This window comes from Haliotis rubra, unplaced genomic scaffold (genome assembly GCF_003918875.1).
Source record: "Haliotis rubra isolate DU_JTF1 unplaced genomic scaffold, ASM391887v1 Scf756, whole genome shotgun sequence".
NCBI lineage: Eukaryota > Metazoa > Mollusca > Gastropoda > Lepetellida > Haliotidae > Haliotis > Haliotis rubra.
This window is the reverse complement of record NW_025767475.1, coordinates 5,005-77,093: the sequence shown is the minus strand read 5'-3', so window position 1 is coordinate 77,093 and position 72,089 is coordinate 5,005. Positions and strand designations below refer to the sequence as shown.

The following is a 72,089-nucleotide window of genomic DNA, read 5'->3' as shown; positions in this document are numbered from 1 at the left end:
CATGTATGATGTACGGAAATTACCGATGTTTTGTGAATGCAAATCGATGGAAGGGAGATAACTCTAAATTGGTTTTTCTTGTCTGGTACTCCATACTATGATCTGATACCCGTGCTTCAAACAGTTCAAAATTACCATTGAGGTGTTCGGTAAGATAAATACGTTGTTCACTGGTCCCTCGGGGCCCATGGGTTGATGTACCCTCGATATCTTTTTACACCCACCCGCCCTCTTGCTGACAGTTGGAGATGAGAGGATGACAAACTGATTTAAAAAATACGGATGGTCTAACAGGACTGCGCCAGTACGAAGTGTGACATGAACACACGGTGAGCATCATCAGAGGTCATGAGGTAGGGCTGCCCGTAATGTATATGTGTTTCCCATCACCCGCCAGCCCAGAATTTCCATTCAAATGTGAAATCTAAAAACAATCATTTCACAAGTTACCCATCCCTTGGACATTCATAAACAAAACCAGATATGTTTGATCTTTCTTCGTCTATATTATTGAAAAAGGGTTTCAGAAGAGAACCGACACGATCGTCAAAATTCTTCTAAATTCTATAATGTCATTAAATAAATTACACAATTAGCGAAAAACATGTTGGATATGTTTTACAACCGTTTGCACTTTTGCAGGAGGTAGGAGATGAGAAACTGTGAAGATCAGTTTCTTAAGGAGTAAATGAATGCACATGTGTCTACTTAAACCATTGCTCCCGTGGTGTTGCAACTTACATTAGGTACTCGCAGTCTTCGCTCATGGAGACTCTGAAGTCAATGTCAATCATGCCTCGTAGAACAGATGCTATCTGTGTGGAACACTCGCTTCTTTGGCGAAGACTGTTTTCAAGGCAAACAGGCTCATGACTGACAAAATGAACATTTATCGGTCTGAATTGAGTGTGTGTTTGTTTTCTTGCTTAACGCCGCACTCAGCGATATTCCAGATTTACGACGGTGGTCCATAAATGATCGAGCCTAAAATAGACAACCCTGTGACTGAATTTGGAATAAAATAACCTGCATCAACCACGTCAGCGAGCCTGACCACCCTATCCTGTCTGTCGCCTCTTACAATATGCATGGGTTGCTGAAGATCACTTCTGACCCGATCTTCAAGGGTTTCGGCTTGAATTAAATTTGTTATACAGCAACGTCAATGATACTAATAAATTTGAAAATAACGAAAACACGATTATGTACAGACGCTGCCATGCTGATGGTGTCTTACTCACTCCAGTGTTGGTTCTCAGTTTACTCAAAACGACTGTATGTGAGATTCCACCTCACTGGGGTTTCTTTTCAGTTTAAAAGGAAATATTTGTTCTGTCAAAATTATATATATGCTTTTTGCTTTTTTGTAAAATGCTCTTTGACACCTGAAGTTCACACACCTGATATTGATATTCTCTCTAGCCGCCATTGATGGAGAGAGTATATTCGTAATAATCATAACATTTCACCCTATGGACAGATCATTTTATGAGCTAATTTGTCAATACAACAACGGACATCGTTTATTGCTTCTTTGATTTAATCTGATATGTGTTCTTTCGATGATTGATGTTATTCTCAGTAGTTGAATAGAACAAGGTCCCACTACGTCTTACCGGCATTTGGCTTCATAATCTGTGGTGTCACGGTAACAATTATGCCTCGCCTCTACTGGGGCACCGCTGCTCAGACAGGCCTCCGACTGGACAAAGGCTTAAAACACAATGTAGGAAAAGCATCGTCATGTAGATTACATACCATGACGATTATGTGCGGACATTGAAGGTAACTATAAACCAGTACACGTGTAGTAGGAATGGGGATGCTTGTCATATGTGGGGAAAACATATTCACAAATAGGGAACGGAGCACCAAACCTCGGACCCGTTCTCCCCGATATTTACACAAGTGAACATAAATTTAAAGACAAGAAATAGAAAGGTAAGAGAACAACGGGAACAATGTAGGTTACATAAATCTATCTTTTTTGCATATAAAAATCTGTACATATTTGAAAAAATATATATCTGCCTGATTTTAACAATTTACATTGAAAATAATAATGTGCATTTTCATGTTTTCGTGACCTGAACACAAGTCTGATGGGTCCTTTCGGCGATTTCGATTCACAAACGTTTTGAAATGATCTGTTAAATTAAAAGTTTTCTTACACCTAACTGTACAGTATTCCACAGCTTACATCACATAAGAAAAATGTAAAGGTTTTAATCTCTTATGGGGAATTGTGATATGTTCCGGATTTCTCAGGGTAAACCGAATTTGGTAAAATTATTTTAAGTGAGATGTGGTGTATTTTCAATGAGATGTGATTCTGTTGTTTATCTGACAAAGAAACAAAATTTCGTTTTCTTTTTCGTTCTAGCAGAGGTTCCTAACCTGTTTCGAAGTATATAATTAAGCTTTGAAATTCGATTTTGGTTCACGTCAGTACATTTTTGTAGCCTAATAATGATTCAAGCTGCTTCCAACAGCAATCTCTATAGTCTATCATTCTGATATGTTGCACATAATTCCCAAAGTTCACTTTGTATTCAAAATAGGGACAAATGAAAATCTATTGAGAGTGTGTCGGTTTAAAACAAGTATATCGTTTTAGTAGACTTTTGTTCAATCCAAATTAACACCTAAATTTTTGTGGCTGTAAACAATTTAATTTCCTTCCCATCAATGTATCAATCTACCTTCCGCGAGAATATACCTGCTTCCGTTTTAACAGGATAATATAAAATCAACCAACGTTTGACTCATTAAAGCTACTACTATATTTTTACGAGTATTTATACATTTCTCCCAAACCGAACTTATAAGAAATATTGGTCTACAGTATAGTCTTCAGCAATGGTATTACAATTGCCCTCTTTCGTTCATCAAGAAACATCTTTTTCTCCAATGTTAACTTGAACAACTTACGTTGTGGTATACATGTTTGCATTAAATCAATGAAGCATTTTATAAGTAACGTGATTCAGTATGATTATAAAGCTTTATTGACAGGTAAGTATTGTATGATATATGTATGTGAAGACACGTAGACAATCGAGAATAATTGCAAAATACTCGTAAAAACCAGGCACCATCTGCAACGTAGCAGTGTGAGTGAATTGGATCAAAACCAGTTATCTGTTATACCACGCCCAGTCAACTTAACGCGGAAGGTAAGCCTGAAGTGATGTTGGTCTTAGTCGTGTGCCGCTTCATTAAAGGTAAACAATCTCTGCTTTCGATGCGAAATCAGTCGCTCAGAAATCGTCTTAAGGGCCATGTGTAGCCAAAGTAATGTAAGTCCCCATGGTCCTTAGTATTGTGATCTACCTTCAGTTGTTGGCGATCTATAGCCCGTTTTTAATTGTATTCTCCTACTTAGAAATCCAGTTTTAGAGATAGATACTAGTTTTATTTTTTGTGTTTGTGATAGTCTGGTTGTTTTAATGTCCTGTGACGACATATTTTATAATATATACATGATTGTTGTTTATAAATGTCCATTTTATTCTCGTCACGATATGGCTGAAAAATTGCCGATGTGACGTTAAATCTTAACTCACTCACTCACTAAGGGCCATGTAGTACATTGCGGATTGAAGGGATTATCAGTGATTCTTTCACCTAATATTCCTCATTTTGCCATATAAAATTAGTAGCATTATAACCTGCTCTACCCGAAAGTCAAGATTGTGTATTATATGGCGTTCATGGTTTCAACTTGCAAACATCCGTGATGGCGTTTGGTTTTCATTGCAACATGATACATGGGTGAGCGCTGAATACCTTTGTGTCTATGATCCTTACCTTGTAGGTTGTTGCAGATGTGGGTGTAGATCCTGGTGCAGGCGATCAGGTCCAGGCTACTCATGAGACATGGGTCAACTCTGATTGACTTTGTGTGTATGACCCTTACCTTGTTGGCTGTTGCAGATGTGGGTGTAGATCCTGGTGCAGGCGATCAGGTCCAGGCTACTCATGAGACATGGGTCAACTCTGACTGACTTTGTGTCTATGATCCTTACCTTGTAGGTTGTTGCAGATGTGGGTGTAGATCCTGGTGGAGGCGATCATGTCCAGGCTACTCATGAGACATGGGTCAACTCTGATTGACTTTGTGTGTATAATCCTTACCTTGTTGGTTGTTGCAGATGTGGGTGTAGATCCTGGTGTAGGCGATCAGTTCCAGGTTACTCATGCACATTCTCTATGCATCTCGTCGCAATACCCTGTTTTGTTCCAGTTTTGCTGGTCTGCAAATAGTAATGATGAAAACAACGATGACTTGTTATTATGTCTACGTATTAACATACCTCTATGCAGAGGGTTCTGGTGGTTCTGCTACAGTCAGGCAGATAGGGTTCGTCATCATTTCGTCAGCTTTACATGCAGATCAGGCTGCAAATGGAAGCGCTGCCATTTGAACCCACCCAAAACTTGTCAGAGCATATGTAGAATCTCTAACACTGATGTCTTCACCATTAAATATGGGGCTGTTTTCGGGACGATTCGAAAGATGATGCAGGTGGCTTTTTTTCCATTATGCCGTGCACATATTCTGTGCATTGGTTGTAGTTTCACTTCATTCCATCCGGTGATCATGTTTGGGGGGATTTGGTTCCTTGTGTGACAACGTACTTGCAGTCTGCTTGTGTGTTCGGGTTGGATGTAGGGGAGTACGCAGAGCGGCCTTACACGTACTCTGACAAAGACAGGGCTAAACAAATTTCCAAAAACAACAATTGCAATCCTTGGATCATGTGATATCGAGATGTCGGATAATTTCTAATTCTTTAGAGCTATATGTTGTGAAATATTCATCAGCCAAATTCGTTATAAACATTCGAACACCTATCGGCATGGCAACACCTCTACAATAATCTGGAAGAAACATGCAACAGAGCAAACAGTCAAAACAGGTTATATTGCTTGACCCGTCGTTGATTTAAGTGAACAGTCCGTGGCAATAGTCTTACGGTTTGGTACTATACTACCAATCATTTGTGAAGACTGGTGAAATATTTTATAAAACCACAGCAATAGGATTGCTGGTATGGGGAACGATGTACCATAAATAATGGGTAGAGCTGCTTGCACATACATGTATACACATCTAAACATTTACACTTGGAAATTGGATTTGGATGAAACATTAAAGTCGTGATCAAGATCTTAATAGTTTCAACTCATCATAAAATATAGGCACATACTTTATTTTGTCCGACGTCTAACTGTGTCTATAAAATTGGATATGGTTTATAATTATTGTCAAAGCTGCCCATTTTATTTGAAGACTTTTCACAAGGATATGTATGAAAGGCAAGGCTCTAGCAAGCTGTACAAGCCTGCATTTTGATGAGTAATGAAAGTTCAGTGAACCTACCTGTGATGGAAAGCAGGATGAGTGCAGTGGAAGAGTCATGGCTGGTATAGAAGCACTATAGGGTATGTCGGTATATCCCAAATCCTTACCCAAAGAAAGAATCTGTTGCAAATCCATGATGAACTGAAATGGCACCAGCAATACTTAACACTTACCTAACATTCGTTAATCAGGCAATACTCATGCTTTAAAACAGAAATTCAACAAAGTCAAAGAACAGTAAAACGCACTTCTCCAAACAGGCCACAGTGTGCAGCAGAGGAAAGAGAATGATCAGTTAATACTTGAACTAACCCAAAACAAATGAAGGATACAAGTTCTTGCTCTCGTTGTGACTGGATTATTTAGGTACCTGGATTCTCCACCAAAACTGTCACAAACCAGAGCCCTTATTCTCGAAACGTTCGTAGCCCTAAGAATTCTTAACTTTGATCGTAGCCAATGTGTTACGAATGGGCTTAAGAAGTTCGTAGGGCTACGAACGTTTCGAGAATAGCTAGTCAGAACAACAAAACAAGGATCACAAGAACCAAATTTTATTTACATCCCACTATGTAAATGAATTCTCAATCACACATCACACACACACACACACACACACACACATATATCTACTTAATAACTAATTGATACCTGGGTTTTCGAAATACTCTAAATACCTATTACATATACTATAATTAATTAAAGTTCATTCACAGTTTAGAAGATGTGCTCAATCAGTTAATACTGACCACCATGGTCATATTAGTCCATCTGGTTGTTCCACCTCGGTATCAGTACATTTCACTGACCACCGTCAGTCCATACGACTGTTCACCCTCTATGGTCAGTTCATCCGACTGTTATCCCTCCTCTACGGTCAGTTCATCCGACTGTTATCCCTCCTCTATGGTCAGTTCATCCGACAGTTATCCCTCCTCTACGGTCAGTTCATCCGACAGTTATCCCACCTCTACGGTCAGTTCATCCGACAGTTATCCCTCCTCTACGGTCAGTTCATCCGACTGTTATCCCTCCTCTACGGTCAGTTCATCCGACAGTTATCCCTCCTCTACCGTCAGTTCATCCGACAGTTATCCCTCCTCTACGGTCAGTTCATCCGACTGTTATCCCTCCTCTACGGTCAGTTCATCCGACTGTTATCCTTCCTGTATGGTCAGTTCATCCGACTGTTATCCCTCCTCTACGGTCAGTTCATCCGACAGTTATTCTTCCTCTACGGTCAGTTCATCCGAGAGTTATTCTTCCTCTACGGTCAGTTCATCCGACAGTTATCCCTCCTGTACCGTCAGTTCATCCGACAGTTATTCTTCCTCTACGGTCAGTTCATCCAAAAGTTATCCCTCCTCTACGGTCAGTTCATCCGCCAGTTATCCCTCCTCTAGGGTTAGTTCATCCGACTGTTATCCCTCCTCTACCGTCAGTTCATCCGCCAGTTATCCCTCCTCTACGGTCAGTTCATCCGACAGTTATCCCTCCTCTACGGTCAGTTCATCCGACTGTTATCCCTCCTCTACCGTCAGTTCATCCGCCAGTTATTCTTCCTCTACGGTCAGTTCATCCGACAGTTATCCCTCCTCTACGGTCAGTTCATCCGACAGTTATCCCTCCTCTACGGTCAGTTCATCCGACAGTTATCCCTCCTCTACGGTTAGTTCATCCGACTGTTATCCCTCCTCTATGGTCAGTTCATCCGACAGTTATCCCTCCTCTACGGTCAGTTCATCCGACAGTTATCCCTCCTCTACGGTCAGTTCATCCGGCTGTTATTCCTCTTCTACGGTCAGTTCATCCGACTGTTATCCCTCCTCTATGGTCAGTTCATCCGACAGTTATCCCTCCTCTACGGTCAGTTCATCCGACTGTTATCCCTCCTGTATGGTCAGTTCATCAGACTGTTATCCCTCCTCTACGGTCAGTTCATCCGACTGTTATCCGTCCTCTACGGTCAGTTCATCCGACTGTTATCCCTCCTGTACCGTCAGTCCATCCGACTGTTATCCCTCCTCTACGGTCAGTTCATCCGACAGTTATCCCTCCTCTACGGTCAGTTCATCCGACTGTTATCCCTCCTCTACGGTCAGTTCATCCGACTGTTATCCCTCCTCTACGGTCAGTCCATCCGACTGTTATCCCTCCTCTACCGTCAGTTCATCCGACAGTTATCCCTCCTCTACGGTCAGTTCATCCGACTGTTATCCCTCCTGTATGGTCAGTTCATCCGACAGTTATCCCTCCTCTACGGTCAGTTCATCCGACTGTTATCCCTCCTCTACGGTCAGTTCATCCGACTGTTATCCCTCCTCTACCGTCAGTCCATCCGACTGTTATCCCTCCTCTACGGTCAGTTCATCCGACTGTTATCCCTCCTGTACCGTCAGTCCATCCGACTGTTCACCTCTTGTACCGTCAGTCCATCCGACTGTTCACCTCCTGTACCGTCAGTCCATCCGACTGTTCACCTCTTGTACCGTCAGTCCATCCGACTGTTCACCTCTTGTACCGTCAGTCCATCCGACTGTTCACCTCCTGTACCGTCAGTCCATCCGACTGTTCACCTCCTGTACCGTCAGTCCATCCGACTGTAACCCTCTTGTACCGTCAGTCCATCCGACTGTTCACCTCCTGTACCGTCAGTCCATCCGACTGTTCACCTCCTGTACCGTCAGTCCATCCGACTGTTCACCTCTTGTACCGTCAGTCCATCCGACTATTCACCTCCTGTACCGTCAGTCCATCCGACTGTTCACCTCCTGTACCGTCAGTCCATCCGACTGTTCACCTCTTGTACCGTCAGTCCATCCGACTATTCACCCCTTGTACCGTCAGTCCATCCGACTGTTCACCTCTTGTACCGTCAGTCCATCCGACTGTTCATCTCCTGTACCGTCAGTCCATCCGACTGTAACCCCCTTGTACCGTCAGTCCATCCGACTGTTCACCTCTTGTACCGTCAGTCCATCCGACTGTTCACCTCTTGTACCGTCAGTCCATCCGACTGTTCACCTCTTGTACCGTCAGTCCATCCGACTGTTCACCTCCTGTACCGTCAGTCCATCCGACGGTAACCCTCTTGGTACCGTCAGTACATGTTGTTCCTGCAACCACCTAGCAGGAGCGGAGTAACAAGTTTATTCATATACTATACTTGCATTATTACAAGGAGGCTTTGGTTAACATGGTTATACCATTCGCACAGTAAATGTGATATCCACATTTCACAAGTGTATCTGAATACAGGTAGCAAGTGTATCTGGAAGTTAACGTATATATACACCCACACCATGAACTGTATCACAGTAACAAAACTACAATTTCATTTCGCAAGCTGCGTTCGCAAGACTACCAAATACATTTCACAGATTGCGTTCGCAAAAATTACATGTATGTGCGGAATATACAACATCAAAACTGTAAACATGATTAATCCTATCCATGACAACTTAAGCTATACAACCCATTAAACATTGCTTTGTGTGACCATATATATATATATATATATATATATATATATATTTAAGCATTACTTTAAACATGAGTAATTTTACCTATGAAAATATTAAAGCATAACTCACGCGTTCCAGCTCACTCCATCCACCCGTCATGTCTACTCGACACCACGTATACTGTCTCATGCTTGCGCAGTTGGAGGACCTCGAAGACCTTTGTAACGACTGATGAATACATATTTATGATGGCTAATGCAAACACAATATGTATGTATTCGGATTCGAACTCCTGTGCTCTCCGCTGACAACAACCATCAGGCAATAATGTAGAAAGCACGGACATTTGTGTATATAATACAAAACGTGAAAGCAATATACAATGTACTTCTTTCTCAAGTTCATAATCTGTGAGCATATAAGGTTTTCAAAAAACTTCAGTATTCGCTGACAGACATGTTTCTCTGTGTATTAGATAATGCGGTGCATTCCACCCAAATGACGCCAGGGGGTAAAAACGTTGTGTCTTGACTAAACAAGCACGTGAGTGATGGTATGACAACAGTCCACGTTGTTGGAGCACCATGACCCGCAGCCAAAGATATCAGTGGCTTTCCGGTCTATTGTGTTACATCTGCCTGTAATGGCTATCAGAGAAGACTGAATTCGAATAACAATTATTATTCACGATTTCAAGTATTATGTATTATTATTACACAAATGATCAGACAAGCACTTAGAAACGAAATCAAGTGTACAGTTAAATCCTTAAGATGTTCTACAATGACCTAGTCTTCACACTGACAGTCTTGCTAGGCTACTGTAGTTTTCCTTTTGAAAATATCCTGTCATTCAAAATCAATTAGACATTTAATTCGTGACATGATTCTAAGTAGTATAACTAAGCTTCTAGTTTTGGTCTCATTATTCCAAGTATGTTTCATAAAGCAATATCTGTTCACAACCAAATTTGAGATTCATTGGAGCTTGATTTTGGAAAAAGCAAAGCTGGAACTATTGGTCAAGTCGATATCTGAGTGAAGAAACATAACTATTATTGATTACTATAAACCGAAGGCAAAAGCATCCAGTCTCAACATAATTAGAAATTATCGATGTAACCAGATTGGAAAGTAGGGAAGAATACATATGTATTCTCGCCAAATTCATCTAATACTTTCAACAAACAATTTCTTTCCGGATTTACGCAGACTCCATTGACGTCTTTGTGTAATTTGCACACATAGAGTCTGTTTTTCCACCATTCTGTGTTTAACTTCTTCCAGTGACTTTTATTTAATGTAAAGTCGCTTTTTCAAAAGTCAATATTCATTATTCCTTCAAGTTTGTCAAATCATGTCACGAAAGACATCCTTTTTATGCCACGACATGGAGACAGATTGATTTACCGGGCAACAACCGCCCGGTTGCGTTTGGGCGATCCGTTTTATGTTCATAACCAACTTTTCCGGTGAAGCAAAATACTGATCTTGACATTGTTCCCGAACTGAAGTCTGCCAACTGTCCCAACTGTGGCGCAAACAGAACACAAGTACCGACATCCTGTATTTATCTACCGTTAACACATTCTTAGTCATTATTAAACCATAATCTGGGAGTTATTGTACCTGTGATGGAAGCTACCGGCCATTTACCCCTTGTGAGATGTTGTAAAAACCGAATAAAAGATCACCTGCTTGTTACAAGTGCTGAAAATGGGGTCTGTAATGACGCCCCCTGGACCTACAGGACTTTTAGTGTCATTAACGCAGGGGGTGTTAAGTCGCTCCTGACCCACGAAAGGGGTCACCTTTATCAAAAAGCAAACAGTTTCAAACTGGTGAGTTTGTAAAAAAAAACAGGAAAATACGAATATTAGGTGAGGCGTGCATACCAGGATGAAAAGAAGACGGTGCTTCAAACATCTACCGCATCATTTCACCTAATACGGTGATGAATCGAACGGGACTGGCCTTAAAGGGCCACTGATCCAGAGCAATCTTCGAGGACTGGTTGTTCCTTTTGTTATTGTTTTTCTCCAGTGAAAACACGGATGATATCCCAGAATTCATGACTGGGTCTTTATCTCTGCTGCGCCACCCTCATGCGCAATTGATAGTATAAGTATTGACCGATCAACAAAGATAAAATCTTTTTTACTCGATAATATTTCCATCTTCATTATTTTGAGACCAAATGAAAACATTTTGAAGTTTAACTACCTGCCAGTGGTGAAAAATGTTAGGACTGAAATAACGAAGTCAATGTACGTTTATATATTTTGTCTTATAATCCTAATTAGTCTATTTTTGTATGCATTTTGCAACTTGATAAAAAATGCGAACGATCTGCTTATACTTAGTGCATTTATACCATGACTGTAATATCTAGACATCTTATAGATTGCCAACGTGAATCATATTTCACACACACGCCCTAAGTGCGACCTAATGTATGTTGTCTGCCTCGTTGCACTTCACGACGAAAAAATGATTCTGTTGAATGCTACAATAAGTAAATAAAGACAAAATGCAAATATTAAAATTATAACAGACTAAAGTAATAGCAACCATGCCAGGGTATTACCTTGTTCGAGGAATGTATCCATCAATATCCACATAAAGGAACGATATGCCATTCATCTGCAGCTGCCATAGAATCTGTTCCATGTCATGTGTCTTGTAACAGTGTAATATGCGGAATAGTGATATATCGTTTCAGGTTTATCACATTGTTGTATAGTCATTGGTCACCTAAGATAGCACACCTGGCAACTAATTGCATGATGTCCGCCATTCTTTAAAAAAGGTAATTTAGTTAGCCAATAATGAGCAATCAATCAACGTATTGGCGGTTAATGCTTTGAATGAAGGATATTGTTTTTACACAGACACTTAACGACAGGGTGTATTCAGTATAGATTCGTAAATCTACATACATAAACACTACCTTATTGACAAATCCGCTGTGCAAGATAAAAGTAATTAATCAATCAGCGTGTTATCGGTTAATCCTTTGATCGATGTTTGTTTTTGTAACTCAGCTGATAATTCCTCTTGCTGCACTTCCATACATATATTACATAAGATGTAATACATTTGTTACATCAGACCTTAATAATGTTGAGTATTTAGTCCAGACACGAGAAATGCCAAATGGGAACCTTTGTCGGGTTATCTGAGTGGTGTTACCACTAATTATACCTGTTATAAATTCATTAACTGACCATCAAGGGAATGATGACAAGTAACATGTGTACAGGTAGGTTTTCCACCGAACAAGGGTTACAGCAAGATAGTTGTAATCACTGCAGTGCATGCAAGTTTGATTGCCTGAAAACGTTAGGGACCGTCACTGTTTTGAGGATACGAACGGAACTTCATTGTTGCATAAGAAATACATATAAGCATTTGCTGTGTACTTAGTTAAAAACTGTATATACCTATGTACCTAGCATAGCATAGGTGATAGACATCATATTTTTACATGATTAAAATATCGAGGTAAAGACACAGAAATAGGATCAAATTGGATCAGTCACTATACCATCCAAGCATTTGAAAATCTGAAAAGGCTGTTGGGATACTTTATTACAATCAGGCAAGAACTACCGGGGATATTGTCAAATAACAGCATCTGATGGGCATTCACCCTTCCTAATGTCCCACTGTTTAGGTTGAAGAAATTCTGCCAAGGTGGACAGTGGCCCAGTCCCCGTGCCCGTGTAATTAGACTGTTGGCTGGAAACATTAATCGCTCTGGATCAGTGGCCCTCCTTGAATACACATCAGAGTAATTTCCTGAACTACAGACGTAGGAAATCACTCACGTGTGAGAAGGGCGCACTCCCCGGCATAATCCCGAAGTCGACCGACACAGAAACCTTTCTACCTCAAATTGTGTTAATGTACAAACTAAAATTATGTGTTTCGTTTCTTAGTCCGTATTGTTATGTGGCAATGTCATTCATCTTAAAGCGTTGCAATTTTTATACAGTGTTTCGGGAAAGGTTTAATAGAGGGAGATGAGATGCTAGTTGTAATATGTAGGCGAGGAGTCAAACGTAATACGGAAACTGCTGCAAACAGCACTGACCTATCCAGTATAATTTCATCCACCACGTGACGAAGAGTGATATATGTTATACACATTTGGGAAGCGACATTATTTTTACCATTTTTTCCCCCTCCCACGATGACTCACCTGGCTGGGTCGTCACATTGAAACATGTCAAGTGTAAGCTGGACCGTACGCAGGCTATTGTATACATTTTATGTTAACTTTTGACCGGTGAGGTGTGGTGTTAAGAAATTGGGTCATTATCGATGTGACAATGTGACATATTTGTTATGTTAAACATGTGTGTTTCCTGCTTTCGTGTACATAGATGCACAAAATTTCAATAACATGATTGCTGGGTCGATACTTATATATCACCGTCAAGTAGCAGGAATTTAAATAACACATAAAACTGGTAAAACTAAATACAGTTAAGACTGGCGTTAATGCAAACCAACTCACCAGCTGAAATTACACATATACAATGTGTGGAATAATGTGTTTCATTTTATCGGAGTGATCATTTGTTCACATCATTTGATGATACATTTCTACCTTATAGTTTATGCAGGGTTTAATATTAACCAATCATTTGCGCAGTATGGGCGTAAACATAATCATTATTATTTGGCAGTTGGTAAGACACATTTTGTCCAATCGGAAACAAGCACTGGGGAAATAATATAGCCGTGTTACCGTCGATAATACGTATCATAGCGTATCAAATGAAAACCATCCAATTTATTGCCAAATATTTCTTCAATTTAAAAATGTCATTCTGGCAATTTGAACGCTGTGCAGGATTTATGTACTGAACAGAGAATAATATTTTAGAAAAAACTGACACGACTGAAAAAAAAGATCATAATAGCCTTTCACGATGACACCAAAATTACACGAACAATTTTGTTTTAGTTTAAGGTGATCTTTGAGAAGAATACGTCTGACATCTGACGTTTTCTAGACGTCATCCTCTTCATGATAATCGTCTTGTCCAAAAGTTCACATTATTGAAGAAAATGAAGGTTTTTGAAAAATCCATAACTATTAATATATTTAAACGCGATGCTCAGCTCCGTGCAAGTGTTGAACATGTGTAGCTCTCTAACAGGCCCCAAACGTCATACGGTTGAAGACATTACTCTACGGTTCTTTGCCGTGTAAAACAGTGACGATAGTGTAGATCTGGAGGAAAAGAGTGCCTGTTTCACGTGTTCCACAAGGTTTGATTAACTAATGTTGGGTATGAGGTCGCGTCCAGATAACCGCTCTTATACAAAAACGTGGATGTGGTTGAGTAATAATCGTGCATATGTTTGTTGGTGTAAATATTATTCCCAGCCCAATGAGATACCATACTACAGTTTGGGGATGGTTAATACTCAAACTCCAACTCAAACACAGAACACGTACCTATAGCCAACCTTCTCTGACGTCATCCCGTTACTAAGGAACACCAGGCATGGTAGCAACAACCATCATCTTTAAGGTCCTTGGGTAAAACTCAGGTGGGGATAAACCCTCATACTCCCTGTCTCCACGCAGATGCTCCAGCCACCAGACCAATGAATCGGTCGTGATTAGTACAGATGCTGGTCACATCTGGGTGATGCTGAACTGCACAAGATGTTAATAATCACGATGTTGATAGTGACCCGGGTTCTGGCGACACTAAGCACGCAACACGTCATGCTGGCCTAACCCAAATGATACAATGTTCACGAACAGCAATACTAAGACGCAAAATGATTGACATCACACGGAGCAATTAATGGTTGATGCTGAAATCCAGTGCATGATTCTGAGATCACAGTGCGTGGATCTGAGTTGGAGTAACATAATGTCGACCTCACAATGGATCATTCTGAACATTGAATGTTTGTATTTGTTTGTTTGGTTTTTAACGCCGCATTCAGCAATGTTACAGCTATATGGCGGCGGTCTGTACCAGACAATCCAGTGATCAACAGCACGAACATTGATCTACGCAATTGGGATACAATGACATGTGTGAGCCCAGTCAGCCCAGTCAGCCAGTCTGACCATCCAATCCTGTTAGTACCTTCTTGCACCAGCATGGGCTGCTGAAGACAGTTCCAACCCGGTCATCAATGCTTGGTGCTGTAAGTCATAAAGAATGCATAGAGACTGATGAATAATCAAGTACATGGAGTCGCGTTAAGGGAGGCGCTGCGTGTGATATTAAACATTCTTTGTGTGACACATGTCTCAAGTACTTATGAGTGGCAATGAACTTATTTGCATGGCTCCAACACAATGGCGCCGCATTTGACAATTGCCACTAGGTAATACCAAAGAAATGACACCGGGTGCCCTGCATATCGCAGCCGTCAGATCCATCTCTTGATGTCTGTTATTTCAACGATTTAACATATATAGACAATTGGCTATAACTAAGTAATTTCATCAAAAAGCTGTAAAAAGTAAAAGTTGAAATATCTGTCGTGCTTTTACTTAATTACATATAATAAACAATTTTGCGAACATTTACTCAAATATTGATCCTTTGGTATTGTCTGGTGGAAGTAAAGATACCAACCGATCTTGGCGAGTAGCTCTCAGGTCCCACAACGTGTGACACAAGAAATGAACTTTACAGAATAAGAGGACACAGTTATACAATATATATTTCTTCATGGCATTAATGCATTAAATGCAAGTGACATTGGTGGATTTATAGGATCCATGATTATAAGACATGACATAGCCAAAACTAAACGATGCTGGCGAGATGCTATACAAGATGAAGTAGACATTGTCAGAACAATCATCCGTCATAAGATTCACATTAATGAAGACGTATACAAAGTGCATATGACGAATAGACAGTAAAACCTAAGTATCTGTATAATATCTGTATATGGTAATATACTACTCACACTTTGCTAAGGATCACACACATACGCAACTTTACTTAAAAGTAGATTCATAATTTGAAATTGTATCCATTTAAAACGGGATACACAATAATATGGTAACCCCTCTGTAGGCAAACAGTCACTTTAATCTAACTTATGCACTTGATACATGAGTAGCCATCAAAACGGTTTTCATGGCACCAATAAACCATTTTGAAAATCATGGGATGAGTCTTTGACAAGTACACAACACCTGTCAATTGCAGGTATGGGTTCCACAAGATGAAATGACATACTGAACCTAGGATCCATGCTTACAATAAGCTTAGATATTTAACCAAATTTAAACCCACATCATAGTATTGTCTTGAATCCACGATTTGATCCTTAGCAAAGTGTGAAACGTATATATATTTGAAAATGTTAACTGTTACAGTGCCAAATTTAAAATTACTTGAGTTACATGTGGGAAACAGATGAATTTACTCTCCTGATTATTGTTCCGTGGATTACGGGTCTGTCACCAAGTGTATGTCCATTCTGTCTTATAAATTCCCATTGAAGTACGCCACAGTCTTAATATCTCCAAAATCATAAAATGTATGCAATACGTGGAATTCTCTACACTGAATCGTGAATGTTCTTCCTATATACAATTTTGAAACCCCTTCCCCGCCTTAGTCAACAAACATGCGGCTTTTGAACGTTCGTTTTAAAGTAGATGCCTCAGCCTTGAGACTTCGATGTGACCATATCGAGTCACTGCCCATCTGGGCAAAACTTGTCCACCTTGAAATGTGCAGTTCGGGGCAGGGATCTAAGTCACTGAAGCAGCCCCATCTACATCTGCGTGGTGACGAGATCACGCGGAGCACCGTTTTTGGTTGGGAGGGGATGTTTGGTTGTCTTGATCCTGCTGTTATTCATCACCTCCACTTCCGGGGAGTCAAAGCCGATTAAATGATTTTCATCATTTTTGTACCCCTCGTTGTCAATACCAGGAACAACTGAATATAACAATATACTGAATGAGAAAATCATAAACATGAGTGTTTCATTTTTAAATTCAAATTGATGAAACGTAATCCTCAAAATACCTTCAATATAGTTTATATTATTAAGCATCCATTCTGTACATGAAGCGGGGCGGTGGGGTAGCCTAGTGGTTAAAGCGTTGGCTCGTCACGCCGAAGACCCGGGTTCGAATCCCCACATGGGTACAATGTGTAAAGCCAATTTCTGGTGTTCCCCGCTGTGATGTTGCTGGAATATTGCTAAAAGCGGCGTAAAACCATACTCAGTCAGTCAGTCAGTACATGAAGCATGAAGACGTGACGATATTTACAATCCAATTTGTCTCACGAAATTGGACGGGAAACTTTAATTCACGGACATGCTAAATTACAAGAAACCAAAAAATATTTGTAATTCGGATGTGAGTTATTAGTTACACTGTGGTTCACTATATATCTCAAATTCAGTTGGCTTCCGTTTTGGCCAATGTCAGTGTTTACAGTTACTTGAAATCTGTCAGAGTTTGATGAGACCTACGTTAGTTGTGAAACCGTCATTACAGTTAATAAGGTTAATGAGACATGCAAGACGATCGGGTCAGAACTGATGTTCAGCAAGACAGGGGGATTTGTAACTTATTTGTGAGTCAATGCTGTTTTACGTCGCACTGAGCAGTATTTCTGTTATAACACAGCTGTTTGTTTTAGTGTGGGATGTAAACCAAAATTTCAGAACTTTTGTGAAACCTAAGACTTACAAAGTTACAAGTAATAAAATGTGTTATTATATCAGATCTTCAGAAATCTCAGATTTGAAACACGTGCATAGATTTACGCACGCCTATGGGTGCAACTCAGCAAACGTATTTTTTGTCGGCTCGGAAGATTGAACCATCCGTGCTGCGGAATACAGAATGGCTACATGTTGTCAGCAATACCTGAATATCTGTACAAACACGGATAAACAACTGTGTACGTCTTCATATATTAGTATAGGAATCTAAATGAATGTAGCAAAATGACACATTGACCAAAAATGGTTTAATTCTTAAGCAATTGGTTCATGCAGACATCTGTTATGTGAATGTAGGAGTCTTTTACCGAACTGAACCGAACACAACAGCGTCCCATGTACGAAATATGCATTTTGTCTGAATGCGCATGTAAAATATCCAAATCATCATCATAATCATCATTCATTTTGGAGGAATTCCAAAAGTGAGGCAGGTCGCAGACACGTGTTATGTTACTGGAATACCAGTATGCGACCTGAGGACAAGTAACCATTACACCCTGTATTACCATACACGTAGTTAGTGATACGTTATGCTGTAAGTAAATTAATATAAATGTAATTGGATACGACAAGTTAGTACATGAAGTGGTTCTAGCTACATGGGCTAACGTCATGGGAGCGGTGGGGGGTGGGGATGGTAAACTCGTGGTGCATGTGTGCTTATGCTTGTGCTTGTGTTTGTGCGTGTGCCTGCGTGCGTGTGTGAGCGTGTGTGTGCGTGCCTTATAGAGTGTGGGCTAGGGCCGGATTTGCCTGTTGTATTTCGGACTAATACCGATTTTAGTGTTAGCCCACTGAAATACCAGATCGTAGTGTAAAGTAGATACAGACGCAGTCTTCGAGCCGAATATACTGTTTGCCGTGCACCAGGAAGAAGTGAAATGATAACCACCTTACCTTATATGTCACCTTATAATCTAACTGTGGCACTAACTCACGATAAGGCTGAAATATTGCCGACGTGATTTCTAAGTCTAGTTTATCTCACCCAATTTGATTATGGTACATTATTCGTTGAAAGTTTACTGAATAATGTACATAATGACCCCCACTACAAATGGAGGTTTATAGAGTGAGATTTGTAGGTAAATATGTGGTAAGTATTAATAACTTATATATTTGATGCTATGTGAGTACATTAATGTGATTATGTCAGAGCATACCGCTGCATGGACAATCTTACCTTTATAATCTCCCCGATCTCTGCATGGATAAACAGACGGAGTGAGTGAGTGACTTACAAAATACATGTCAGACCGTCACTGGCATTGTACTGTGGGATAATCTGAGATTCGAACCCGCGACCAAGACATGTATCATGATAAGGAGAGGAATCCGTACTTCACTCTTATCAAGTAATGAGACAAGTAATGAAGGAATATACACTCAACAATTGAAATCAGTCCATTGGAATGCAGGTATCTGCAGCATTTCGGGTGAAAAGCTATTTGAAAACGTTCCATCAAACCGGTTCTAATGATGATCACATATTTGTAAAGAACGTAAAGCTGCTCTATCAGAATTCTTTTATTCGGCCATATTCCTTTTCAGTTTTTAGAATGACGAAAAAAGTGGCTTATAATCATAATAATTAGTTGATTGATGTGTATGATTTGTCTGACCTCCAACTACACGACCTTAACCTTGAGTTAAAATGTCAAAATTAAAATGTGAAAACCTACGAGACAAGAATAAATAACGACATCCATGCCTCCATTGTGAACTCCCACTTAGGCTCATACCGTCAATGATCACGTCTACTGCAAATAGTCACCGATACATATGCACCACTGTTTAAATACGACAGGTATCAGCTATCACTATTGAAGACACATAATTTTCTCAGACAATTATCCTTGCTTCTGCCACAGAAACTGACATTCACCAACATCAAGGTATTAAATTCGTTACTGATGTGCCAAAAATACATCAGGAACATTGGAACCTTGTTTGGTTATGTGGCAAGTACTGTCAGATAGCTGCCTCTGATAACACGAATCTGTCTGAATATACGTGTTCATTATGTTGTAACAAATCGAGAAATTATACATATTATTACAAACTTTCCCATGAGGTTGTAAAAGTAACCTTATAAGCTTGTAATAAAATAAAGACTTTGATAAACAGTTGTGTTAAAAATTATAAGATCAAATCTGATTATATGATACAATCGTGTTCTGCCTGATTGGTTTCGTGAAGGATAAACGCGATTTTTTCGAAAGCCCACGAACATAAATACAATGGCCATAGTCTGTCTATACATCATGACATAATCAAGAGTGATTTATGTTGAAGTAGCACCGAACCTTGCTTTATCTCCGACAGTCTACCGTCCTCCAGCACCTTCAGGATTCGCTCCACCCAGCCATGCCCGTACGACTCCATGGGGTACGCTGGCTCGCCGTGCTTAGGGATGTCAAGTCCTGTTCACGAATAAACAAAAAATCAATGCAGCCTCGTAGCATGATGATGAAAACACTCTGACGCGTGTACATATTGTTCTATTCAAAAAGAGGAAAGAATATGTAAGCTGTGTAACGCTAACGTTGTTGGGGATGAGTTTCACTATCTCTTTAGATGTGAAACCCTTCTCCAACAGCGAAATACCTATCTCGCGACATATATGTGTGATCTCCAAAAACATTCAATGTTAAAGAAATTATTATGTAATAAAACTACTAAACATCTAAGGAACTTAAAGTCATTTCTGAATGTATTGTATAAATCGCTTACTAAGTAATATTCAAATGATCATGTCCAGCCACTTGCCATGTATATATTTGTTTACCTATGTATTTATATATTCTCATGAACCACCGTTGGTTGGTTGAGAAATAAACTTCTCTGTCTGTCTGTCTGTCTGTCTGTTAGTAAGTATTATCATGGTCGGGGACACCATATTGTCCCCGTGTGTGAAAGGAATCCGTGGTTTTGGCGGTGTGATTGCACACGCCATGTAATTGACATGTCGACAACGTACCGTAAGTATCTTAGGTACCAATGCATCGATCACTGACACAGACATATACACGCTTGTTTAATATGGAAATAGCTAATACAGTCAGACTACATTTCCCGTTAAAACTCTAACCGTACCGCATCTTCATTGATCAGCCGTCACGTTAAGACGTGAAATGAATGAGACATGAGCCATATATTTTGCTTCCTTCACCGCGGAAAGCTGATGGTGCGGCCTTATGCAATATTCACTCACCATTTTGCTTCCGAATAAATACAAAAGGATGCCGTACATTATATGCAGGCAATACAAACCTTTCCGTTCCAAAGCCTCGTCCACCCGAAGTTTACCGAGCAGCCGGAGAATGCCGAACATGACGAGACACAGTATTGCTGTCCATGCAGTAATGGCGGCAACGCCTACAATCTGCCACGCCAAAATCTGAAGAAGTGAGTGGGTGAGTTTAGTTCTAAGCCGTTTTTAGCAATAATCCAGCAATATCACGGCGGGGGCACAGCAGGAATGGGCATCACATGTTGTGCCTTTGTTGGGAATCGAACCCGGGTCTCCGGCGTGATGAGCGAACGCTTTAACCACTATAGGGTCCCCTACCAAACGTAATGATGAAGAAGCACCAAGTTACACGTGTAATGTACTTTTCATTTGTTGTGAAATATTTCTTCGGCATTTTTAGAAACGTGTGACAGGCACTTTGTTGATACCATCCGTACTTTAACACAACATACAAATTTTCATCAGACGTTTTTGTTAATATGTTCGTGAAGAATGTGACGATGAATCCGATCGATCATTTATTGTCTGGTGTTATAGATGCTTTTAGCAATATTCCTGCAATATCATCGCGGGGGACACCAGAAATGGGTTTCACACATGGTACCCATTCGTAATCGAACCCGGGTCGTCGACGAGCGAACGCCCTGACTCCTAGTGTACCCCACTACATCTGCAGGTATATGACAGTGTCCGACTGAGCCGTAAAATGACAATCATTGACAGATCTCATCGCATAGCGTAGCTTGTAGTCCACACGTACAGTCAGGCAGACCCCCCACCGTTTTCAGCTGTTTCAGTCGCAGTGTGAACCAGATGCTGAAAATCAGGCGGATCTTAGGAAGATTACCACAAGCAAGGGTTTGGTGCTGACAAATATCACAACAGCATCACCGCGAATCGGCGATCGGAAGAGTGAGTGAGTGAGTGAGTTTACTTTTACGCCACACTCAGCAATATTCCAGCTATATGGCGGCGGTCTGTAAATAATCGAGTCTGGACCAGACAATCCAGTGATCAACAGCATTAGCATCGATCTGAGCAACTGGGAACCGATGACATGTGTCAACCAAGTCAGCGAGCCTGACCACCCGATCCCATTAGTCGCCTCTTACCACAAGGATGGATTACTGAAGTTCAATAATCTAACCCGGACCTTCACGGGTCTGATCTGAAGAAACAATCACAGAATTCTGGTACACCAAGAAACGCAAATGAGAACTGCGTCGCCGTATTTAACTTGTTCCACCATGCCCCATTTTCGTAATTCCCGGTACACAATGCTTACGGGAAAGCTTGTGAATGAAGTGTTCATGGTCCACTCAATGTCTAGTCACATCTTGCAATGATTTCAATATCTCTGATGCCGAACACGTTTATGCAAATTATTCGTTTATCCGTTACGTTGATACGAAGACACCACTTTTACTCTGAATTTCATTTTCTTTCAAAATATTTATTTGTGCAGGCCTACACTATGAAAATCTATTGGAAGTCTAATTCCTACTAGGTAGTCTACAAAAAATGAAGTGTTTAAAGTTTTGTCCCCAATATTACTTTGTCAGCAGGGTTGATCGGCTTATTTCTTACACAGAACGAAAGCTCGTGTGCTGAAGTAGTGATCGGAGAAAATATAAGGATGGGTCTCCTGTATCCAGATGTATGTCAGTAATGTGACGAATGGTACAAACAGACCTGTGGATGATGACATTAACAACGGTAATTTGGGGTTGACCCACAATCTGTTTCTGAATTCATCAGTAAAGCGCCGTCTTACCAAACCTGATTTCTTGTCCCAGGCAAAGAGTATGCCCTCCTCTCTTTTCAGAAACGCCACAGAAAGGACTCCCCACAAACCGCCACCGAAATGAACTGAAATATGAAACAAATTTCACAAGTAACAAAATGGAGATGCACTTTCTTTGTTCATGAACAAGTGACCATTCTGTTGGTTCGTAATGATTTTAAAAAGCAACAACCACCTTACGAACTTTCTAAGTGGATGGAATTTATTTCACAAGAATTTGGTGCAGAAACTGTTGATAAACCTTAGTGCAACGTTCCATAAACAAAATAATACTATTCGCTGCAATCGCTCTATGTGCTGATAGTCCAACCAAAGTGAATGTTAAAAGTACGAGTTACTTCGTGAATGAGTGAGTATCACAGTTTTGTCAGCGCGTGTCATGTTACTATCGGTGGAGAACCGTAAGTTATATAAAGCGTCTCCAAGGAACGCAACTCTTCACCGCAAATAGAGGCGCTTGGACGAACTTGTTTCCCATGCCCCCACTTTTTAAACCGACCGTCCGTCCCCGTGTGAATAGGAACATGCCGGCGTGAGGTTTCCCTCCCAGCTCACCTGCCACCGCGTCCAAAGGATCGTCGACTTTCAATCTGTGCATGAAACTGGACCAAACTTTGTACGAGATGCCGGCGAAGAAGCCGACGATGAGGGCCCCCCAAGGGTAGAGGACGTTACACCCAGCGCAGGCTGCCACCTGTGGAAAACATTCAACATGAGTCGTTCACACACTGGAGACATTCAAACCTTCATGTCCGACAGTGAAGGAAAAAATCTCTCCTCCCGCTAAATTTGTACACCGATAACATTTTTTTCTGGGCCCGTGTAATATTTTCTGAAGCTTGAAAATGTCTAAAAATGTGCATATATACAGATGGAAATATATTAAACAACTCTTCTTTAATTAATGTTAGAGTATATCCCGAGCTTTCTTGTACCCTTTGAGCTGGTTACTTGGTTTGATTGGTGGCGGTCTGTAAATAACCGAGTCTGGGACAGACAATCCAGTGATCAACAGCATGAACATCGATCTATGCAATCGGGATACGATGACATGTGTCAACCAAGTCAGCGAGCCTGACAACCCAATCATGTTAGTCGCCTCTTACGGCAAGCATGGGTTGCTGAAGACTTGTTCTAACCCGGATGTTCACGGGTTGTACCCCTTGGGAAGGTAACTGTGTAACACCTGCATTTCATTTGGATGATCTACTACACTAATCTAACTGTGCTCATTCTGATACAGATTTTCAAGACAGCTTTAAACAGATGCTCAGCCATTCAAGTGTTCTTGTTTTCAAAATATACAAGGTGTCATTTGTAAAAGACCTGTTGATGGTACTGATCCCAATTTGCTGAGTGTCCACGATACAACAAATAGCCGCTTAAACGCAGGAAATAAATAAATCTGTCAGTGACTTGGTGAATTGAGTATTGTTTTACGCCACTATTAGTCCTGTAATGCGACGACGGGGAACACCAGAAATTGGCCTTGGTGCGGAGATGCGAGAACGCTGTTATACACATTCGTATTTGGAGACGACACTCAACGGGTTGCTAACAAACAACACGCGGAGATTGTACCGTGACAAGCATTCAGCAAAGTCTCACGTTGTTTTCTTCTCTTCGATACAAATCGATACAGAAAAATGAATTTTACCTAATCTTCACAAGCAATGCCCGTCGTACTCACCATGCCTGTGAGGGCGCCATTCATGGTGCTAAGGAGGCTCCAGTGGCGTGTCCCAAAGTACCCAGTCTTGTGGATGAAGAGGGAGACAAAAGCTGACATGGAACCAGAGATGATGGTGTTGACAACAGAGACACTGATGCTAGCGCCGCTACCTTCACCGGAGATCATTAGAGCAGAGCCCCCATTGAAGGCCAGGAAACCAAACAACAATATGAATCCCCCAAGAGCGGCCAGCTGAAACAAATGGATAAATATGTGATCCAGAACACATCACAAACAGAATCAAAATCAGTGAAACTAGTATTCTCATTCAGTTTAACGCAGGAAACGACACATTCTCAGACCTTCTTTCAAGTTTCTTCCAATGCCTTACAGAAAAATTGAAAGGTTAAGGCAGACATATAAAGGGATATTACAAATCTGACACATCAGTGACAGAAAACATGTCCTAAGCAATTGCCTGTTTGGGCTGTACCATATGTATCCCAGTATCTTTTTTTCAGGTGAACGATTGACATGCCTCTGCATGTGTGCGTGACGTATGCAACAGATGCGAGAATCGTACAACAGAAGCTGCTTTTAGTGGGGATTCATTGTCATTCTCATATTATATACCTTCATCAGCCATACATTTGATACTTTCAGCTCAGTATCTATGTTTTAAGCCGAATATTTGCAGACAAACCTATACCCAAAAGGGGTTCGTACAATATCCTGTGAAGACATGAGTCAATGGTGTTTAAGAACACCACTACCTACAGCCGAAGTCCGGATGATTGTTTGGACAGAGGAAACAGAATGGACAATGATCAGTGTTCTAAACTACAGCAGGGAGTATCCAGGTACACGTATTAACAATGGAGAGTGCTTCCATTATGTGTTTTTTTCTGTGACTAATACTTACAGGAACTGAATGTCCTCGGAGATCGATCGGCCCTCGCTGGTCGGGGTGGAATCGGCCAAGTCTTGGTCCAAGCATGACAGCCCCACAAAAGGCAGCAGTTCCCCCAAGAATGTGTACCACACCACTGCCAGCGAAGTCCTGGAGAAGAATCATTATTGTAGCATTAGCGTTAGTATTACTCATGCCATGTTAGCCCGTAGGATTCCGAGAGAGAATTCGACCCAAGATTCTTACAGCTTTCTCTCAAACATAGATAGATATGTTCCCGAGTGAATGTTTCAGTCCAGTTCACACGAAAGCATATATATATATATCTTATAATGATAAAATAATAACAACAAAAGAAGGTTTTAGGTCCCGATTCACTTGTTGTGGGTAGATGTTTGTGATGCGTGCATGTCGATAAGCATTTACAGTGTTTTGACATCATCCACTGTGATTGCAGTAAAGTATAATTTCTGAAGGTTAGGTACATCGTAAATCTCGTTAGTTTCGACACATTACTTAATCACTTTGAAAGTCACGTTTCCTTTATATTTCATACTCAGCAACGATAAGTGCATATCTGTATTTCTCATAGTTTTACAAACCATATAACAAATAGTCTTAAACACCAACACAAAGTGTCAAGGCGAAACTTGGCAAAAACAAAACTTGTTGTGGAAATATTTGTGTGCTCGGAGAAAATGCCCATTGTTAATATTAACAAAGTAACGTTTAAATTTTATACTGTGTATCATTTTCTCCTATTTCGAGAGATTCATTTGTCGACTCGTTGCAGACTTTGGTTCATTTGTTTTGGGATATGTATGGTAGTACTGTCATGGCATGAATTGGGAGATTGTCGTATTCAGTCAGTGGACGCACCGTGTTGTGAAGGCCGACGGAGGCGATGTCATGCGTCAATATTAATGTGTATACTTGGTATGTTCCTTGAGGTGAAGGTTTATAATTGAAACCACGTAATACTTGAGTTACCTTTATTACCCACGTGGTCAACGTATGGGTAGTTGCATACTGATCTCGTACGTCACACGAGTGTCGTATCGCGTTGACCTGTGTCGTAACGACTTGACCTGAAATTCTAACGATTTGATTGGATAACCGATGACCTCTCAATTAGGTCACGTTGTGACGGAACTACTTTGTCATTCATAACAAACACGTGAATTCATTCATTCTACAACTGATATGCATTGTGGGATTGCAAACATTGCGAACGTTGCCGTATCGCTCTTTAATTGTGAGTCGAACTGAGACATTATATCCGTCCAAAAACATAAACGCAAAGTTTCCACCAGTGATGTCAGCCGAGTGCCGCAAGTGCAAACTAAGAAACAGGGTGCTACGGAGTAGTTTACTGTAGGAGGCTGTACGAGAGGCGATGACAACTGACATGCATCGTGACGTCGGTTACCAAGGGGACAAACGAGCAAGGCGTAGTGATGTCATGCAAAAAGTGTATTACAGAACAATTCTTCTGCAACCTCTTTATGAAACCGGTTTTGGTTTGTAATAAATAATCTTGGGTATTAAATAAAATACCACACTCGGTCTCGTTACATACGAATTATACGAAACTCGTGACCTTCCTATGGTTTCTGACCTCGCTTTCGCTCAGTCAGATACCATAGGGAGGACACTCGTTTCGTATAATTCGTATGTAATGAGACCTCGTGTAGTATTCTCTATATACTGCAGCTTACAGTTTCAAATGTATATGTGCCGTGTATACACGCCGTATCGTTTTGTGAATATATATCACGCAATTATTTTCACTATAGAAATTGTGGGAACTAGACACGTGACCAGATTACATGCGCACCATGCGCTCAAGTCCCCATAATGGCATAATATTCCTGCACTTATTTTGAGTTTCCCAATCTCAATGTGAGAAAAATAGTGTATATTTTCAAACAAAGATATTGTATAATTCTAGTTTTGTATCTGCAAGAAAAAGTGCTTTGTAGTGTATACTTAGGCTTTGGCTTGATTGGATCTGGTGATTGGTTATACCGATTGAGTTGGACCCTTTCAACTCACCATGGATGTAGGGATACCGAGCTCCACCCCTCTATGTTCTACATTATCACTATCATGCAACTCCAGACTGGTAACCATTTACGAAGCATTTTACTGGTATCACATGATACTAACGTCACAACATTGCCTTCTATCGGCTATGTAGGGCCTAGTGACAGTAGGAGGAACACAAGCACCTTTCTTGGGGTATATTCATTGGGTGTTTACTGACCTGATAGCTGGCAGTAATGTTTCCATATGTTCCGCCGGCGGCCAACCAACCATCAGATGTCCACACCCAGTGAGTGACGACAGGGTACACAACGGCTACAACATGGAACGTGTATTATTGACCAAAAATTATTCAGCTCAGAGGGACCCTAAGTTAGACATGTATATCAGGCAGGTCATTATTGGGAATCTAGTAATTGTTAGATAGTGAACAGCACTCTTCAAAGTACTGATTCACTTGATTGGAGAAATTAAGATGCTGGAATCAAGCGCGTAAAACGTGTTTTTGAAAATACGGATTATGTTTGGCTTCTTGAAACTCATGCACATACCAAGTCTGAAACCCGTGAAGATCCGGGGCAGAATTGGTCTGCAGTAGCTCATGCTTGTCCTTTGAGGCGACTAACGGGATCGGGTGGTCAGGCTCGCTGACATGGTTAACATATGTCAGCGTATCCCATCTGCGTAGATCGATGCTCATGTTGTTGATCACTGGATTGTCTGGTCAAGACTCGATTATATACAGACCGCCGCCATATAGCTGAGATATTGCTGAGTGCGGCGTGAAAGTAACGAACCATTCACTCACTCACTCGACATCCTGTATGATGTCAACCCATGGGATGATGACATTAAGCCAAGGCGATGTCTACTTGTGGTTGTAGAATCTACAGGGGTCTGGATTGATGTTGATGTTTAGTTCGGTTTTCCACGTACCTGTTATGAAGAAGCTGTAGACGAAGTAGGCAATGAACTCGCATCTCTCGGCCATGGCGCCGGACACTATGGTGGCAGCTGTGGCGGCGAAAACGTACTGGAAGAAAAAACTGGCGTACTCTGTGTCCGGCAGACCATCAGATGCCCAGTAGGAAAAGCCGATAAAACTGTTGCCCGAACCATACGCCAGGGGATACCCTATTGTCCAGTACGCTATGCCGGCCACAACTAGAAGGAACAAGTTGCTGAAATTATGTGTTCAGGTAAACCTCCATGCTAAAACAAAACAACTTTACATTACTAGAAAGGAGCATAGAGGACAGCTATTTCTTACACACCCGTGGGTGAGAAACCCATGTGAGAAAACTGGTATCACACATATGTGTGAGATCGATTTCTAATCCCGTGATTGGCGACTCCATGGTGATGACCTAGGGTCAGGTTATGACGGACTACTTTCCTGATTGAAATTCATTGATAAGTTACTTGTGCTTCTATCGAACAGAAATTTGTTACTCGTGCACAAAATACCCCTTTACACCTCCCTGTTATATATTTTCGCGATTGCAACATAAACAGGTATTTATACAATGAGTCACAAGTAAAATAAATATAACACGAATCTATTTATTTTGTAATTCCATCTATCAAAACTTTTGATTTCTAGTCGCGAATTCAAAATGGCTCGTACAATCAGTGATACCTGTGTAAACAATTATGTGAAAATCATCGTTAGAGATAAAGCCAGGAATTCCCTTCGAACATTCAAAATATACAACACTGGTACTTTTACTGGAGAGATGCGACAAGTGCCATGTGTCGTCTTGCAAAAATACCTGACACGATAACGCCAGTGCCTGTCCATTGTGAGATCGATTTGCCTCGTTGTTTCTTTGATGCATTGATGAAGATCACATTTTTCACTGATAAACATGATGAAGACTCACTTACAGCTCCGAGATACTTTGTAATTCCAATGTTATCAAATTCACTCATGACAATCAGAACCAAAACACACTCGTTGAAACACTGTACAACATGGAACGTTTTGCAAGGCTTCATGAGTGCAAATGGCGGCACACGTCTTATCTATTCAATCGAACGTGTACAGGAATGGTTGATCTACACAAAAGTCATTGCTCAAGACATTCCTCCGACGCATGATAATAAATAAAGATAATGTCTTGATAACATGCAGAATGTAATCAACTCACATTTCATACTGAAAACTCCTTAAATTCCATTACATTCCCAGTGGCAGTTTCTGGCTCGGGAAAACGAGAAGGATGTGGCGAAGAAGAGTAGTCCCCCATTGATAGTGAACGTAACCTCAACAATGTCACATTCAAGCACAGGGGTTACACCTAATGACACACACTCGATAGTTTTGGCTCCGGTCGATTGAAGAACATTGAACGTAAACTGGTACACAAGTACAGATCCCCAATGTGCAGAGATATCCAAAACAATCTTCCGATGACGACAACCACCCAGCGATAACGATGAGGTCACATGCTCAAATATTTTACGCTTGCAAGAATTGAAATCATCCACATTTGCTTGGTAACATCATCGTTTTACTTGGTTCAGTGCACACAGGTGGTGCTTCCCCATCCCTACGATGAAAGTGGGAACAGCCCTATTGCTGAAGAGTACCCGCAGGAGGCATAGTTCATTAATGAGTTAATCAACACAGAAGACATTGTTTGTTGAAGAGCATTTATTGTTTTCAATAGATACTGAAATGCTGAAAAAGATTATCGTGAACTGGTGATATATTCTACTTGTTGAAGGCCTGCCATAATGGTGATCGGAAAGAGCAGTCAAAGATTAATAAATACATTTGGATTAATTATAGTTACAACAGTTATTGCTAGACTTTTCAAACACGTAAATCTGAGTAGGTAAATTAATTTCTCTTTCAAATGATCACGAAGTTACCTACACAAAGTGTTTGTTTTTAAAGCCATTTATCTCGAGTAGGTTAATTACTTTATCTTTTAGAGTTTCATTAAGTTACCTCCACAAGAATCAGTTAAATAGCTAATCCATTATTAGCTGGGGTTCATCCATTCTATCAGATAGGGGAGTAAGGTGTGTTTTCTTTGCTAAATACCTACTCCACTGTCTCACAACTGGGAGTCTCACAACTGGGAGTAGACCGAGGGAGTTATTAAAAAAACAAAGACATATACCCTTTGCGCAAAATGGACTAACCCGCTAATTAGATAAATTGAGGTTAGTTTAATTTCTAACACTGAGAATGCAACAGTTTTTGGTAATGAATGCATATAAACAAATGTTATTAATGTAAATTATTACCCGTTAAGTGAAACATAACCGAGTACATAAAAATGATATGTTGCACACGTGTAATAAAACCCTAAAACGAATTTCATTGGTCAGTTGTCCGACCATGACCTCCATGACCCAATTGGAATGTGGAACTACTTTTTTCATTCAACAGTTTTTACTACACATTTACAACGAATGTTCAGTCTCGCTACTACGAGAACGAACCAATTAAATGCTGTAAACCACAAAACGTTACAAAAGAACAAATTTTATTAATATGTGATTTCATGAAAAACACAATCGCAGACGACAACAAGATGGCTTCTCCCATCCCAGTCAACAGTCTCGTTCAGACAGATGGGCAGCTAAAGGGTCGGGTTATCAGTGTTACACAACCTCTAAATTCCTTTTAACGTGTTCTTTGTGCAAACCGCCAATGGTGTTAGAGAAGTTCCAAGATACAGAATTCAGGACGTTACCTGAGACTGTAACATCAGCGCATTGCGAAACTATTTCTACTTCTATTTCTGGATGTTGTTGGTTATCTCTACCCAACTGACCATTAATTGCGAAACTGTGAATTTAATTTATTTAAGCTATTGAAGTTTTTAAATAAAGAATAATGTGTTACTGATACCGTTTAAGTGCATACATTATGTATGTATACTCTGCTAAGATCAGATTATGTATGTGTACAATGTTCAAAATCCAATTATGTATATATACTATTCTCAAGATCAGATTATGTATGTGTACTGTGCTCAAGATCAGATTATGTATGTATACTATTCTCAAGATCAGATTATTTCTGTTCACTTTGTTCAAAATCAGATTATGTATGTATACTGTGCTCAAGATCGGAATATGTATGTGTACTATGTTCAAGATCAGATTATTTCTGTATACTATGTTCAAATCAGATTATGTATGTATACTGTGTTCAAGATCAGATTATGTATGTGTACTGTGTTCAAGATCAGAATATGTATGTGTACTATGTTCAAGATCAGATTATGTATGTGTACTATGTTCAAGATCAGATTATGTATGTGTACTATGTTCAAAATCAGATTATGTATGTATACTATGTTCAAGATCAGATTATGTATGTTTACTATGTTCAAAATCAGATTATGTATGTATACTATGTTCAAGATCAGATTATGTATGTGTACTATGTTCAAGATCAGATTATGTATGTATACTATGTTCAAGATCAGATTATGTATGTGTACTATGTTCAAGATCAGATTATGTATGTGTACTATGTTCAAAATCAGATTATGTATGTATACTATGCTCAAGATCAGATTATGTATGTGTACTATGTTCAAGATCAGATTATGTATGTATACTATGTTCAAGATCAGATTATGTATGTGTACTATGTTCAAAATCAGATTATGTATGTATACTGTGTTCAAGATCAGATTATGTATGTATACTATGTTCAAGATCAGATTATGTATGTGTACTATGTTCAAGATCAGATTATGTATGTATACTATGCTCAAGATCAGATTATGTATGTGTACTATGTTCAAAATCAGATTATGTATGTATACTATGTTCAAGATCAGATTATGTATGTAAAATACTATGTTCAAGATCAGATTATGTATGTGTACTATGTTCATGTTCAAGATCAGATTATGTATGTGTACTATGTTCAAGATCTTATGTATGTGTTCAAAATCAGATTATGTATGTGTACTATGCTCAAGATCAGATTATGTATGTGTACTATGTTCAAAATCAGATTATGTATGTGTACTATGTTCAAAATCAGATTATGTATGTATACTATGCTCAAGATCAGATTATGTATGTATACTATGTTCAAAATCAGATTATGTATGTATACTATGTTCAAGATCAGATTATGTATGTATACTATGTTCAAGATCAGATTATGTATGTGTACTATGCTCAAGATCAGATTATGTATGTGTACTATGCTCAAGATCAGATTATGTATGTATGTGTACTATGTTCAAGATCAGATTGTATGTATACTATGGTCAATCAGATTATGTATGTACTATGTCAGATTATGTACTATGCTCAAGATCAGATTATGTATGTGTACTATGCTCAAGATCAGATTATTTGTACTGTCAAGATCAGATACTGTTGTTCAAAATCAGATTATGTATGTATACTAGTTCAAGATCAGATTATGTATGTGTACTATGTTCAAGATCAGATTATGTATGTGTACTATGTTCAAGATCAGATTATGTATGTACACTATGCTCAAGATCAGATTATGTATGTATGCTATGCTCAAGATCAGATTATGTATGTGTACTTTTTCAAAATCAGATTTTGTATGTGTACTATTTTCAAAATCAGATTATGTATGTGTACTATGCTCAAGATCAGATTATGTATGTGTACTATTTTTCAAAATCAGATTATGTATGTGTACTTTGTTCAAGATCAGATTATGTATGTGTACTATGCTCAAAATCAGATTATGTATGTGTACTATGTTCAAAATCAGATTATGTATGTATACTATGCTCAAGATCAGATTATGTATGTGTACTATGCTCAAGATCAGATTATGTATGTGTACTATGCTCAAGATCAGATTATGTATGTGTACTATGCTCAAGATCAGATTATGTATGTGTACTATGATCAAAATCAGATTATGTATGTATACTGTGCTCAAGATCAGATTATGTATGTGTACTATGTTCAAAATCAGATTATGTATGTATACTATGCTCAAGATCAGATTATGTATGTGTACTATGTTCAAAATCAGATTATGTATGTATACTATGCTCAAGATCAGATTATGTATGTATACTGTGCTCAAGATCAGATTATGTATGTATACTGTGCTCAAGATCAGATTATGTATGTGTACTATTTTCAAAATCAGATTATGTATGTGTACTATACTCAAAATCATCAGATTATGTATGTGTACTATGTTCAAGATCAGATTATGTATGTGTACTATGTTCAAAATCAGATTATGTATGTATACTGTGCTCAAAGATCAGATTTATGCACTGGTACTATGTTCAAAATCAGATTATGTATGTATACTATGATCAAAAGATTAGATTATGTATGTATGTGTACTGTGCTCAAGATCAGATTATGTATGTGTACTATGTTCAAAAATCAGATTATGTATCTATACTATGCTCAAGAATCAGATTATGTATTTATACTATGTTCAAAATCAGATTATTGATGTGTACTATGCTCAAGATCAGATTATGTATGTGTACTATACTCAAGATCAGATTATGTATTTGTACTATGTTCAAAGATCAGATTATGTATGTATATATGTTCAAAATCAGATTATTGATGTATACTATGTTCAAGATCAGATTATGTAAGTTTACTATGCTCAAGATCAGATTATGTGTGTATACAATGTTCAAAATCAAATTATGTATGTATACTCATCTTCAAGATCAGATTATGTATGTGTACTATGTCCAAGATCAGATTATGTATGTGTACTATACTCAAGATCAGATTATGTATGTGTACTATATGTTCAAAATCAGATTATGTATGTATACTATGCTCAAGATCAGATTATGTATGTGTACTATTTTCAAAATCAGATTATTGCATGTGTACTATGCTCAAGATCAGATTATGTATGTATACTATGCTCAAGATCAGATTATGTATTTGTACTATGATCAAAATCAGATTATGTATGTATACTGTTCTCAAGATCAGATTATGCGTGTGGTACTTTTTCAAACTGATTATGTATGGGTACTATGCTCAAGATCAGATTATGTATGTATACTGTGCTCAAGATCAGATTATTTATGTGTACTATGCTCAAGATCAGATTATGTATGTATATATGTTCTCAACATCAGATTATGTATGTGTACTATGCTCAAAATCAGATTATGTATGTATACTATGATCAAAATCAGATTATGTATGTGTACTATGCTCAAGATCAGATTATGTATGTGTACTATGCTCAAGATCAGATTATGTATGTGTACTATGATCAAAATTAGATTATGTATGTATACTGTGCTCAAGAACAGATTATGTATGTGTACTATGTTCAAAATCAGATTATGTATGTATACTATGTTCAAAATCAGATTATGTATGTATACTATGTTCAAGATCAGATTATGATTATGTATTTTATCAGATTATGTATGTGTCAAAGATCAGATTATGTATGTGTACTATGTTCAAAATCAGATTATGCTCATGCTCAGATCAGATTATGTATGTGTACTATGCTCAAGATCAGATTATGTATGTGTACTATGTTCAAGATCAGATTATGTATGTGTACTATGTTCAAAATCAGATTATGTATGTATACTATGCTCAAGATCAGATTATGTATGCATACTATGCTCAAGATCAGATTATGTGTATATACAATGTTCAAAATCAAATTATGTATGTATACTCATCTCAAGATGAGATTATTTATGTGTACTGTCCTCAAGATCAGATTATGTATGTGTACTATGTTCAAAATCAGATTATGGATGGTATACTATTCTCAAGATCTGATTATGTATGTGTGCTATGTTCAAAATCAGATTATGTATGTATACTGTGCTCAAGATCAGATTTATGTATGTGTGTCATGTATGTGTATGTTCAAAATCAGATTATGTATGTGTACTGTGCTCAAAATCAGATTATGTATGTATGCTATGCTCAAGATCAGATTATGTATGTGTACTATGCTCAAGATCAGATTATGTATTTGTACTATGCTCAAAATCAGATTATGTATGTATACTATTCTGAGGATCAGATTATTATGTAGTATGTGTACTGTGTTCAAAATCAGATTATGTATGTATACTATGTTCAAGATCAGATTATGTATGTATACTATGCTCAAGATCAGATTATGTATGTGTACTATGTTCAAAATCAGATTATGTATGTATACTATGCTCAAGATCAGATTATTTATGTGTACTATGTTCAAAATCAGATTATGTATGTATACTATGTTCAAGATCAGATTATGTATGTGTACTATGTTCAAGATCAGATTATGTATGTGTACTATGCTCAAGATCAGATTATGTATGTATACTATGCCAAAGATCAGATTATGTATGTACTTTGTTCAAAATCAGATAATGTATGTATGCTATGCTCAGAATCAGATTATGTATGTGTACTATGCTCAAGATCAGATTATGTATGTGTACTATGCTATGTTCAAATTCAGATTATGTATGTGTACTATGTTCAAAATCAGATTATGTATGTATACTATGCTCAAGATCAGATTATGTATGTGTACTACTGTGCTCAAGATCAGATTATGTATGTGTACTATGTTCAAATGTTATGTATGTGTACTATGCTCAGATTATGTATGTATATCAGATTATGTATGTATACTATGTTCAAAATCAGATTATGTATGTATACTATGTTCAAGATCAGATATATGTATGTGTACTCATCTCAAGATCAAGATTATGTATACTATCCTCAAGAACATTATGTATCTATGTTCAAAATCAGATTATGGATGAATATTATTCTCAAGATCAGATTATGTATGTGTGCTTTGTTCAAAATCAGATTATGTATCTATACTGTGCTCAAGATCAGATTTTGTGTGTATACAATGGTCAAAATCAAATTATGTATGTGTACTGTGCTCAAGATCATATTATGTAAGTATATTATGCTAAAGATCAGATTGTTTATGTGTACTATTTTCAAAGTCAGATTACGAATGTATACTATTCACAAGATCAGAATATTTATGTGTACTATGTTCAAGATTAGATTATGTATCTATACAGTGCTCAAGATCAGATTTTGTGTGTATACAATGGTCAAAATCAAATTATGTATGTGTACTGTGCTCAAGATCATATTATGTAAGTATATTATGCTCAAGATCAGATTATTTATGTGTACTATGTTCAAAATCAGATTATGGATGTATGCTATCCTCAAGATCAGATTAGTTATGTGTACTATGTTCAAAATTAGACGATGTATGTGTACTAAGTTCAAAATCAGATTAAGTATGTCTACTATGCTCATGATCAGGTTATGTATGTGTACTATTCTCAAGATCATATTATGTATGTATACCGTGCTCAAGATCAGATTATGGATGCATACTATTCTCAAGATCAGGTTATTTATGTGTCCTATGTTCAAAATCAGTTTATGTATGGTCCTGTGCTCAAGATCAGATTATGCATGTGTACTATGTTCAAAATCAAATGATGTATGTATACTGTGCTCAAGATCTGATTAGTTATGTGTACTGTGCTCTAAATGAGATTATGTATGTATGCTATGCTCAAGATCAGATTATGAATGTATGTACTGTTTTCAAAATCAGATTTTTTGGGTGTACTATGCTCAAAATCAGATTATGTATGTGTACTGTGCTCAAGGTGAGATTATGTATGCATACTATACTCAAGGTCAGATTATGTATGTGTACTATACTCAAGATCAGATTATGTATATACTATACTCAAGATCAGATTATATATGTGTACCATGTTCAAAATCAGATCATGTATGTATACTGTGCTCAAGATCAGATTATGTATGTGTACTTGGCTCAAAATCAGATTATGTATGTATGATATGCTCAAGATCAGATGATGTATGTGTACTATGCTCAATATCAGACTATGTTTTGTACTATGCTCAAAATCAGATTATGGATGTGTACTATGCTCAAGATCAGATTATGTGTGTGTACTATTTTCAAAATCAGATTATGCATGTGTACTATACTCAAGATCAGATTATGTATGTGTGCTATGTTCAAAATCAGATTGTGTATGTGTACTATGCTCAAGATCAGATAACGTATGTGTACTATACTCAATATCAGATTATGAATGTGTACTATACTCAAGATCAGATTATGTATGTGTGCCATGTTTAAAATCAGATTTTGTATGTATACTGTGCTCAAGATCAGATTATGTATGTGTACTTTGTTCCAATTCAGATTATGTATGTCCACTATACTCAAGATCAGATTATGTATGTGTACTATGTTCAAGATCAGATTATGTATGTATACTATGCTCAAGATCAGATTATGTATGTGTACTGTGCTCAAGATCAGATTATGCATGTATACCATGCTGAAGAGATATTATTAAAGTTTACTGATGTGAAACTGTATTTTTGGTTCCTGGACCATTCCACTTGATTTAAAGGTATTACAGAGGTAGTTGTTGGTGCGGGCAACCATACCATATGTTGTTTTAACCCCTATTACTAGTGGAACGTATGACTAACGGTAGGACACCCTTTAGGCCTTTATCGTATGATAAAGTACTCTCGAAGCCTTTGATCTTTCTGCGAAGCATCTTTGGAATATCACTTATGTACATTTCAACGTCTCAGTGTGAGACTAAGCTACATGGCGGTGAAGTCACTAGCATTGCTATTTCTGTTTGCTTTCTAAACGTCACTGAATATGATTATCAACGGGTCAGAATGCCCTTCCCTCTCCCCACCCTCAAACCCAACCCCGCCGTGCTTCCTGTCCCATCCCCATATTATGAGCGAGTATTCTATTCTATAAGAGCATTGATACATTTGTGTATGTGCATGTATTTATTCACTCCGCCATGAGGGTAACGCGCATTTGATATGGTTCAATTGGTGATATAACAATATAACATGCGCATACTTGTACTTTCTTCACCAAACGAGCCGGTCGCCACTGAAGTGTGTCACGCTATGGACACTAAGTTGCAATAGATGCATAAACAACTCACAATCCATCAGATCCAGTCCGTCGTTTCTTTCATGAAACAAGCTTAAGTATAACTAGCGACTGACTGGCGACAATTCGTATTTTCAGTGGTCCATCCATATTGCTTTCATAGCTGTGGTTGCTGGGTGTTCGTGTAAGTATGTGGAGCATATGTATAGTGGTAAATCTGGGGAGTATATGTGTGGTGTATATGTGGTGTATATGTGTGTGGTGTATATGTGTGGTGTATATGTAAGGTGTATATGTGTGAATTATGTGTGTGGTGTATATGTGTGGTGTATATGTGGTGTATATGTGCGAATTATGTGTGTGGAGTATATGTGTTGTATATATATGTGTGTATATATGTGTGTGAATTATATATATGTGTGAATTATGTGTGTGGAATATGTGTGGTGTATATGTGGTGTATATGTGTGGTGCATATGTGTGGTGCATATGAGGTGTATATGTGTGAATTATGTGTGTGGTGTATATGTGTGGCGTATATGTGGAGTAGATGTGTGGGGAATATGTGTGGGGAATATGTGTGGTGAATATGTGTGGTGAATGTGTGTGGTGTATATGTGTGGTGTATATGTGTGGATTATATGTGCGGTGTACATGTGATTTAGATGTATGGAGTATATGTGTGGTGTATATGTGTGGTGTATATGTGTGGAGTATATGAGTGGATTATATGTGCGGTGTACATGTGACTTAGATGTATGGAGTATATGTGTGGTGTAAATGTGTGGTGTACAGTGGTGTATATGTGTTGTGTATATGTGTTTTGTAAATGTGTGGTGTATATGTGTTGAGTATGTGTGTTTTGTAAATGTGTGGTGTATATGTGTTGAGTATATGTGTGGTGTATATGTGTTTTGTAATTGTGTGGTGTGTATGTGTGGCGTATGTGTGTGGTGTATATGTGTGGAGTATATGTGTGGTGTATATGTGTTTTGTAATTGTGTGGTGTGTATGTGTGGCGTATATGTGTGGTGTATATGTGTGGAGTATATGTGTGGTGTATATGTGTTTTGTAATTGTGTGGTGTGTATGTGTGGCGTATATGTGTGGTGTATATGTGTGGAGTGTATGTGTGGAGTATATGTGTTTTGTAATTGTGTGGTGTGTATGTGTGGCGTATATGTGTGGTGTAAATGTGTGGAGTATATGTGTGGTGTATATGTGTTTTGTAATTGTGTGGTGTGTATGTGTGGCGTATATGCGTGGTATATATGTGTGGTGTATATGTGTGGTGATAAATGTGTGGAGTATATGTGTGGTGTATATGTGTTTTGTAATTGTGTGGTGTGTATGTGTGGCGTATATGTGTGGTGTATATGTGTGGAGTATATGTGTAAAGTAAATGTGTTTTGTAAACATGTGGTGTAAATGTGTTGTGTAAATGTGTTGTGTGTATGTGTTGTGTATATGTGTGGTGTATATGTGTGGTGTATGTGTGTGGTGTATATTCGTAGTGTATATGTGTGGTGTATATGTGTTGTGTAAATGTGTGGTGTATATGTGTGGTGTATATGTGTGGTGTATGTGTGTGGTGTATATTTGTAGTGTATATGTGTATATGTGTGGTGTATATGTGTGGAGTATATGCGTGGTATATATGTGTGGTGTATATGTGTGGTGTAAATGTGTGGAGTATATGTGTGGTGTATATGTGACTTAGATGTGTGGAGTATATGTGTGGTGTAAATGTGTGGAGTATATGTGTGGTGTATATGTGACTTAGATGTGTGGAGTATATGTGTGGTGTAAATGTGTGGAGTAGCTCTGTGTATGTGATAGTTCTAAAATTTCAAAGGTTTATACCAATCACACATAGGGAGAGTCAGACCCGGGTACCTGCCCCAGGGCCTGACCGTTTGCGAAGGTACAGTAATACACATTATGTTCCCATGAATGTTGTACGTCATCAGTAACCATGGAGGACACGACAGAGAAGTTGTTGGCGTCATAGCCGATATCGTCACAGGGCGGCGTGCCGTCTTGTCTACCCCCTTGCCATTCAAGCAACTTTGCAATAAGATGGTTCTGGGGGTGGTGGGAGGTGGGGGTTGCCGATGAGTTTCATTGGACCAAATGTCAAGTACTACTACTATTACTACTACTACTACTACTACTGCTGCTACTACTACTACCACGGCGAATTGTGGCACCCCGGAAGGCTCAGACATATGGTACCTGTCTCAACACTGCGGGTAGTATTGCCTATTATCTGCAAAATGGTGCGAATATTTCATAACAGACTTACAGGAGTCCATAAGATTCTTGATCAATATGTTAGTGGAGTTCTTGCTCCGTACGGCACCAGCTTCCAGGAAGGCAAAACCACATTGCATCACTGAAACACAAACACATACTATTAGTTTTCCTATTACTTGAACACGTATGTTTTATTGGGCTAGATATTTTACCTTTTCGAGTGTTGTGATATTATATGACACAGTACCCCGCACTCAATATTTACCACAATAGAGTGACAGCGGACTGAAAATCGAATCTGGACTAGACAATCAAGTGACTGACAATGTGAACAAGTGGTACGATATCACATACTTGTACAAACGTCAGTGGATGGGGACATAATCTAATCCGACATAATCCAGGGTGAGTTTTGTTTTACGCCGCTTTTAGCAATAGTCCAGAAATATGGACACCAGAAATGGGCTTCACACATTGTACCCATCCGTGGAGAGGAATGCATGAGTTTATTAATGTTAATATTGAAAGTGACCCGTGAAGATCCGGGGTAGAATAGGTCTTCAGCAACCCATGCTTGCCACAAAAGGCGACTATGCTTGTCGTAAGAGGCGACTAACGGTCAGGCTCGCTGACTTGGTTGACACATCTCATCGGTTCCCAATTGTGCAGATCGATGCTCATGCTGTTGATCACTGGATTGTCTGATCCAGACTCGATTATGTACACACAGCCGCCATACAGCTGGAATATTGCTGAGTGCGGCGTAAAACTAAACTCACTCACTCACTAGTATTGAAAGTAGGTTAGTGAGAGTAGTTTTACGCTCCTTTTACCAATATCCACGCAGTGCCACGTGGGAAATAATGGGTTTCTCGCAGTAAACGGAAAATTACCCAGATGATTCACAGAACGGATGTTTCAACTGAGATGCTAATGTTAGCCCAACTGCTCGCAGTTTGGTTTTGCATGAATGTTTAATAGAAGAATGTAGGTTTTAACATTACAAGATACACTGTCATTGTCGGTGTAAAATTAACATGTGTTTAGGTTATATATCAACAGTCAGGGTGTTCACTTTTTGTGGTGCGACTGTCCTTGGAATTAAAAGATTAGCATCCTAACGGATACCCATTTACAGAACTGATGTTCACGGTCAAGTAATTTTGTATAAATGAGAGTGTTGTAAATGCGTTTGAGATTATGTGAGTGAGTGGGTAAATTTAGTTTGACGGCAATTTTAGCAGTACTCCGTCAATATCACGGCGGGGACACCTTTCTTGGGATTCGGACCTTGTATCCATGTGGGGAATCGGTGTGACGAGGGAACGTTTTAACAACTAGGCTACCCCAACCTCGTTCAAGATTGGAGGGTTCTATCGTGACGTGCCTTTGTCGAACCTATAGCAGTTCTGTGTCAAACCTGGATGGAGATATTTATAATGTTTGAGGGATTATGGATTTACAGCAGAGATTTTCATAATCCTAGTACCACAAGAACAATCAGGGGTATCAGATGTGGTGAAAATACAAATTGTTGTGAAAAAAATATATTAGGTTAGTGGAAAGACTTCCGCCCGTAACCCGTTTTTTATCATTCTATGCCTAAGATTCATTGTAAGAATAGATGTTTTTATAGAAAGCTTACCGTAACCCTAACCCTAAACCTTACATAATGCCAAATCTAAACCCTAACCTGAACCCCTTGAAATAATCATAATAAACAGAATACGTTTCAAGGGGGGTTACGTTACTCTTACCCCTGGTTGGGGCACATTTAGGGGGTAAGTGATAACGGATTTAGAGCAGCCGTTTGTCGGACCTGGATGGGACACATTTAGGGTTTTAGGGTGGGTGGGCGATAAAGGATTTAGTCTATCATGGCGGAAAACGCATAAAACAAGGGCTTCAGAAACTGCACCCGTGTGACACATATGCTCCGGGTAACTGGCGTGACACTGATACGTGACCTCTTGAAACAATGGGCTACCCCATGAGATCACTGATTTTGAAAGATCTGGTCATGAAATCTATTTGTCATCTTCGAAATGTATTTGAATATGTTTGAATAAACATTATGTACGCAACACATATACATAACATGGACAAATGTGTACTCACAGTAAACTACCATGCCCATTACTACCAGGAAGAACTGATCCAGGTTAACTTTAAGGTCATCCAAACTCTGTTGAAGAGTTGTATACTGCTCCCATGTCACGTTTGCCGTCGCCATGTTGTTGATATGTCTGAGGTATCACTGGGTCTTTCTAACTTTGACAAACTGACGAAATGATCATGAAGTCCCGTCCAGCTGACAGACTACCCCAAGCGCATAAACATTGGTCGCAGGCGATTGGCTGATCATGTTCACTCGGTTAAAAAACCGGGTGGTCACGCTATGGTGAGCTCTGTTCCACGCGTTCAACCCGTGGTGTATCAATGCGTTAACGAAACATGCCTGTATCTCTATTGTTAGCAGTAGTTTGACCTCACGCTGACATGGACATCCCCCTTCTGACAAAAGTACTCATTGCTGACCACTTATCGCGTGAGTTCGTTCCTCGTACTTTGTTGCATGACGTGTTTCTTTTGTGTGCGTGTTAAGGCAACAAATCTTGAATGTGATTCTTTGTCGACTATCCCTTCAAGTTTACAGCAAACAATATCGCTGTTTTTGGTCGTTTCAAGCGTCGAGGACATTTGTTTTTCCAGACAGGCAATTGAGCGTGTCCACCCCTTTGTCCACGTCTTAAGGTTGTGTCCTCAAGTAAAATGTACTACAAAAGAAGTCCCCATTACCTATTGCAGTGTTAAAATGCCTGCCCTAGATAATCTAAATATATATTGGGTATGGGTGCTAAGGGTGAAGCGGTTGGGAGAGGTGAGACAATCCATGGGTGAGACAATCCATAGGTGAGACAATCCATAGGTGAGACAATCCGCAGGTGAGACACTCCGTAGGTGAGACAATCCACAGGCAAGACAGTCCATAGGTGAGACAGTCAACAGGTGAGACAATCCACATTTGAGACAATCAACAGGTGAGACAATCCACAGTTGAGACGGTCAACAGGTGAGACAATCCACAGGAGAGAAGTTATGTCCAATCAATATAGGGCTGATAGGGAGCTTGTGACCCCTGGGGACCACAGGTCAACAAGTGAAACAATCCACAGGTCAGACAGTCCATAGGTGAGATAATCAACAGGCGAGACAATCCACCGGTGAGACATTCCACAGGTCAGACAATCCACAGACGAAACAGTCAATATGTGAGACAATCCATAGGTGAGACAGTCAACAGGTGAGACAATCCACAGGTGAAACTATCAATAGGTTAGACAATCCACAGTTGAGACAGTCAACAGGTGAGACAATCCACAGGTAAGACAGTTCGGTCCAATCAATATAGGGCTGATAGGGAGCTTGTGACCCCTGTGGACCACAGATCTGGGTACGAGATTGCCAAAAGATGTATTTATTTTTTCTTAATATATACTTGTTTATTGAATCTGCCTTATTACAAATATTCTTGTTGCATACACACTAAGTTAAAAGTACTTACATTGCAGACACCGTGTGGGCTACATACAAATACTGTTCATGTAATATGCGATAAATACATATATTGTTCATATGTTATTAGATGGACAAGGCAAATATGTCTGCTGTACATGTGCAAACTTCTTATGTTATACATACCTTAAGGGATGAAATCTTATATTGCACATGTCATTAATATTGTACATATCTTATGTGATCAATATTTATATTCTGTTTGTGTAATAAACACTTTTACAAATATGATAAATATTTATGTTGTACAAATTCAATGTGATGAATACTTATGTTGTACACATCTCATGTAATAACACTTATGTTGTACACATCTCATATGACAAATACTTATGTTGTACACATCTCATCGGATAAATACTTATGTTGTACATATCGTTTGTGGAAACTACTTATGTTGTACACATCTCATATAATAAATAGTTATGTTGTACACATCTCATGTTATAAATACTTATGATGTACACACCCTATGTGATATATACCTATGTTGTACACATCCCATATCATAAGTACTGATGTTGTACACATCTCATATGATAAATACTTATGTTGTACATAACGTTTGTGGAAACTACTTATGTTGTACACATCTCATATAATAAATAGTTATGTTGTACACATCTCATGTGATAAATACTTATGATGTACACACCCTATGTGATATATACCTATGTTGTACACATCCCATATCATAAGTACTTATGTTGTACACATCTCATATGATAAATAGTTATGTTGTACACATCTCATGTGATAAATACTTATATTGGCCATATCGTATGTGGAAACTACTTATGTTGTACACATATCATACGATAAATATTTATGCAGTACACATTTCATATGATAAATACTTATGATGTACACATCTTATGTGATAAATACTTATGTTGTACACATCTCATATGATAAATTGTTATGTTGTACACATCTCATATGATATATACTTATGTTGTACACATCTCATGTGATAAATACTTATGATGTTCACACCCTATGTGATAAATACTTATGTTGTACACATCTCATATGATAAATTGTTATGTTGTACACATCTCATATGATATATACTTATGTTGTACACATCTCATGTGATAAATACTTATGATGTTCACACCCTATGTGATACATACCTATGTTGTACACATCCCATATCGTAAGTACTTATGATGTACACATCTCATGTGATAAATAGTTATGTTGTACACATCTCATATGATAAATACTTATGTTGTACACATCTCATGTGATAAATATACTCTCCAAAAAAGAAACGCATCATGAAAACAGCAATTTCATGTAGCAATGAATTAAAACGTGATTCATTTTACAAACGGTTTTGCTCTGTTTATGAGTCCTATGGTGTTTATGTTTAAAAACATCACAACAAAACGCACCATCCGTAAAATACCCGTATTTAACAGCATGATTTTCAATTGCGGCGTGTAGTGTCACAGAATACACAATTCACATGCAATGCACGTGAAAGTTGGGGATCAGATAGTCTCAATGATCGGACTTTTGCTGACCGCTATTCGAGCACCAGTATGCGATAGAGATGGTCAGCCCAGGAAAACGATCGACGGAATGGGTAGTGCCGCTACCCCAAGTGGTGTCGGCTATCAACCACGAAACCACTCGGCTCACCGACAATAAACCGGCCGACGCTATCAAACTGAAATCAGTGACGGCCGAACCGGCTGCACCATTGCTCGGGAAGGAGAAACAGATACCCGACCGTGTTCTCGTGAGGTACCTCTACCAGCCGGGAGAACACGAAGGAGACACTCGGAAACGAGCCACCGATCCGACATGGTCGATCAAGATAACAGCATAGATAAAGTGGACATCAAACCCGAAGAGCTGAACTTGTACTACTTCAAAGGCGGGCCGCCGAGGGGGTTCGTCAGAGAGGAATTATTGATCATACCTCACGGCACAATGTTACCCCCCAAGAAGTAGCGATTCAAAATATTTAACCGGTCATAGTGACCAGGACGTTGGTTGGGGATTCAAAAGTGGTATATACACTAGCGGAAGAGATTAGGGCTTGATAAAAGCTTTATTTATGAAATAAAGCTTTACGGAGGCTTTTGACAAAAGTGATCTCGTACCCCAGTGTATATACTACTGTACAACATAAGTATTTATCATATGAGATGTGTACAACATAAGTATTCACCACATGAGCTGTGTACAACATAAGTATTTATCATATGAGATGTGTACAGCATAAGTATTTATCATATGAGATGTGCATAACATAAGTACTTATGATATGGGATGTGTACAACATAGGTAGTTATCGCATAGGGTGTGTACATCATAAGTATTTATCACATCAGATGTGTACAACATAAGTATTTATCATATGAGATGTGTACAACATAACTATTTATCACATGAATGAGTATCTCAGTGATGGGTATAAAAGGTTGATTGCTGTCTGTCGATTATTCACTGTATTTGGAATATTGTTGACGAACGCAAAATGCCACGCCTAAGTGAAGCAAACCGTCATATCGCCATTGGTTTGCTTGAAGCTGGCCAATCTCAACGTGCAGTTGCCCGACGCATGAATGTTCACCAAAGCACCATTCACGGCTCTGGGAGAGATGTCGCCTGCAGAATGCGGTAGCAGATGCCCCTCGTAGTGGGCGACCTCGAGCGACCACTGCAGCGCAGGATCGCTATATCCGGGTACATCACCTGCGTCATCGAACAGCTACGGCGACCAGTACCGCTCGACAAATACCCGGATTGAGGAGGCTTTCTGCACAGACCGTCAGGAACAGGTTGAGAGAGGCTGGTTTACGTGCCAGAAAACCTTATTTTGGCCCTGTGCTTCGACAACAACATCGTCGACATCGAGTCCAATGGTGCACCAACGTTCAGGCCTGGAACCTACCGAATTGGCATAGAATCTGGTTCAGTGATGAATCACGATTTCTATTGGAACGACGCGATGGAAGAATGCGGATGTACAGACGTCGACGTGAACGTTTCGCCGACGACAGGTGGACAGATTCGGCCGGGGCAATGTTATGATGTGGGGAGCGATCACCTGCCGTAGGAGAAGTGATTTGGTGATGATCCAGGGCAACCTGACAGCTCAACGGTACTGTGACGAAATCCTACGCCCACACCTCCTTCCAATCATTGATCGCCAGAGGGCACCAGGCCCCACACAGCACGTCACACTAGATACTTCCTCCAGAACCACAACATCAATGTGCTCCCCTGGCCCTCAAGATCATCGGAGTTAAACCCGATCAAACATCTGTGGGATGCCCTGGACAGACGGGTGAGACGCCGTAGCCCTCAGCTCCAGACACTTCAGCAACTCGCCCAGGCACTACAGGCAGATTGGGCTGCGAATGGGCAACACGAGATTCTGAGACTTATTCGCTCGATGCCGAGGCGATGCCGTGCAGTTCTGGATGCCCACGGTGGTCACACGAGGTATTGACTTCAGCGCCACCACACGTCTCCATGTGACACTAAAACTGACTTTCCTCGAGTTGGTGACAAAGACGGATATGTCTGCATTCCCAGTGTGCAATTTTGCAATATTTCATTGACTCATAAAGCCTAGAAGATGATTCAAAATAAACATAAAAATACAGTTGAAATTCCTATATGCGTTTCTTTTTTGGGAGAGTATACTTACGTTGTACACATCTCATGTGATAAATACTTATGTTGTACACATCTCATGTGACAATATTTATGTTGTACTCACCCTATGTGATACATACCTATGTTGAACACATCTCATATGATAACTACGTATATGTTGTACATATCTCATATGATAAGTACTTATTTTGTACACATCTCATCTGATAATTACGTATATGTTGTACATATCTCATATGATAAATACTTATGTTATACACATCTCATGTAATAACACTTTTGTTGTACACATCTTATTTTATCAATACATATGTTGTACACATCTTATGTGATAAATACTTATGTTGTAAACATCTCATTTGATAAATAGTTATGTTGTAAACATCTCATGTGATAAAATTTATGTTGTACACATCTCATGTGATAAAATGTACGCTGTACACATTGTGATGAATGCTCATGCTGTACACATCTCATATAACAATACCTATGTTGTACACATCTCATATAACAATACCTATGTTGTACACATCCAATATGATAAATACTTATGTTGTTCACATATCATGTGATAAAGACTTATGCTGTACACATCCTGTGTGGTAAATACTTATGCTGTACACTTTTGCCAAAAGATATTGTCGCGCTGCTGCAAAAAATCTAAATGTCTTATAATTGTTTTTTTGATCCCGTGGGTTATTATAAATACTGCATATTCTGGATATTGCGTATTGTGACTCCGATTTTTACCTTAATTCTAATCATACCACGGTAGGCCACACCATGATGGAGTTTCATGATGGAGTTTCACGTGGGAAATCGAACCATGTGTGCTCCGTGACGAGCGACCCCTTGAACCACAGGGCTATCAAACCGCTTAGTGTATATCAAAAATTGGTAAATTCAGTTCGTAAGTAAGTTGCGTCAGTGCTATCCATCTGTTGTTTCCTGGAATATAGTCTGGCGGATGTATGCTATCATTCAATAAATGGCATGTGCCAAACCTTTATTGTAGGAAATTGTTGATAAAATTAAGAAATAACAAACAGACAGACAGACAGTAAATACAGTATTTATTCAGTAAAGAGGCCCTCGCCCATAATACAATCATACTGACATTGCGTTTAGTGGGTGTGCAAAACAACTTTGCAGCTCTATGTCCTGAAGTTTATCAGTTTCTGTACATGGTATAAGTAAAGGCGAACATTGTATATGACAGCATCATTTTTGCTTTGCAAAAGATTTACGACAGAGTCATGAGTAAGTGGTTCTTTAGTGAACATTGTACAAATGCTGTAATGGGAGTCTGCCACACTCTCCAAGAACCATCCCATTTAATGCAGTTTTTTTACCCTTGAGTATTGTCTACAAAAATTAATTTGCACAGCCTCTATTATTGTATAAAAATGAGTGAAAATGTCAGAAATATTACGTCTTAATAACTTTTATCATAATATCAAAACCTATGCACTTACGGCATATATTTAATCATTATAAATAAATTTTACCAAATTAGAATGAATGACCAAATTTGCTGGGGCATTTTGTAGCTGGGGCAGTTCCACTGGTACCCATGAGATAGATATCAAAATCAGTACGAGATTTCACATGAGCTTGAACATGTTTCGCTATGACGTTCTTTTCGGTTTGGAGCCCTAAATGCTGCAGACTACCCGAAACATTGCCAAATACAACGGCGAATCATGAAGTACTTGTTGCTTTCATTGCTTTCAATTTTGTCCAATTACGCACGTCGGCATCAGACTCGCTATTTGTCAGTAGTGTGTGCCGTGAAAGTTGTTCTGTGTTCACACTGGTTGACAAGATGCCATTCTAAGGCTATGGCCGAGTACCATAACTATTTCCATAACCAAACACCGGGGAAATATACATTGTCCTGACAAGTATTTAATAATTCACCAGTTTTCGGGGAATAACTTATCTGAGTCGCGAATAGTATCTTTTGTGGAGATTTGCTACGTTATTAATGAAAACTAGGATCCTATTTTTTTTTTTTTCAACAAAATAACTTCAGCAGATAATTTCTATTTTCACCCGTCTGAAGCATAATTATTGTGTTTTTAAATCCCAGACACCCTACAGTCACCCATTTGACACAAAAGGAACAGCAATCACATTGCAATCACATATACTTATAGGGGTGGGTTTGCTGATTGGAACTGTATCACATTTTGCTGTCAAATAATATTCTTGTTAAATGATATGGTATATTTTAAAATTTATTTTGAACTCAAGCAGTGCCTCCGTTTCGCTTGATTTTTCTTCTTCATCTTCACTGGAAGATTGTCTTGCAAGATGTAAATTCGGATCGTATTGATACGGTCTAACATCCATTTCAGAAATGACATCAGGAACACCTTTTACTGCTTCAGAATCTATGGACACTGTTAAGTTGTGGGGTAAAATCAAAGAGGCAGCCATCAGCAACAGGCATATGTGACGTTATGTCACGTGATACCCCTCTGCTCATTAACTGTCGGATGTTTCCGTAAAAGGCGGAAATACGAGTACGTTTTTGGTGTTTTTAATGCTATTTTACAAACTGTTTGTTCAATTTTAATCACGGAAGGTGACTTTTAGAATATCCTTTACAATATATCAAAAGTTTTGTTTTCGTTCGGATTCTCATTTAATAGTTAAAATTGCTATGTTAGCCGAGTGTCATATAAAGTGGTTTGGATTTGAAAAATTATGATTGAGTCATATGGGTTGGGATAAGATTTCATTATGTTATCATATTCAATAGTGTTTTTAGTATAATATAATTTCCTAGCCTTCAAGATATCCCTCCAGAAAGGGTTTTCAATTTCAACAATCTTCTCAAACTTTGCGCCATACTTTAATATTTCTTTTAATGGAAACTTGCATGCATTACTAACATTTGCTTTTCTGACATATAGTCTGAGCATGGATAGTTTCATGGCATTAACAAAGGTTTTGATATCAATCATGCGTAAACCCCCTTCTGTATAATCTCTTTTCAAAATGCTCCGTCTGACTTTGCCAATTTTATTATCCCAAATATATCTGAAAAATATTCTCTCCAGAGAAGTAATAAATTCATCTGGTGGGTTAGGTAACGTATTAAAGATATGCACCAATTATGAAAGAGCCAGTGGTTTAATAACAGTAATTTTGCCAAACAATGTTAATTTTCTTTTTCTCCATGTCGCTAGTAATCATTTAATGTCTTCTAGTCTTTTTCTTGTGTTGATAACCCACAGATCATTTAAGTCGGGAGTAAATTTAATTCCCAAGACTTCGAATTCATTTCTTTGCCATTCTATATTCAAGTCTTGACAAAGTATGTCTCTGCCTCCAGCTTTAGAGCCAACTCAATGAAACTGTTGTAGAAAATGAAGGAAATACCAAACAATATCATGTAACGGTTTGTTGGTTCCAATGATTGACAGCCCATGGTTATTGAATATCAATGAGTTAATTCATCATATTTTCTTACGAAAAACACCAATCCGTGAATTATTAACATTTTCTTTTTAAATTCAGTAATTTGTGACATTGAAATTCATGAATGCCTCTGGAAACTGGTTTCCTATAATTGTTGGTCACATTGATTGTATTTGACTGTTTCTTTTTCGATAATGTTGGGACAGAATCATAGATCATTGCAAAAATGTCTACATTTACAAGCTTGTTAAAGTCTTGTATATATGAGATATACAAGACATTTACAATTTTGCAAGGTGATGTCTAAAATACATTTACAAATTTGTAAATAATGCTGCAACAAATGAATGAAAATAAACAACAGATATCGTAAATTACAACCAACAAAAAATAGATGATTAATATCACAGAGCTACCTTCTTCGAGTAATGTATCCGTCAATATCCTCACAATGGAACAATATATACTTCATCTGCAGCTGACAAAGAAACGTATTCGATGTTACGTGTCTTTTACCAATCTGGTACTGTAATATATACTGATATATATTTCAACGGACACGTTTCAAACTGTGACGCAACTCAGGTGTTTCATACTGGTGTAAAGTCTAAATGCCCATCAACAAATCATTAAGTTTAAAACAATGCACATTCATTAGAATGAAACCTTAAATATTAATCAGTATAATTTGATACATCTAAGCACTTGTATATTGGAACACAGCGCTCCTTATAACCCTTGCAAACACGTCGTGCAGCGTGCTCTGTTGTACTGCGAGCACCGACAAACAGAAACCTGGAAATCGTGGAAATCTCCAAACGAGTCTCTGCCGCTAGACAAGTTTGGCGGTCTGGTACGGACTTGATATTTTATCAATCACATTGTGCGTTACAAAACTACACTGAATATGCGCAAAAACACATAACAGGTGTAACCAGAAAGCCAGATGCATTGTGAATCATTTTACGACCTCGTCAAACAGGACAGTCTGTGACGCAGCTACATGACTCCAATATTCTCAGAATCACCTATGCGTTTCTTTCTTTCATTTTTTTAATTTCTTTTTTTTGGGGGGGACGTAACAGGCTTAATTACAACGAAACGAATAATCCATTTTCAGCAGAATTTATTGCGTTAGTTCATGAAAGTTCAATGGTAAAAAGGTGACAATTTACACGTCTATAGACTAAGCGTTCGCCAACACAACAGCAGTCTTTATTGTTGTTTTTCAGTTTACCTGAGTCCACAAGATGGCGTCAAACTCAGCACTTTGTATGGCCACCATTGACAACACATACTTCTCGGAACTTCACGCTACTTCACATGCACCGCACGTCACGGTCAGCTACCGTCTCTTGCGATGGTCTTCCCAATCACCAGATTTCTACCCGATAGAACACCTATGGGATGAACCCGATGGACGTGTACGTCAACGTAAAACCACGCCTCAGACACTTTCACAAGAAAAGTAGGGAAGAATTTTGCAAGAGCGTCTTCATCGACCTATCTAGTCTGTGCCGAGACGGTTCCGAGCAGTATGTGTTGTCAATGGTGGCCAAAAGGCATGGGAGTTGGTACCTATCATCACAGCAAACTGGGAGTTGGTACCTATCATCACAGCAAACTGGGAGTTGGTACCTATCATCACAGCAAACTGGGAGTTGGTACCTATCATCACAGCAAACTGGGAGTTGGAACCTATCATCACAGCAAATTGGGAGTTAGTACCTATCATCACAGCAAACTGGGAGTTGGTACCTATCATCACAGCAAACTGGGAGTTGGTACCTATCATCACAGCAAACTGGGAGTTGGTACCTATCATCACAGCAAACTGGGAGTTGGTACCTATCATCACAGCAAACTGGGAGTTGGTACCTATCATCATCAAACTGGGACTTGGTCCCTGTCACAGCAAACTGGGAGTTGGTACCTATCATCACAGCAAACTGGGAGTTGGTACCTATCATCACAGCAAACTGGGAGTTAGTACCTATCATCACAGCAAACTGGGAGTTGGTACCTATCATCACAGCAAACTGGGAGTTGGTACCTATCATCACAGCAAACTGGGAGTTGGTACCTATCACAGCAAACTGGGAGTTGGTACCTATCATCAGAGCAAACTGGGAGTTGGTACCTATCATCACAAAAAACTGGGAGTTGGTACCTATCATCACAGCAAACTGGGAGTTGGTACCTATCACAGCAAACTGGGAGTTGGTACCTATCATCACAGCAAACTGGGAGTTGGTACCTATCATCACAGCAAACTGGGAGTTGGTACCTATCACAGCAAACTGGGAGTTGGTACCTATCATCACAGCAAACTGGGAGTTGGTACCTATCACAGCAAACTGGGAGTTGGTACCTATCATCACAGCAAACTGGGAGTTGGTACCTATCATCACAGCAAACTGGGAGTTGGTACCTATCACAGCAAACTGGGAGTTGGTACCTATCATCACAGCAAACTGGGAGTTGGTACCTATCATCACAGCAAACTGGGAGTTGGTACCTATCATCACAGCAAACTGGGAGTTGGTACCTATCATCACAGCAAACTGGGAGTTGGTACCTATCATCACAGCAAACTGGGAGTTGGTACCTATCATCACAGCAAACTGGGAGTTGGTACCTATCATCACAGCAAACTGGGAGTTGGTACCTATCATCACAGCAAACTGGGAGTTGGTACCTATCATCACAGCAAACTGGGAGTTGGTACCTATCATCACAGCAAACTGGGAGTTGGTACCTATCATCACAGCAAACTGGGAGTTGGTACCTATCACAGCAAACTGGGAGTTGGTACCTATCATCACAGCAAACTGGGAGTTGGTACCTATCACAGCAAACTGGGAGTTGGTACCTATCATCACAGCAAACTGGGAGTTGGTACTATATCACAGCAAACTGGGAGTTGGTACCTATCACAGCAAACTGGGAGTTGGTACCTATCATCACAGCAAACTGGGGGAGTTGGTACCTATCACAACAGCAAACTGGGAGTTGGTACCTATCACAGCAAACTGGGAGTTGGTACCTATCATCACAGCAAACTGGGAGTTGGTACCTATCATCACAGCAAACTGGGAGTTGGTACCTATCATCACAGCAAACTGGGAGTTGGTACCTATCATCACAGCAAACTGGGAGTTGGTACCTATCATCACAGCAAACTGGGAGTTGGTACCTATCATCACAGCAAACTGGGAGTTGGTACCTATCACAGCAAACTGGGAGTTGGTACCTATCATCACAGCGAACTGGGAGTTGGTACCTATCACAGCACACTGGGAGTTGGTACCCATCACAGCAAACTGGGAGTTGGTACCTATCATCACAGCAAACTGGGAGTTGGTACCTATCATCACAGCAAACTGGGAGTTGGTACCTATCATCACAGCAAACTGGGAGTTGGTACCTATCACACAGCAAACTGGGAGTTGGTACCTATCATCACAGCAAACTGGGAGTTGGTACCTATCACAGCAAACAAACTGGAGTTGGTACCTATCATCACATCACAGCAAACTGGGAGTTGGTACCTATCATCACAGCAAACTGGGAGTTGGTACCTATCATCACAGCAAACTGGGAGTTGGTACCTATCATCACAGCAAACTGGGAGTTGGTACCTATCATCACAGCAAACTGGGAGTTGGTACCTATCATCACAGCAAACTGGGAGTTGGTACCTATCATCACAGCAAACTGGGAGTTGGTACCTATCATCACAGCAAACTGGGAGTTGGTACCTATCATCACAGCAAACTGGGAGTTGGTACCTATCATCACAGCAAACTGGGAGTTGGTACCTATCATCACAGCAAACTGGGAGTTGGTACCTATCATCACAGCAAACTGGGAGTTGGTACCTATCACACAAACAAACTGGGAACTGGGAGTACCTATCATCACAGCAAACTGGGAGTTGGTACCTATCATCACAGCAAACTGGGAGTTGGTACCTATCATCAGCAAACTGCAAACTGGGAGTTGGTACCTATCATCACACAGCAAACTGGGAGTTGGTACCTATCATCACAGCAAACTGGGAGTTGGTACCTATCATCACAGCAAACTGGGAGTTGGTACCTATCATCACAGCAAACTGGGAGTTGGTACCTATCATCACAGCAAACTGGGAGTTGGTACCTATCATCACAGCAAACTGGGAGTTGGTACCTATCATCACAGCAAACTGGGAGTTGGTACCTATCATCACGGCAAACTGGGGGTTGGTACATATCATCACGGCAAACTGGGGGTTGGTACCTATCATCACAGCAAACTGGGAGTTGGTACCTATCATCACAGCAAACTGGGAGTTGGTACCTATCATCACAGCAAACTGGGAGTTGGTACCTATCATCACAGCAAACTGGGAGTTGGTACCTATCATCACAGCAAACTGGGAGTTGGTACCTATCACAGCAAACTGGGGTGTTCCAAGCATATAATCAACAGGTTGAAATAATATGAGGCCAAGACTGCACTTTTATTTGCTATTAGAAATGCTCTGAATGGAATTGACATGCTAAAGTAAAACATACTTGGTGCACGAGAACTCCGATATTCACTTCCGTTCGAATGAAATAATGCGCGTGTCACTGCTGGGCGTGGGGTACGACTTGCCCTTAAAAAAAATAAATCAGCTCTGAAGACCTTCTGCATATTAAGAAGGTAGCGTTTAAACGGTTGCATCTTAAACAGCGACTTCACTATGCCAGACAGTGATGTCCTTTCAGCTACACTTCAAATGCTTCGTCCTGCGTGAATAGCCCGTCAAGTACATTGTATGCCTATTATTCCTAACTGTGAAAACGCGAGACGAAATACCCGAAGAGCATAGAGAATTGATACAGACATTATACACTGACATTTCACTTGACAGAGAACGTCTCGCTACTAGCGGACTATCTGCACATATATTCACCTTGTTAGTTGAATCGTGTATTTGTATATGTATAGTAATATTGTGCTAAGAAATAACGTAACTGGGGCGTATATCAATGCATACACTCATTTAGACTATGCAACCTAACTATGTGAACACCCGTTCATTTACTCTTTGCTTTGAAGACGACCCCCATCTTATTTTATGCAGGATAAAGCGATACACCTGCTTGACTGATTTCAATACAATCATGTACACCGTCACTGACGGGGAGTGGTGAAAAAGTTGATCACCACCCTGCTAAAGAACAAATCGGGGATACAATATTTCAACTATATGATTAATACACACTTGAACGAAATACTACATATTGAATATTGCTGACACAGATGTTGTTGCTGTCAAAGGAAAACAAAAAAACACCAACGGAACGTATGATAAATGTCACCATAACGATCGCAGGACCTTTTGATGCCCTTCAAACTTGATAAACTCTACCAGTCAGTTCTGTCGTGTCCCACACAAAAGGTGTTGCTTTTAGTATTGCAGACACCAAGTTTCTCGACTGTGTAGATAGCTTGAAAGGCCTTTCGTGTTCAGTTTATGAGTTTGAATATTATGTGGACAAACCAAAGAGGTAATAAACATCTGACCCGTATAGATTGATTTATTTCATGTTGTAAACGATCTGAATAGTTCTTTTAAAGAATTAGCAGTATGATCATATTCTACTCTGTCCATTGAGGCTTGAGTAGTATTGATCCACTATGCTTTCTCACTTCCCTGAGACACGTGTTGGGGAGATGTGGGTTGAATGTCGGTTAATAGTATCTACAGTCCCCAACAAGCAAAGACGCAAACACAGAGCTACATCCTTGTATGATACTCTCCGCTGAAACCAAACACACACGTTACTCTACGTTAAAAACAAACACAGCTATGTATGTTAGGCTCAGAAGCTAACACACATACTCACTGAGCTAATAGTAATATAAGCTAATGTAAGTTAATTAAAATGTTGCGTTCTTCATGGTGTTGATCACCGGATTGTCTGGTCCAGACTCGATTATTTATTGTCCACCGTCATACACCTAGAACGTTGCGGCGTTAAACCACAAACAAGCAAATGCTTTGTGCAGTTTACTATCTGTTTCGTCAACAAGATAATCGCAGCATTAATCTCCACACCAACTCGTCATTGCCTCAATACGTTCATAAGGCAACCAACACAACGTAGAAATAATACATGTCGATGCAGAGAACCCTCGTATGTGACTTCGTCTCCTTTAATTTGCGACCGGTTTCGACCACAAATAAAGTAGCGTAGAAATGACTACACATCTGATGGACGCATGTTACTTTCATTAAACTCCATCTCGCTGAAGTCTACTGGTATTCAGGTATTCAGACTTGCCATTGTTTGTCTTCCACTGAAACGTGTCCAGAACAGAAACGTCTGATCGCCAAAACGCACTTTAACTCGCGAAAGTATCGTAAGGTAACAGATTCAATAAAAAAAGCTCTTTTTGTTTTGAGAATGTTTTACGTGATTTAGAATCCCGAATACTACAAATCCATGTATATCTTATTCGAACACGTTGTGCTTGTTACATAACAAACACATATACATGTAAAATCAGTACATGGTGTTTGCCTATTACCCACTGGTTTGTACTACGTGTTCTACACATGAAGTAGAAATTCGGGATCCCAATTAGCCACAACCAATATCTGTGTCAGGGAACAAGAATTATTACTGCCTATTATCCACCCCAAAAAACATTAAAAATTCTACCATAAAATGCATAACCTTTTCAAACCAAATACATAATCTCTTCAAGCAGTTCTAATGCAGTTTCTTAAATTTAAAAGAAACACAACCATAAGAAATCAGTGTCCAGGGACAGGCAAAATAGTGTGATTCATTGGCGTAATTCAATATTGATTTCAAATAAGATCCTAATTTTAAATCACGAATCTCAAGCATATTCAAACACAAATGCAAACATTCAATGTATAGCGTATTTACTAAGAACGAGATTTATAGAAATACGATACGACAGGTGTAATGTGTTAACAACAAGTACTCCACCTATATTCAACAAATACAATGATTTTCTCTTTTGGTATTTTCATGCTGTATTTCTGGAGGTTACTTGAAGGCGACTGTTCTATGCAGATGTCTCCATATCCATTCACAGTATTTACAGCTCACACAATAGTTACACATGTAAGTTTAAATTTGTATATGATATTAATCACCCTATCCAATATGACTTTGGGAAATTATCGATTCTAATTTGGTAAACTGAGGTATCAAATTGCAACAAACCTTGAAGCATTCAATTTATGCATTGCGTCATATATAAAAATTATAAGCCAGCTGCTCATGCATAAACTATTCTGTCAGCGACGATACTGACAAACTATACATTATCATGATTGAAAGATGATACATTAGACGTAATCATGGTTGAAGGATGCGCTGATACTGATACATTAGACGTTATCATGGTTGAAGGATGCGATGATACTGATACATTAGACGTTACCATGGTTGAAGGATGAGATGATGCTGATACATTAGACGTTATCATGGTTGAAGGATGCGATGATACTGATACATTAGACGTTATCATGGTTGAAGGATGCGATGATACTGATACATTAGACATTACCATGGTTGAACGATGCGATGATCCTGATACATTAGACGTAATCATGGTTGAAGGATGCGATGATACTGATACATTAGACGTTACCATGGTTCAAGGATGCGATGATACTGATACATTAGACGTTACCATGGTTGAAGGATGGGATGATGCTGATACATTAGACGTTATCATGGTTGAAGGATGCAATGATACTGATACATTAGACGTTATCATGGTTGAAGGATGCGATGATACTGATACATTAGACATTAACATGGTTGAAGGATGCGATGATACTGATACATTAGACGTTACCATGGTTGAAGGATGGGATGATGCTGATACATTAGACGTTATCATGGTTGAAGGATGCAATGATGCTGATACATTAGACGTTATCATGGTTGAAGGATGCGATGATGCTGATACATTACACATTATCATGGTTGAAGGATGAGATGATACTGATACATTAGACGTTATCATGGTTGAAGGATGCGATGATGCTGATACATTAGACATTATCATGGTTGAAGGATGCGAGGATACTGATACATTAGACGTTACCATGGTTGAAGGATGCGATGATACTGATACATTAGACGTTACCATGGTTGAAGGATGGGATGATGCTGATACATTAGACGTTATCATGGATGAAGGATGCAATGATGCTGATACATTAGACGTTATCATGGTTGAAGGATGCGATGATGCTGATACATTAGACGTTACCATGGTTGAAGGATGCGATGATACTGATACATTAGACGTTATCATGGTTGAAGGATGGGATGATACTGATACATTAGACGTTACCATGGTTGAAGGATGGGATGATACTGATACATTAGACGTTACCATGGTTGAAGGATGCGATGATACTGATACATTAGACGTTACCATGGTTGAATGATGCGATGATACTGATACATTAGACGTAATCATGGTTGAACGATGCGATGATACTGATACATTAGACGTTATCATGGTTGAAGGATGAGATGATGCCGATACATTAGACGTTACCATGGTTGAAGGATGCGATGATACTGATACATTAGACGTTACCATGGTTGAAGGATGCGATGATACTGATACATTAGACGTTACCATGGTTGAATGATGCGATGATACTGATACATTAGACGTAATCATGGTTGAAGGATGGGATGATACTGATACATTAGACGTAATCATGGTTGAACGATGCGATGATACTGATACATTAGACGTTATCATGGTTGAAGGATGAGATGATGCCGATACATTAGACGTTACCATGGTTGAAGGATGCGATGATACTGATACATTAGACGTTACCATGGTTGAAGGATGCGATGATGTTGATACATTAGACGTTATGATGGATGAAGGATGCGATGATACTGATACATTAGACGTTACCATGGTTGAATGATGCGATGATACTGATACATTAGACGTTATCATGGTTGAAGGATGAGATGATACTGATACATTAGACGTAACCATAGTTGAAGGATGCTATGGTGCTGATACATTAGACGCTATCATGTTTGAAGGATGCGATGATATTGATAAATTAGACGTCATCATGGTTGAAGGATGTGATGATACTGATACATTAGACGTTATCATGGTTGAAGGATGGGATGATAATGATACATTAGACGTTATGAAGGTTGAAGGATGCAACGATGCTGATACATTAGACGTTATCATGTTTGAAGGATGCGATGATACTGATACATTAGACGTTACCATGGTTGAAGGATGCGATGATGTTGATACATTAGACGTTATCATGGTTGAAGGATGCGATGATGCTGATACATTAGACGTTATCATGGTTGAAGGATGCGATGATGCTGATACATTATACGTTATCATGGTTGAAGGATGGGATGATACTGATACTATAGACGTAATCATGGTTGAACGATGCGATGATACTGATACATTAGACGTTATCATGGTTGAAGGATGCGATGATACTGATACATTAGACGTTATCATGGTTGAAGGATGAGATGATACTGATACATTAGACGTTATCATGGTTGAAGGATGCGATGATACTGATACATTAGACGTTATCATGGTTGAAGGATGCGACGATGCTGATACATTAGACGTTATCATGTTTGAAGGATGCGATGATACTGATACATTAGACGTTATCATGGTTGAAGGATGCGATGATGCTGATACATTAGACGTTATCATGGTTGAAAGATGCGATGATGCTGATACATTAGACGTTATCATGGTTGAAGGATGAGATGATACTGATACATTAGACGTTATCATGTTTGAAGGTTGCGATGATGCTGATACATTAGACGTTATCATGGTTGAAGGATGATACATGATTATCATGATACATTCGACGTTATGATGGTTGAATGATGCGATGATACTGATACATTAGACGTTACCATGGTTGAAGGATGCGATGATACTGATACATTAGACGTTATCATGGTTGAAGGATGAGATGATACTGATACATTAGACGTTACCATAGTTGAAGGATGCGATGGTGCTGATACATTAGACGCTATCATGATTGAATGATGCGATGATACTGATACATTAGACGTTACCATGGTTGAAGGATGCAATGATACTGATACATTAGACGTTACCATGGTTGAAGAATGATGATGATGACACATTAGACGTTATCATGGTTGAAGGATGCGATGATACTGATACATTAGACGTTACCATGGTTGATGGATCCGATGATGTTGATACATTAGACGTTATCATGGTTAAAGGATGCGATGATGCTGATACATTAGACGTTATCATGGTTGAAGGCTGCGATGATGATGATACATTAGACGTTATCATGGTTGAAGGATGAGATGATACTGAAACGTTAGACGTTACCATGGTTAAAGGATCCGATGATACAGATACATTACACGTTACCATGGTTGAAGGATGCGATTATGTTGATACATTAGACGTTACCATGGTTGAAGGATGCGATGATGCTGATACATTAGACGTTATCATGGTTGAAAGATGAGATGATACTGATACATTAGACGTCAACATGGTTGAATGATGCGATGATACTGATACATTAGACGTAATCATGGTTGAACGATGCGATGATACTGATACATTAGACGTTATCATGGTTGAAGGATGAGATGATACTGATACATTAGACGTTACCATGGTTGAAGGATGCGATGATGCTGATACATTAGACGTTATCATGTTTGAAGGATGCGATGATACTGATACATTAGACGTTACCATGGTTGAAGGATGCGATGATGCTGATACATTAGACGTTATCATGGTTGAAGGATGCGATGATGCTGATACATTAGACGTTATCATGGTTGAAGGATGAGATGATACTGATACATTATACGTTATCCTTTTGAAAGGATGAGATGATACTGAAACATTAGACGTTATCATGGTTGAAGGATCCGATGATACTGATACATTAGACGTTACCATGGTTGAAGGATGCGATGATGCTGATACATTAGACGTTATCATGGTTGAAGGATGCGATGATGCTGATACATTAGACGTTATCATGGTTGAAGGATGAGATGATACTGATACATTAGACGTTATCCTTGGTTGAAGGATGAGATGATACTGATACATTAGACGTTATCGTGGTTGAAGGATCCGATGATACTGATACATTAGACGTTATCATGGTTGAAGGATGAGATGATACTGATACATTAGACGTTATCCTTGTTTGAAGAATGAGATGATACTGAAACATTAGACGTTATCATGGTTGAAGGATCCGATGATGCTGATACATTAGACGTTATCCTTTTTTGAAGAATGAGATGATACTGAAACATTAGACGTTACCATGGTTGAAGGATGCGATGATGCTGATACATTAGACGTTATCATGTTTGAAGGATGCGATGATACTGATACATTAGACGTTACCATGGTTGAAGGATGCGATGATGCTGATACATTAGACGTTATCATGGTTGAAGGATGCGATGATGCTGATACATTAGACGTTATCATGGTTGAAGGATGAGATGATACTGATACATTATACGTTATCCTTTTTTGAAGGATGAGATGATACTGAAACATTAGACGTTATCGTGGTTGAAGGATCCGATGATACTGATACATTAGACGTTACCATGGTTGAAGGATGCGATGATGCTGATACATTAGACGTTATCATGGTTGAAGGATGCGATGATGCTGATACATTAGACGTTATCATGGTTGAAGGATGAGATGATACTGATACATTATACGTTATCCTTTTTTGAAGGATGAGATGATACTGAAACATTAGACGTTATCGTGGTTGAAGGATCCGATGATACTGATACATTAGACGTTATCATGGTTGAAGGATGAGATGATACTGATACATTAGACGTTATCCTTTTTTGAAGAATGAGATGATACTGAAACATTAGACGTTATCATGGTTGAAGGATCCGATGATACTGATACATTAGACGTTACCATGATTGAAGGATGCGATTATGTTGATACATTAGACGTTACCATGGTTGAAGGATGGGATGATACTGATACATTAGACTTCAACATGGTTGAAGGATGCGATGATACTGATACATTAGACGTTACCATGGTTGAAGGATCCGATGATACTGATACATTAGACGTTACCATGGTTGAAGGATGCGACGATGCTGATACATTAGACGTTATCATGTTTGAAGGATGCGATGATACTGATACATTAGACGTTACCATGGTTGAAGGATGCGATGATACTGATACATTAGACGTTATCATGGTTGAAGGATGCGATGATGTTGATACATTAGACGTTATCATGGTTGAAGGATGCGATGATACTGATACATTAGACGTTATCATGGTTGAAGGATGAGATGATACTGATACATTAGACGTTACCATAGTTGAAGGATGCGATGGTGCTGATACATTAGACGTTATCATGGTTGAAGGATGCGATGATGCTGATACATTAGACGTTATCATGGTTGAAGGATGCGATGATACTGATACATTAGACGTTACCATGGTTGAAGGATGCAATGGTACTGATACATTAGACGTTACCATGTTTGATGGATCCGATGATGTTGATACATTAGACGTTATCATGGTTAAAGGATGCGATGATGCTGATTACATTAGACGTTACCATGGTTGAAGGATGCGATTATGTTGATACATTAGACGTTACCATGGTTGAAGGTACGGATGATACTGATACATTAGACGTCAACATGGTTGAAGGATGCGATGATACTGATACATTAGACGTTACCATGGTTGAAGGATGCGATGATACTGATACATTAGACGTTATCATGGTTGACGGATGCGATGATGTTGATACATTAGACGTTATCATGGTTGAAGGATGCGATGATACTGATACATTAGACGTTATCATGGTTGAAGGATGAGATGATACTGATACATTAGACGTTATCCTTTTTTGAAGGATGAGATGATACTGAAACATTAGACGTTATGATGGTTGAAGGATGCGATGATACTGATACATTAGACGTTACCATGGTTGAATGATGCAATGATACTGATACATTAGACGTTATCATGGTTGAAGGATGCGATGATGCTGATACATTAGACGTTATCATGGTTGAAGGATGAGATGATACTGATACATTAGACGTCAACATGGTTGAATGATGCGATGATACTGATACATTAGACGTAATCATGGTTGAACGATGCGATGATACTGATACATTAGACGTTATCATGGTTGAAGGATGAGATGATACTGATACATTAGACGTTACCATGGTTGAAGGATGCGATGATGCTGATACATTAGACGTTATCATGTTTGAAGGATGCGATGATACTGATACATTAGACGTTACCATGGTTGAAGGATGCGATGATGCTGATACATTAGACGTTATCATGGTTGAAGGATGCGATGATGCTGATACATTAGACGTTATCATGGTTGAAGGATGAGATGATACTGATACATTATACGTTATCCTTTTTTGAAGGATGAGATGATACTGAAACATTAGACGTTATCGTGGTTGAAGGATCCGATGATACTGATACATTAGACGTTACCATGGTTGAAGGATGCGATGATGCTGATACATTAGACGTTATCATGGTTGAAGGATGCGATGATGCTGATACATTAGACGTTATCATGGTTGAAAGATGAGATGATACTGATACATTAGACGTCAACATGGTTGAATGATGCGATGATACTGATACATTAGACGTAATCATGGTTGAACGATGCGATGATACTGATACATTAGACGTTATCATGGTTGAAGGATGAGATGATACTGATACATTAGACGTTACCATGGTTGAAGGATGCGATGATGCTGATACATTAGACGTTATCATGTTTGAAGGATGCGATGATACTGATACATTAGACGTTACCATGGTTGAAGGATGCGATGATGCTGATACATTAGACGTTACCATGGTTGAAGGATGCGATGATGCTGATACATTAGACGTTATCATGTTTGAAGGATGCGATGATACTGATACATTAGACGTTACCATGGTTGAAGGATGCGATGATGCTGATACATTAGACGTTATCATGGTTGAAGGATGCGATGATGCTGATACATTAGACGTTATCATGGTTGAAGGATGAGATGATACTGATACATTATACGTTATCCTTTTTTGAAGGATGAGATGATACTGAAACATTAGACGTTATCGTGGTTGAAGGATCCGATGATACTGATACATTAGACGTTACCATGGTTGAAGGATGCGATGATGCTGATACATTAGACGTTATCATGGTTGAAGGATGCTATGATGCTGATAGATTAGACGTTATCATGGTTGAAGGATGAGATGATACTGATACATTATACGTTATCCTTTTTTGAAGGATGAGATGATACTGAAACATTAGACGTTATCGTGGTTGAAGGATCCGATGATACTGATACATTAGACGTTATCATGGTTGAAGGATGAGATGATACTGATACATTAGACGTTATCCTTTTTTGAAGAATGAGATGATACTGAAACATTAGACGTTATCATGGTTGAAGGATCCGATGATACTGATACATTAGACGTTACCATGGTTGAAGGATGCGATGATGCTGATACATTAGACGTTATCATGTTTGAAGGATGCGATGATACTGATACATTAGACGTTACCATGGTTGAAGGATGCGATGATGCTGATACATTAGACGTTATCATGGTTGAAGGATGCGATGATGCTGATACATTAGACGTTATCATGGTTGAAGGATGAGATGATACTGATACATTAGACGTCAACATGGTTGAATGATGCGATGATACTGATACATTAGACGTAATCATGGTTGAACGATGCGATGATACTGATACATTAGACGTTATCATGGTTGAAGGATCCGATGATACTGATACATTAGACGTTACCATGGTTGAAGGATGCGATGATGCTGATACATTAGACGTTATCATGTTTGAAGGATGCGATGATACTGATACATTAGACGTTACCATGGTTGAAGGATGCGATGATGCTGATACATTAGACGTTATCATGGTTGAAGGATGAGATGATACTGATACATTAGACGTTATCATGGTTGAAGGATGAGATGATACTGATACATTAGACGTAATCATGGTTGAACGATGCGATGATACTGATACATTAGACGTTATCATGGTTGAAGGATGAGATGATACTGATACATTAGACGTTACCATGGTTGAAGGATGCGATGATGCTGATACATTAGACGTTATCATGGTTGAAGGATGAGATGATACTGATACATTAGACGTCATCATGGTTGAATGATGCGATGATACTGATACATTAGATGATACTGATACATTAGTAATCATGGTTGAACGATGCGATGATACTCGATACATTAGACGTTATCATGGTTGAAGGATGAGATGATACTGATACATTAGACGTTACCATGGTTGAAGGATGCGATGATGCTGATACATTAGATCGATATCATGTTTGAAGGATGCGATGATACTGATACATTAGACGTTACCATGGTTGAAGGATGATGATGCTGATACATTAGACGTTATCATGGTTGAAGGATGCGATGATGCTGATACATTAGACGTTATCATGGTTGAAGGATGAGATGATACTGATACATTATACGTTATCCTTTTTGAAGATGAGATGATACTGAAACATTAGACGTTATCGTGGTTGTAGGATCCGATGATACTGATACATTAGACGTTACCATGGTTGAAGGATGCGATGATGCTGATACATTAGACGTTATCATGGTTGAAGGATGCGATGATGCTGATACATTAGACGTTATCATGGTTGAAAGATGAGATGATACTGATACATTAGACGTCAACATGGTTGAATGATGGGATGATACTGATACATTAGACGTAATCATGGTTCAACGATGCGATGATACTGATACATTAGACGTTATCATGGTTGAAGGATGAGATGATACTGATACATTAGACGTTACCATGGTTGAAGGATGCGATGATGCTGATACATTAGACGTTATCATGTTTGAAGGATGCGATGATACTGATACATTAGACGTTACCATGGTTGAAGGATGCGATGATGCTGATACATTAGACGTTACCATGGTTGAAGGATGCGATGATGCTGATACATTAGACGTTATCATGTTTGAAGGATGCGATGATACTGATACATTAGACGTTACCATGGTTGAAGGATGCGATGATGCTGATACATTAGACGTTATCATGGTTGAAGGATGCGATGATGCTGATACATTAGACGTTATCATGGTTGAAGGATGAGATGATACTGATACATTATACGTTATCCTTTTGAAGGATGAGATGATACTGAAACATTAGACGTTATCGTGGTTGAAGGATCCGATGATACTGATACATTAGACGTTACCATGGTTGAAGGATGCGATGATGCTGATACATTAGACGTTATCATGGTTGAAGGATGCTATGATGCTGATAGATTAGACGTTATCATGGTTGAAGGATGAGATGATACTGATACATTATACGTTATCCTTTTTTGAAGGATGAGATGATACTGAAACATTAGACGTTATCGTGGTTGAAGGATCCGATGATACTGATACATTAGACGTTATCATGGTTGAAGGATGAAATGATACTGATACATTAGACGTTATCCTTTTTTGAAGAATGAGATGATACTGAAACATTAGACGTTATCATGGTTGAAGGATCCGATGATACTGATACATTAGACGTTACCATGGTTGAAGGATGCGATGATGCTGATACATTAGACGTTATCATGTTTGAAGGATGCGATGATACTGATACATTAGACGTTACCATGGTTGAAGGATGCGATGATGCTGATACATTAGACGTTATCATGGTTGAAGGATGCGATGATGCTGATACATTAGACGTTATCATGGTTGAAGGATGAGATGATACTGATACATTATACGTTATCCTTTTTTGAAGGATGAGATGATACTGAAACATTAGACGTTATCGTGGTTGAAGGATCCGATGATACTGATACATTAGACGTTACCATGGTTGAAGGATGCGATGATGCTGATACATTAGACGTTATCATGGTTGAAGGATGCGATGCTGCTGATAGATTAGACGTTATCATGGTTGAAGGATGAGATGATACTGATACATTATACGTTATCCTTTTTTGAAGGATGAGATGATACTGAAACATTAGACGTTATCGTGGTTGAAGGATCCGATGATACTGATACATTAGACGTTATCATGGTTGAAGGATGAGATGATACTGATACATTAGACGTTATCCTTTTTTGAAGAATGAGATGATACTGAAACATTAGACGTTATCATGGTTGAAGGATCCGATGATACTGATACATTAGACGTTACCATGATTGAAGGATGCGATTATGTTGATACATTAGACGTTACCATGGTTGAAGGATGGGATGATACTGATACATTACACTTCAACATGGTTGAAGGATGCGATGATACTGATACATTAGACGTTATGATGGTTGAATGATGCGATTATACTGATACATTAGACGTTACCATGGTTGAATGATGCGATGATACTTTTACATTAGACGTTATCATGGTTGAAGGATGAGATGATACTGATACATTAGACGTTATCATCATGATTGAAGGATGCGATGATATTGATACATTAGACATTACCATGGTTGAAGGATCCGATGATACTGATACATTAGACGTTACCATGGTTGAAGGATGCGACGATGCTGATACATTAGACGTTATCATGTTTGAAGGATGCGATGATACTGATACATTAGACGTTACCATGGTTGAAGGATGCGATGATACTGATACATTAGACGTTATCATGGTTGAAGGATGCGATGATGTTGATACATTAGACGTTATCATGGTTGAAGGATGCGATGATACTGATACATTAGACGTTATCATGGTTGAAGGATGAGATGATACTGATACATTAGACGTTACCATAGTTGAAGGATGCGATGGTGCTGATACATTAGACGCTATCATGGTTGAAGGATGCGATGATACTGATACATTAGACGTTACCATGGTTGAATGATGCAATGATACTGATACATTAGACGTTATCATGGTTGAAGGATGAGATGATACTGATACATTAGACGTTACCATAGTTGAAGGATGCGATGGTGCTGATACATTAGACGCTATCATGGTTGAAGGATGCGATGATGCTGATACATTAGACGTTATCATGGTTGAAGGATGCGATGATACTGATACATTAGACGTTACCATGGTTGAAGGATGCAATGGTACTGATACATTAGACGTTACCATGGTTGAAGGATGAGATGATGACACATTAGACGTTATCATGGTTGAAGGATGCGATGATACTGATACATTAGACGTTACCATAGTTGAAGGATGCGATGGTGCTGATACATTAGACGCTATCATGGTTGAAGGATGCGATGATGCTGATACATTAGACGTTATCATGGTTGAAGGATGCGATGATACTGATACATTAGACGTTACCATGGTTGAAGGATGCAATGGTACTGATACATTAGACGTTACCATGGTTGAAGGATGAGATGATGACACATTAGACGTTATCATGGTTGAAGGATGCGATGATACTGATACATTAGACGTTACCATGTTTGATGGATCCGATGATGTTGATACATTAGACGTTATCATGGTTAAAGGATGCGATGATGCTGATTACATTAGACGTTACCGTGGTTGAAGGATGCGATTATGTTGATACATTAGACGTTACCATGGTTGAAGGATGGGATGATACTGATACATTAGACGTCAACATGGTTGAAGGATGCGATGATACTGATACATTAGACGTTACCATGGTTGACGGATGCGATGATGTTGATACATTAGACGTTATCATGGTTGAAGGATGCGATGATACTGATACATTAGACGTTATCATGGTTGAAGGATGAGATGATACTGATACATTAGACGTTATCCTTTTTTGAAGGATGAGATGATACTGAAACATTAGACGTTATGATGGTTGAACGATGCGATGATACTGATACATTAGACGTTACCATGGTTGAATGATGCAATGATACTGATACATTAGACGTTATCATGGTTGAAGGATGAGATGATACTGATACATTAGACGTTACCATAGTTGAAGGATGCGATGGTGCTGATACATTAGACGCTATCATGGTTGAAGGATGCGATGATGCTGATACATTAGACGTTATCATGGTTGAAGGATGCGATGATACTGATACATTAGACGTTACCATGGTTGAAGGATGCAATGATACTGATACATTAGACGTTACCATGGTTGAAGGATCAGATGGTGACACATTAGACGTTATCATGGTTGAAGGATGCGATGATACTGATACATTAGACGTTACTATGGTTGATGGATCCGATGATACTGATAGATTAGACGTTATCATGGTTGAAGGATGCGATGATACAGATACATTAGACGTTACCATGGTTGAAGGATGCAATGATACTGATACATTAGTCGTTACCATGGTTGAAGGATGAGATGATGACACATTAGACGTTATCATGGTTGAAGGATGCGATGATACTGATACATTAGACGTTACCATGTTTGATGGATCCGATGATGTTGATACATTAGACGTTATCATGGTTAAAGGATGCGATGATGCTGATTACATTAGACGTTATCATGGTTGAAGGATGCGATGATACTGATACATTAGACGTTACCATGGTTCAAAGATGCGATGATACTGATACATTAGACGTTACCATGGTTGAAGGATGCGATGATGCTGATACATTAGACGTTACCATGGTTGGAGGATGCGATGATGCTGATACATTAGACGCTATGATGGTTGAAGTATGCGGTGATACTGATACATGAGACGTTACCATGGTTGAAGGAAGCGATGATGCTGATACATTGGACGTTATCATGGTTGAAGGATGCGATGATACTGATACATTAGACGTTACCATGTTTGAAGGATGCGATGATGCTGATAAATTAGACGTTATCATGGTTGATGGATGCGACGATGCTGATACATTAGGCGTTATCATGGTTGAAGGATGCGATGATGCTGATACATTAGACGTTACAATGGTTGAAGGATGCGATGATGCTGATACATTAGACGTTATCATGGTTGAAGGATGCGATGATGCTGATACATTAGACGTTACAATGGTTGAAGGATGCGATGATGCTGATACATTAGACGTTGCCATGGTTGAATGATGCCATGATACTGATACATTAGACGTTATCATGGTTGAATGATGCGATGATACTGATACATTAGACGTTATCATGGTAGAAGGATGCGATGATACTTTCAAACAGTACGTGGTCATGATAGTATGTTGACAATGTTGAAAGATGCAATGGTACTGATAAACTTTACGTAGTTATGGTAGTACGTTGACAAGGTTGAAAGATGGGATGATACCGTGTACACATACATGTAATTACAAACGTTTTCCCTCCCTGAAGATAGGTGTGTCATTATCGATCTATCTGTCTATTTGTCTGTCTGTCTGCGTGTGTGTGTCTGTCCGAAATTTAGTGTGTAAGTCTGACCATCGTTTTTATGTGTTTTCCCGCATGCAACTAAAGTAAATACTGTGAAATATAGGACATGGATTTCAATACCCCTTGAAATCTCGTATGACAAAAGGGTTGGGGGTTTTCATATATTTAGTATACGTAAATATACTCGAGAAACGAATAAATGAAAACATGACAGTACAAGTGTTCGCTTTATTTATTTCCAGAATTTCACTCACAGTGCAATGCATACCTTGTGACGAAACCTGGAAAAGAAAAAGGAACACTTGCACTTGTACTTGTTCCTTATTCGTTTCGATGAATGTATTTGGTAATGGGTAAAGAGAGTGTTACAAC

The 72,089-nt window shown here is 39.0% G+C and overlaps 1 protein-coding gene across 1 annotated transcript; it reads right to left on the bottom strand.

Annotated features, from left to right (window-relative positions):
- Positions 1-15,920: 15,920 nt before the first annotated feature.
- On the bottom strand, positions 15,921-42,772 carry LOC124260236 (putative ammonium transporter 1). The gene is made up of 11 exons (XM_046694492.1): positions 42,590-42,772; positions 40,521-40,610; positions 28,201-28,428; positions 27,485-27,579; positions 25,231-25,368; positions 24,327-24,560; positions 23,192-23,330; positions 22,607-22,701; positions 20,853-20,979; positions 19,886-20,002; positions 15,921-16,777 (listed from the first exon to the last, which is right to left on the bottom strand). Exons 1-11 carry the CDS (start codon positions 42,702-42,704, stop codon positions 16,611-16,613), a joined length of 1,545 nt encoding a protein of 514 aa, XP_046550448.1. The 5' UTR covers positions 42,705-42,772; the 3' UTR covers positions 15,921-16,610.
- Positions 42,773-72,089: the final 29,317 nt, after the last annotated feature.

Bases quoted from the DNA above. Each gene is read 5' to 3' on its own strand.
- LOC124260236 (XM_046694492.1), bottom strand. From the start codon at position 42,704: ATGGCGACGGCAAACGTGACATGGGAGCAGTATACAACTCTTCAACAG. The intron at 40,611-42,589 runs GTGAGTACACAT...TTTGTGTTTCAG, and splicing joins AATGGGCATGGTAGTTTACT to TGATGCAATGTGGTTTTGCC. The intron at 20,980-22,606 runs GTAAGACGGCGC...TCACTTCTTCAG, and splicing joins GGGACAAGAAATCAGGTTTG to ATTTTGGCGTGGCAGATTGT.